Raw genomic sequence first — 72,089 nt, forward strand, 5'->3', positions numbered from 1 at the left:
TTCAGTAAATTAAAGACAATTAGCCGAGTATCATAATTTAATGTATTTACTTTATGCTTAAATACCCACCACTTTCCAGGGGTTTAGTACCAAAAGGTGGGTCCACGTAAGGGGTAGTAAGAGTTGGAGGTGTTGTCACCTGTGTCGTGATAGTCCTTGGTCCCATTGTAGTTGTTGAAGCTGATGGGGTAAATATTGACATGAAGCTGTGTCTCTCATTAGCCTGAAATCCAAACCTGTTTTAGGCTAAACATTCCACTCCCTGTACTCCCCGTGTCTTATGCAAAACATTACATTATAAGGAGTTGAATGATAGCCCAAACAGACTAGTACCCATTCTAGTATATCTACTTTATGATCACAACAAGCAATACAAAAATACATAATAACGTTGTTTTCACAGTAGTCATCACACTTCTCTACTTCCTATTATATTCTAAATATCAGCAAACATTTGATCCACATTCAATCATCTGATTTGTTCAATTGTATTATTCTATTCTTTTCCACACATCATTTTTGTTGTTGTTGACTTACTCATGCTCACTACTAATGACTGGAAGACACGTCTTCACTGATATCTGGGTTTGGTCATGCTTCAACAGTCACTGTTTTCTGGACTAAACCTCTGACATTTTCTTTTCAAATCATGAACATTAAAAACATGTTAAATTGATAACTTACCAGAGGATTGCCCTGCAGACAAAGCAACACATCCAACACAAAATAATAGGAAAAGCATGATGTTGTTTCAGAAGACAGAGCACCGACTGAGCTGTGATGTGGGAAGATTCTGTTCAGCGAGTCCGTCTGACAATCTTTGTTCAGCATGAGGAAGTTGTCTCCTCTATTCATTGTGGGAGGGATTTGCCTTTTAAATAATGCCCAGGTTTTCAAAAATTCATTTGAGACACAAGTGATGTCAGAAAAAGGTCTGACCGCCTCCTCTTGAACTATTTTAATAGCTATGAGGAAGTTGTTCCATATATCTGTCTCACAAGATTATATGTCAAAACCGTTTTTTTTATCTCAATATCACATCATTTCTGGGTAACAATTAAGCACCTTACTGGGATTGTTTTCAATTAAAATTTCAAAAAGAAACAAAAATTGCTTCTTACAAAGAGCAATTTCTCAAGCAAGAATTTTGCCAAAACACCATCCCACCAAAACAGTCTGAAACTTCAGGTGGTCTTTTCAAACAGCTCTTACTCTAAAAGGGCATTATCATAATTTTTACAGTATTATTCCAACCTCATATTGTGGAAATATATATAAAACACAGAAAAAACACGTTTTTTGACTACATTGGGCATTTAAACAAAACAAATGTATTATCAACTAATTGATCATTCTGACAAGCAACCATCTATTTTATTGGGATATATCCAGAAACACATTGCCAGGAGTAAAACTTAATTTAGAAAAAGTACATACTTTTTATGCACATTTACAATACAATTCTATAAACGTTAGCTGACAAATGGAGAATATGTGCCTTTCAAAAAAAAGGTAAATCATATATTATTTAAGTGTATTTCTCATATCACTGCCAAAAAAACGAAAAAAACATGCAAATCAATCAACTCACCAAACGGTTGTTCAGTACACATTGAACAGTGACACACATTCTCTTTCCTAATGGCACTACAGTCATATTAGCCTTCTGGTGCTGTAAGTGAGGCTGTCCTATTGTAGGGTTTCTCTATGGGCTCTGGCGCTTGCTGCCGCTGCTGCTGGTGGAGCTGGGTGGATGGGAGTCCCGTGGAGAGGTGAGAGGAGGGGACGTAACAGACAACCCCAAGCCCAGCTCCAGAGTCTTAACAGGGGGAGACTGCACTGACGACGCCCTTGGGCTGCTGCTTGCTGAAGACCCAGCTGACCTGCAGTGGAAAAATACATTTAAGAAGCTATATTTTACAAGAACATATTGACACACAATGAGTGTACAAAACATGCTCTTTCCATGACAGACTGACCAGGTGAATCCAGATGAAAGCTATGATCCCTTATTGATGTCACCTGTTAAATCAACTTCAATCAGTAGAAGACAGGTTAAGGAAGGATTTCTGAGCCTTAAGACAATTGAGATATGGATTGTGTACAGTGCATTCGGAAAGTATTCAGACCCCTTGACTTTTTCCACATTTTGTTACATTATAGCTTTATTCTAAAATGGATTAAATCGTTTTTCCCCCTCATCAATCTACACACAATAACCCATAACGACAAAGCCAAAAATATATATTTTTTAAAGTTTGCAAATAAATAATTAAAATAAACGGAGTGTCGCTGCACAGCTATTTTCAGGTCTCTCCAGAGATGTTTGATCGGGTTCAAGTCCAGGCTCTGGCTGGGCCACTCAAGGACATTCAGAGACTTGTCCCGAAGCTACTCTTGCATTGTCTTGGCTGTCTGCTTAGGGTCGTTGTCCTGCTGGAAGGTGAACCTTTGCCCCAGTCTGAAGTCCTGAGCACCCTGGAGCAGGTTTTCATCAAGGATCTCTCTGTACTTTGCTCCATTCATCTTTCTCCCAGTCCCAGCCTCTGAAAACATCCCCACAGCATGGTGCTGCCACCACCAAGCTTCACCGTAGGGATGGTGCCAGGTATTCGTCCAGACGTGATGCTTGGAATTCAGGCCAAAGAGTTCAATCTTGGTTTCATCAGACCAGAGAATCTTGTTTCTCATGGTCTGAGAGTCCTTTAGGTGCATTTTGGCTAACTCCAAGCGGGCTGTTATGTGCCTTTTACTGAGGAGTGGCTTCCGTTTGGCCACTCTATCATAAAGGCCTGATTGGTGGAGTGCTGCAGAGATGGGAGAACATTCCAGAGCAACAACCATCTCCAGAGGAACTCTGGAGCTCTGTCAGAGTGACCATCGGGGGTGACCATGGTCACCTCCCTGACCAGGGGTGTGTTCGAAAATTCATTCTGGCCATTTACTCTGATTTCAGAGCACTATTGTCTGAGTGTGCCAGAGCGCAGTATAACTGATGAATTTACGAACGTTCAACACCAGCAGAATATGGCCAGTGTCGGTAAACATCGGCAAAAAAGCGTAATTCAATTGTTTCCAGCAGCACAGTTAGTCACCAATGCTCTGGATAACTCTGCAAGGGCGAGTAAAATGGTTAGAGTGAGGTGTTCTCTCATTTGTGTCTGGAAGTAGCTAGCAAGCTAGCCAACTTTAGCAGTGTGCATTCTGAACGCTCCGAGAGCGAAACACTCCGAATTTACGAACAGACAATTTTACAACGCTCTGAATTTACGAACGCCCCGAGCGCACTCTGAGCCCACTCTGGCACTCCAGATTGAATTTATGAACACACCTCAAGGCCCTTCTCCCCCGATTGCTCAGTTTGGCCAGGCAGCCAGCTCTAGGAAGAGTCTTGGTGGTTCCAAACGTCTTCCATTTAAAAATGATGGAGGCCACTGTGTTCTTGGGGACCTTCAACGCTACAGAAATGTTTTTGTACCCTTCCCTAGATCTGTGCCTCAACACAATCCTGTCTCTGAGCTCTATGGACAATTCCTTCAACCTCATGGCTTGGTTTTTGCTCTGGCATGCACTGTCAACTGTGGGACCTTATATAGACAGGTGTGTGCCTTTTCAAATCATGTTCAATAAATTGAATTTACCACAGATGGACTCCAATCAAGTTGTAGAAACATCTCAAGGATGATCAATGGAAACAGGAAGCACCTGAGCTCAATTTTGAGTCTCATAGCGAAGGATCTGAATAGTTCTGCAAATAAGGCATCTGTTTTTTTATTTTTTAATAATTTTGCAAACATTTCTAAAAACCTGACTTTCACTTTGTCATTATGGGGTATTGTGTGTAGATTGATGATGAAAGAAATTAATTTAATCCATTTTATAATAAGACTGTAACACAATGTGGAAAAAGGGAAGGGGTCTGAATACTTTCCGAATGCACTGTATGTGTGCCATTGAAAGGGTGAATGACCAAGACAAAAGATTAAGTGCGTTTGAACGGTGTATGGTATTAGGTGCCAGGCGCACCGGTTTGTGTCAAGAACTGCAACGCTGCTGGGTTTTTCACACTCTACAGTTTCCCATGTATATCAAGAATGGTCCACCACCCAAAGGAAATCCAGCCAACTTCACACAACTGTGGGAAACATTGGAGTCAACATGGGCCAGCATCCCTGTGGAACGCTTTGGACACCTTGTAGAGTCCATGCTCTGATTAATTGAGGCTGTTCTGAGGGCAAAAGGGGGGTTCAACTCAATATTAGGAAGGTGTTCCTAATGTTTTGTACACTCTGTGTAAATTATCAGTAGATATTATTGGAAACTTTGAGACAGTCTAAAAACAAGACATTCAAAAAACAGCTAAACAGGAAAAACCTTTGGGGTTTTAAAATGTGTCAGGAAGAAAAGGAATGTAGCTTTCAGATATGCTCCTAACTGTGAGTCTCTTTCATTTTTTTTTACCCGTCGGCCCCCCAAAATTGTCTCTAGAGGGTATTTGGCTACGGAATGTATATTGTAGACCCCTGAGCTAGATTGACTGTGTAAAATAGTTGTGACGTACCTGAGAGAGACGGAGCTGCGAGCAGAGTTAGTCTTTGAGCTTTGTCGGCTGGCAGGGGTGGAGGCAGGAGACGGCAGGGGCAAGTTGGCCTGAGACACATACAGTACACACAAATTAAATTAGACCTTTTTAGTCCTGAGTAAAAGGCCATCCAAAATGAGACTTAATGGGATGGGTCAACTTCTTGTTTGCTTTTAGAGTAAGTTGCCAGAAATTGATTAGTTTTGTTTTATTAGATTTGTTTGAAACTTAGCTGTCCCTAAAACCTAACATTTTGCATTTCCTTGAATCAACTAACATCAGTGCAATTTGCTGTCAGAATTTCAGAATGGAGTCATTGCCTTGCCAAACTCTACAAGGTTAAAAAGGTATCATTTGCACACCTACACTTTTAGAAGAAAAAAAATCTTTGTTTCTCCCCATAGGAGAACCCTTTGGTTGTGAAAAATGTTCTACTTAGAATATTTTAGTGGTAAAAGGTTTCACGTAGAACCTCGTATTAGTGAAAGGATTCTACTTGAAACCAAAAATAGTTATTTTCAGAGGGTTCTTCTATGGGGACAATTGAAGAACCCTTCTTGGTTCTAGGCGGCATCTTTTTTCGAAGAGTGTATAGTATTATCAGCTGCATGGAGAAAAACGTCATACTTTTTATAGTAAAAAGAAAAGAAGGCTACCTGGACAAAGTACATGTGTAGAGCTGATCGGAGGTCAGGCTGTTCCTCCATGGCAACCAGCAGCATCTTGTTGATATTCTTATTGAAGTCCTTCAGCTCCCTCAGCTCAATGTCCCTCTCCTCAAACGTCTCCTCCTTGGCCTTCTTGCCCGACCGGATCTCTTTGGTCAGTTTGGAGCACTGTCATGGAGAATAGCAAGGGATGAACACAGAGCAGTGATAAGTAGGGCCAGGATTTTTTCCTGACCTTATGACCAATTCATGTTCATGACTGCCTATGACAGACGTTATATGTATTGTGTAGCTGTTATAAAGGCTTTATGAATGCATACATAAGGGGGGCTACAGTAAAGTACATTTCGTATTTCATGTTTTTCTTTCGTCATTGAAGAATGGTGTGAACACACTTGTTGCGATGGTGTGAATTGTTGGGTGGTGGTATCAAACCTGCTTAGTGACCCTGTGTAGTTTCTCCTGCTGGGAAACCAGTTCTCTGTTCAGAGACATGATACGTGACTGGGTCTCTTCAGTCCTCACATTCTGAACGGCCTCCTCTTGAAGCAGGTTGTCGAGTGTATTGTTCATGCCCTACCGATTTAATCACACACACACACACACACACACACCACAGTTATGATTGCACTGTATGATAGTTAAGAGTGAGTTGTCAGACAAGTCTATATTGGACCTGTTGTTCTTGGACACGAGCAGCCAATGTAAGGCGTATGATGAAGACAAAAGAGATCATGATAGGGCTTAGGACAGATCTAACACACTGCACATGGGAAAGGCAGAGAGAGACAGAGGTAAAGTAACAGCATGGAAATGAAGTACACAAAAGATGATGTGAGAAGATGATGGCCTGGTGGAAAACCCACGCTCACGTCAAGGCTAGGACCAGGAGTTTTCCTGATCAGGTTAAGTAGTCCAGTAAAACTCCTGGCCCCAGTCATGGTTGGTTTGGTGGAGAAGTACCTGAATGTCCTCCTGCAGTTCTCGGATCTGCCTCCTCTTGTACTTGTACTTCTCCTCAACGGCTCTCTTCTGCTCATCCAGCTTCAGTTTCTCCTGATACTCCTCACCTTCAAAACAGAGTTTTGGGTTCATTGTTTACTTCTATAAAAACATTAAAGGGTTGTACCAACACACTTTACAGCATGAAGCAAGAAATAAAAACCAAAATAGCGTATAAAAGGAAGGTTTCCCGAGTGGCACAGCAGTCTAAGGCACTGCAGTGCTTGAGGTATCACTACAGATCCGGGTTCAATCCCGGGCCGTGTCGCAGCCGGCCGCGAATGGGAGACCCATGAAGCGACGCACAATTGGACAACCGTCGTCCGGGAAGCATTTGGCCGGCCAGGATGTCCTTGTCCCATCACGCTATAGCGAATCCTGTGGCGGGCCAGGCACATGCACAATGACACGTCGCCAGTTGTGAAGTGTTTCCTCCGACACATTGGTGCGGCTGGCTTCCGGTTTAAGCGGGCACTTTAAGCGGGTACTTGGCGGGGTCGTGTTTTCGGAGGACGCATGGCTCTCGACCTTCGCCTCGTCCGAGTCCGTATGGGAGTTGCAGCGATGGGACAAGACTGTAGCTACCAATTGGGGAGAAAAAGGAGTAAAAAAGGATCTGAACAGAACAACAGTACAAAATAACCACCACATTAAAGTTATAAAATAGTTTATAAATAGTATATCCTCTCATCTGATTATGTTGGGTATTCCCTTCATAGATATAGAACACTGATAACATTGATGTGTGTGTTACTATGGTGATGGCATAGAGTCAATATTTGTTGCTGGAATATTTGTGTCATCTTTTTTTGGGTGAGGGGGAGGCATAGAGTCCGAGGCTCAATCTCTAGCCACTTCAATAATTGGATGTAATAAATGTATCACTAGTCACTTAAACAATGACACTTTATATAATGTTTACATACCCTACACTACTCATCTCATATGTATATACTGTACTCTATACCATCTACTGCATCTTGCCTATGCCGTTCGACCATCGCTCATCCATATATTTATATGTACACATTCTTAATCATCCCTTTAGACTTGTGTGTGTATAAGGTAGTTGTTGTGAAATTGTTAGATTACTTGTTAGATATTACTGCATGGTCGGAACTAGAAGCACAAGCATTTCGCTACACTCGCATTAACATCTGCTAACCATGTGTATGTGACCAATAAATTATGATTTGATTTGTTGGAATCAGTTTATCTCACAGGGAACCTTTCCTCATACAGTACGCACTGGACTCAGTCACTTTGTTGAAGGATTTGCGATAGGTTGTGTTGCGGCTGTTGACGACGTGGAGAGTGTTCTCCAGCGCTCGGATCTCCTTCTCCATCTTGCGGATCTTGGCGTCCAAATCGTCTCCCTCACGTTGGAGCTCCTCTTTCTCTTGGGCAGCCTTATGAAAAGCACATTACCCACGGTAGAAAGTAAAATGGTACAACGTTTTTCTCAATTGATTTGTAAACAAAGTTCCATGTTCTCAAAACAATTAACAACTGTCAAAACTACAGTTGCAAGAAAAAGTATGTGAACCCTTTGGAATTACCTGGATTTCTGCATAAATTGGTCAAGAAATGTGATCTGATCTTCCTCTAAGTCACAACAATAGACAAACACAGTGTTCTTAAACTAATATCACACAAATTATTGTATTTTTCTTGTCTATATTGAATACATAATTTAAACATTCAGTATAGGTTGGGGAAAGTATGTGAACCCCTAGGCTAATGACTTCTCCAAAAGCTAATTGGAGTCAGGTGTCAGCTAACCTGGAGTCCAATCAATGAGACGAGATTGGAGATTTTGGTTAGAGCTGCCCTGCAATATAAAAAACGCTCACAAAATCTGGTTTTGCTATTCACATGAAGCATTGCCTGATGTGAAACATGCCTCGAACAAAAGAGATCTCAAAAGACCTAAGATTAAGAATTGTTGACTTGCATTAAGCTGGAAAGGGTTACAAAAGTATCTCTAATAGCCTTGATGTTCATCAGTCCACGGTAAGACAAATTGTCTATAAATGGAGAAAGTTCAACACTGTTGCTACTCTCCCTAAGGAGTGGCCGTCCTGCAAAGATGACTGCAAGAGCACAGCGCAGCATGCTCAATGAGGTTAAGAAGAATCCTAGAGTGTCAGCTAAAGACTTACAGAAATCTTTGCCGCCTCAGGGCCTGGACAACTTGCTATCATCGACAGAAAAATGAATTCCCATGTTTATCAAGACATTTTGCAGGAGAATGTAAGGCTATCTGTCCGCCAATTGAAGCTCAACAGAAGTTGTGTGATGCAATAGGACAACGACCCGAAACACAGAAGTAAATCAACAACAGAATGGCTTCAACAGAAGAAAATCCTGACCTCAACCCGATGGAGATGCTATGGCATGACCTCGAGAGCGGTTCACACCAGACATCCCAAGAATATTGCTGAACTAAAACAGTTTTGTAAAGAGGAATGGTCCAAAATTTCTCCTGAACGTTGTGCAGGTCAGATCCACAACTATAGAAAACGTTTGGTTGAGGTTATTGCTGCCAAAGGAGGGTCAACCAGTTATTAAATCCAAGGGTTCACATACCGTACTTTTCCCACCCTCCACTGTGAATGTCCACACGGTGTGTTCAATAAAGACATAAAAACGTATAATTGTTTGTGTGTTATTAGATTAAGCAGACTGTGTTTGTCTATTGTTGTCAAATTATATGACCAATTTATGCAGAAATCCAGGTAATTCCAAAGAGTTCACATACTTTTTCTTGCCACTGTATATATTTTTTTCACAATAAGCCAAATCAATTATTAACTGAAGCAATAGTTGGCTGGTGAAGTTTTTTTGGTGTCTGAAGGAATTCTCACCTTGATCACATAATAAGCCTGTGATTTTTCCTCTTCTCCCTCGGGAGCAGCCATCGAGACAGTCATAATCTCATAGCGCTTCCTCATCTTGTCGACCTTGGACAGTCTCTCATGCACCTCAGCACTGAAATTAACCAATCAGTGTACACATAGAATCAGTTGAGAGTGCTCTTCTCGACCATTGACGGCCTGATAAATCCTACCCCCGTAAACCTATGTGAAATTTCCTCCACATTTAAAATGTGCTGAGCTTGAGGCATATTTCAGAGAAGTTTTTATTGTTATTCTTATGTAGTAAATATTTTAGTTTTCATTTTCATTGTTTTTATTAATTTTTTCCTGTGACGCACATTGCATTGCATGTCTGAAATGTGCTGTATAAATAAAGCTCGATTTGATTAGACATAGAGTATACACAATGGCTCAAAACACCAAGTGTCTGGCTATCCTGTGTTCAATTCATTTGACAGCTTTCTTTTCAAGTGCCACATTACCACTTTATATGAGCCTTGGGCAAAACAAACACAACCCCCCTCGTATGGCACTGGATCATCAAGCCCCGTATTCAGAGAGCATCTCAGAGTAGGAGTGCTGATCTGGAATCAGCCCCCCCTCGTCCATACAATCTTATTCATTATGATCTAAAAGACTCTATCTGAATATGGGCCCAGGTATGTTAGTACTGGGAAGGAGAAAAAGCCTGCACACCCTGTGGATCCCCATGACCAGGTTCAGGGTTTAAAGGCATCAGATAAATAGCCCCCACAGCCAAAATCCCAAAGTATCCCTTTAAGAACACTGAATTCACTATACTGTCTGGGTAATAGGGTATCTTTTGGGAGCCAGTCTTAGACATACCTAAGTCCTTGGCGCTCCTGGTCAGTGATCTTGACCTGCTTGTTGAGCATCTCCCGGTGCGCTTTAATCTCCTCCTCCCGTTCCCTCATGGCCGTCTGCAGCTGCAGCCGCCGCTTCTCCAGCGAGAGCACGCTGTCCGCCTTGTTGTACAGCAGGTCACGCAGACGCTTGATCTCCAGCTTCAGGATGTTGTCCTCCACCATGGTGTCCTGAAGGTCAAAGGTCAGAGGCAACGTGTGGCTGTGTAAGAGTATGAGTTTCACATAATCGTTTTATTTAATCAGATTAATAAAGTCAAGGTTGGCTGAGTAAAACTGCAGTGACAGTGACTGTGTGTGTGTGCGCATGCGCCTGCGTTCTCACCTGCTTCTTGAGCCGGAGCTTCTTCAGTTCCTTGTCGGAGATGTGGTTGAACAGGTGCAGCTCCTCGATCTTGGTGGTTAGGTCTCTCTTCTCAGCTCCTGTCTTCTCCGCCTCTTTCCTCACACAGCGAATATCATCCTGTCAGACGACAGAAACAGTAAAATCACAGAATGTCTATAAAGATTTTTTTATAATGATTAGTTAAAATGTAATTATATGGTAACTGTAAATCGAGACTAATTTGAAAACAGAAAATCTGAGAGAGAAAAACCAACAACAATTTTTGATGATTTCTATGATAAGATAGGGTTGCAAGAAATAGTCTTCCTACTTTTAAGGTGACAAAAACAACAGAAATGCCCAAATCATCAGGAAAAATAGTATCAAGAACATTCTACAGTACGAGAGAGGTCTGTCCACCTGGAGCTTCTTGAGTTGGGTGGTGAGCATGGTGGCCGTCCTCTTCTTCTCCTCCAGCCTGTGGGCCAGCTTTTGGGCCTTCTTCTCCAGGACCTGCTTCTCCTCCGTGTTCACCTCGCCACGCAGACGCAACATCTTCCTCTCCAGCAGCTGGATCTGGAAGTCCTGGAGTAGCAACGTTTGAGGTGGAGAGGGAGTTAGTGATGTACCCACTACACCAAGCATACACCTCAAGACCAGCTGTATAGGTCGTGAAGAGGGCACGACAACACCTTTCCCCCCCTCAGGACACTGAAAAGATTTGATTTGTATACCCCAATGGTAGAAGGAGATGTGATGACATTAGGGCGAACGCTAGCTATAATGGTCATGGTGGTAGAAATAGATAATGATCATATGACAGTGGTCTAAGGGCTATCTGAAAGCGTCTGTTGAATGACCATGCTGTTATTACTATTCAAATCAAATGTTATTTGTCACACGTGCCGAATACAACAGGTGTAGACCTTACAGTGAAATGTTTAATTACAAGCCCTTAACCAACAATGCAGTAAAGAAAAATATGAGTTAAGAAAAAAACATTTACTAAATAAACTAAAGTAAAAAATAAAAGAGCAACAATAAAATAACAATAACGAGGCTATATACAGGGGGTACAGGTTAGTCGAGGTAATTGAGGTAATATGTACACGTAGTGTGGGGGATGAATCAGAATTAGTTGGGTAACATAGATAAATAAGATGTTTTATTTATCTAATATGCTTATGTGAGATACTTGTCATTAGAATGTCTCCCTTTGGACTATACTGTTGGCAGTTGCACTTTTCCCTTCTCAGCTAGGGAAAAGTCACTTGGGGCCTAGAGAGGGGAGAGGTCAGGTTTGTCTTCATATGTGAATGTATCTGTTAAACCATCTGGTGCTATGCAGAATATCAGAAGTGGAGGAGGACAGAATGGAACATTGTCTTCTTATGTGAATGTGTCTTTATCTATTTTTAAACCATGTGAAGGGATGGCGTGATTAATGGGGAACCAGTTAGTTGTCTCCACAATGTCTGTACGCCAGTCACTCCCTCCTTTTCCCATTGGGGGGAGGAGTATGGCAGTGTCTGGAACCATTGTATGTCCCCTCTGATGTTGCACTTATCTTGAGATAGTATATGACCTAGAGGCTCACTCCCCTTAGTGAGCTTGTCCAGGAGTGGAGTGTATTTGAGATGGGAGAATATAGAGTTGAGAATTGAGTTATGCCTTGGATGAGGTAATGTTTTGGTACTATGAAGTACCAGGAACGAGATTAGAACCTCGTCTTAGAGACCAAACTGAACGATAATTTATAGCTAATGCTATCTGGCTATGGGATACTCCTTTCTCAAGTAAAAGGCCCTTTGTGAAGTTTTCCTAAGATCTGTGGTTCGTCATGTAAGTTGAGGGGTGTATCTTGGCTATAAAAGATCTTGGTATTCTTTTGTAGGGACTCTCAGAATTCATTATAGACACTGAATTGATCTGAGAGTCAAAGGGCGATTTTGAAGCTCATATTATTAAAGATGAAATTTAAGTATAACTCTGACTGGTATGTGGTTTATAACTCTCCTCATTCGGTAATACAGGAAATTGCCACGACAGTAGATAGGGGTAAAGTGACTATGCATAGATAATAAACAGGGTGGGTATTGCATATTGTTAGTGATAGGAAAATAACAACTAGAGAAAGACTAGTGTTTCTGCTGTCTAGCCTGGTTGTAGATGATCTCCTGCTGCTTGAGGGAGTTCTGGTCCAGTTTACTGAGGCGGCTGTCCAGGTTGGAGAGGGCCACCCGGCTCCCAGAGAGCACGGCCATGGAGTCCTTCTCCTTCAACCTCAGGGCCTGTACCTCCTGGCTCTCACGGAATAGCACCTCGCGGTGGCGGTGCAGCTGGGCGTCCATGTCCTGCAGCCCACGACAGACGCAGAATGAGACAGTTCACCACAACATGGTCATGAGTACATTAACCAACACAATGTGACACTGAAGTCAACACATGGTTCACCAGCTCCAAAGAAAGACATCCGAGATGTGTCCCCGTTTGGCAAAATTACGAAAGAGAACCACAACACAATGTAACACTACATTCCTCATGGGAATGAATAGAATGACATCAGAGCATCTAAATGGAAATAACTAAATGGGAGAATACAGTCAGTCAGAATGGAATTTAATATATCAGTTTGATTGATACAATGTTCATATACTTCTAAATATCTAGTGATATCGAGTTCATATTGTGACCATGTGAATTGCTAGGTAAAATGCACAAGTTAGCTCAACGCAACTGCAGCCTGCCATCCCAGTACCATGCAGACACTCTTTCCGATAAACATACTGATATTATAACAAAAACATTGTTTTATCATGTGGAGTGCACTCACTTTGATAGTTTGCTCCTCTTCCTTCAGTACTTGCTCCATCTGAGCGGCCCTCTCCTCCACGCTGAGGGTCGTCTCAGTCACTGTCTTCAGCTTCTCCTCCAGGGCTGTGTTATGAAGCTTGGCCCCCTTTATCCTGGACCAGGTTTTTACACACACACACACACACACACACACACACACACACACACACACACACACACACACACACACACACACACACACACACACACACACACACACACACAGATCAGAACTAGTGAGAGGGTGGGTAGTCCACAGAATTACATAAAGAATCCCTGTGAGGGAATTCCCACCAAAACGATGCCTCCAATTATTCCTATTTGACTGGTACTGAGGCCTGCCGATCTCTATGTCTCACTTGTTGTTTTTGTCCTGGATGTCCTTTTTCATGTTGGATAGTTGGGACCTCATGGACTCGACATCAGTAGCTGCTCTGTCCACTGTCCCTTTCAGACTCTCCAACTAGAAAGAGATACGTGATAATAACATATAAGACAAGCCATCATTCCCATAGAAAGAAGTCATACAGAATAAAAATACCTGTCAGCAGAAAGCATTGACTAAATGATTTGGTTACACTTTTTTAATCACTTTCTTGAATAAGACACTATAAATGTAATTACATACGTATAAATGCTGATGAATTGCAATGTTATAATGCCTATAAATATATGCAAATTATGAAATACTAATTTGTTAATGTTTCGTCCTGGGAAGAAAGCTCTGGACAGACAGACACACAGCAGACAGACTCACCTCGTCCTGTAGTCTGGTGCGGTTACTCTCCTGCTCCTGGAACTCCCGTCTCAGCTTGGCCGCCTGCCGGTCGGCCATGGCTATCTTCTTCTCGTACTCCTTGTTGTTCTCCGTCTCACTCTCCAGGAAGGTCTTCTTCTCCTTGATCACTCCATTCTTCTCTCTGATGTCCTGGTTGACTTGGGTGAGGAGCTGGAAATATATAGCAAAATCCATTGCTTACATTGTCAGACCATTATTTTAGAAACTTCACAGTTGTACATCAGTCACTTTCATGTAGCCTTTTTAATGATTTTGATAGATTCATCTTAAGGTGTCGTAATATAAAAAGGGGTGTTGAAACAGTGTTGTTTCAACTATAAAATACCTATAAAATATATCTAATCGTTTCTGGACCAAGTGAGTATGTGAAAAAGTAAACTAGTGAACTCGTGTCTTTACAATAGTTTCTAACTGCTATAATATTCCTAGCCTGGTTGAACTTGACAAAATGATAGTGAAGCAAAGTGAGTGTAGCATTCAATCTGGTTTATCCAGGCTATGATATCCCATGTCAGCTCAAATATTGTATGACTGACTGACTGTAATAACTGCAGGCTGCCATCTAGTGGTTACCATTGAACACTGCTGCATCTCGCTGTCTCTTTTCTTCATCTGCTCGATGGTGTTCTCCCACTGGTGGATCAGCTCCTGTCTCTCTAGGTGAGCCTGGCGGAAGTTTTCTGCTGTCTTATCCAGACCAATCTGTTGGCAGAGCACAACTACAATACATGAGACACACTCTGATGTATATCAACAAGGAAGAATAAATGCTTTCTGTTTGATGTGGGACGTATAAATCTCTAGTGTGTCATCAATGGACACAAAGTAGCTTAAATGTCAACAAAAGAATCTCAGTTGCGGGTGATTGAACATTGACTGATATTCCTGTGTTGTTCTGTACTAGTTAATGTACTGAACTGTAAGATAGCTGGGGTTTTAGACCTGTGCTGATATGGTCTCAGTCAGTTCATTGTCCAGTGCCTTGTGCTTTTGGTTGGCCTCAAGCGTCATCTTCTCTATCAACAAGGTGAGCTCCTGTAAACAAAGAATGCAAACAGTAGTTTAGAAAATAGATTGTACTGTTCATTAAGAATATCCCATTGTCAGTGAACTGTTCATTCTAGAGGGTCCTGAAAGGAATGTAGTTGCTTGCCACTGTAACTGAGATCCAAGACCACGCAGGGTACCCGGGTTTTCGTACCCCCATCAGTCAGTCACTCACAACACCCATGACGTACCCGTATCCTGCTCTCGTCCTGCTGGGCGTACTTGATGATGGCCATGGTGTCCTCGTCCTTGTGTGCCGACTCCTCAAGCCAGGCATCCAGGGTCTGCTGGTCCCAATTCAGCTGGCTTTTCAGCTCTTCCAGCTTCTGGGTGGCTTTGAAGATGTTGTTCTGAGGAAACAGATGGCTTGACATTTATCTAATACAGTGGAACATACACTGAATATGTTGTATGTTCCAGTGAATACTAACAGTTGGAAATAGAACAACAGGCCAGATAATTCTCAGTCACAGAGAGAGAGAGAGAGAGAGAGAGAGAGACCCATGTTGTTTTGAGGAAAGACCTCTGTTTTAGAACAGAAAGACCAGGATGTTGATGGTATGTAGAATAACCTCTTGTGCATTCTTCTTCTCCCTCAGAGCTCCAAGCTCGTTGTCCAGCTGTGTAATCTCCTGATGCAGGCGGCCCACCTCTCTCTCCGCCAGGGCCTTGAAATGCATCTCCGACTCAGTCTCTTTCTCCCTGGCTTTGCACAGAGCCTAACAAAGTACAGATAAAAATAAACCAGTTATAGGATAGCATTTCAGAGTTGTTGCAAAAAAATTACTGTCATACCTGTGTTCACATGGCATTATTCATTCATCCTTGCATAAACAGAATTACTTAGCAATATAACTACTACTCATACAGTAATGTTCTAGATCTATGCATGAGCTAAATTGTTTTGGGTCAGAACCTCAGAAGTCTCTTTTCATGGAATTCCAAAATGGGCAAGTAGCTTTACCTGAGTTTGAGATAACTCCTGCCTAACATTTTTCAGGTGTTCAGCCATGGCTTGTATTCTATCCTTGTATCCACCAAGTTTGTTCTCCAGTTGTAACTTCTGATTTTGTTTCATTTGAAGCTGTGGAGAGGTAGGAAGTGCAAATGACAGTCATATTTCACATTAGACTGATGTTCATCCCAGCTAACGTTAGCTGTTTCGTTTTAGCTAGCTAACGTTCGCTAACTAACGTTAACGTTAACGTTAGATACCTACCTACTGTCCGCTATGTAACTGGGGCATAAATATGTCGATTTATATCAAATACAGATGAAACAAATGAAATGTCAGATATTCTGGTACAAATAAGCTAATAAACTGTTAGCTAACAGACACTTACCTCATCTTCCAAACATTTATTTTCTGCATTGGCAACTGGGATGGCAAAGCCCTCGTCCCAGCCTACCTCGGATAAAAGTATGTTCGACATTTTTTCTGTAAGGCTAAATTCCAAGTTTTAGAACTGAATATCAAGCCAGCCCAATGTGCCAACTAATTATTTACAATAAGTAATAAATTGCTACTTTGTTCTATTTTTGACAACTTGTAAGGGTCATAACATGCTACAAAACCGCTGTGTTGTCAATGCTGGCCCCTAGCAACCGTGTCAGGTGGCTAGTTACCACATCATCCAGTTGTAAAAAAAAAATCGCACGCGTCACAAGAGGGCCACACAACTACTACCACTTGGCAATGCATGCAACCGGAGTCACTATACTCAGTTTATCCACTAAAAACTTTGTGAATCACACCAAAAGGTTATACTATTACTATTTTACAATAAACCATCCTGCCTATTTTCTATCCAAACAACATACTTAACATTGTAGGTCATCATTGTAAATAAGAATTTGTTCTTAACTGACTTGCCTAGATAACTAAAATAAATTAACCACATTAAAGAATAGTTAATTCACTCTCAAGCCAGTAGCGTACAAAGGCCATCACTATTTGAGAAACATCTGTAGTAAAATTAAACAATTGAAAGAATAGTACATCCTTTTAACATAAGAGATACAAGTTCATATGCAGGTTTCGGGTATCAGCTTTGGTAGAGAGAAATATGACAGACAAGAGTGCATCACCATTATCAACACACATCAAAGAAATATAAAATTGAAACATTTATTACCTTATACTTTTGTACTGGAATAGCATTATGCTTAAAACTAACAAAAATTACAATCAAATGTTTTTGTACTGTTCTGTCACACAAGTCTCATAAAACAAAATTCATATTCATAGCAGGAATGCACACAAAGTATTAAAATGTAATTTAATATTTAAAGAATGACATTCCCTCACGGACCCTCGTGTTTAGAATACGATACAATTGTATTTGTCTTTTCGGGGTGTCGGTTTGCTTCACGTGAACCTCGACTGTGTCAACTAAACACTGGGACAGGAACTGTAAGGTCCAGGATGGCGATTCCTCTCCAGTTGGCTAGAGTTGACACGAAAAAAGCCCCATACTAAAGATAAAATCCCAAACCACCACAAGACGACCGACGAGGAGATATGCCTTTTATATTGTCTGTTGTGTAAAACATCTCAGTCCTGAGGGTTGGAAAAGGCAACATAGATCTCAGCTCAGTGCAGTCCCCTGTGCTCCGTTTCTCCGCCTCGGTTGTGTTTTTTGTATAAACAAACGCATGGACGTTCCTCCGAGTTTGGGCGGTCCCTAGACAGCGGTGCTTTTGGTCCCGATGTGCAGTCGTGCAAACTCCACAAAATCGTCAATGAGGACTGGCCATGCTCCTTGGAGGAAGGAGACAAAAATGACAGATGTTTCATGCATAAAATTCAACTTGCTTTATCTAAAAGGAAGCACAACAGATATAGGGTTAAGCAAGAAAAAATTACTTTTCAACTCTGGTGGTTGTTGGGAGAGGCAACAAGTGGGCTGGCTCCATATTATTCCATTCACAACTGTTTCCATTGTCATGCACCTGACCTGAGGCAATGGGTTGCTATAGTTCAGCCATAGTACACAAAAACACAAACCTTCCTCATCGTAATTGGACATGTCATCAGTTATCATTGTACTGAAGTCTAACAAGAGGTTCCAGGTGTCCTTAGGGATTGATCGTTTATGGTGCTCCTGCAGGGAAAGTAGAAGAAAACATAAAAATGTGCATTAAAAGAAACAACTAGCCTTCATTTATCATGTTTATTGAAGCCTTCAATTGAAGCAAACCCATACAATTTCCACTTTGTGTGGATCAATAAAGTATACTCAATTCAATTAAGACAAAATAACTTACCACTAAAAAGTTGTTCCACAGCTCCAGGAATTTGAATCTTCCAGCCAGTACTAAATTCCAATACGCAATTGCCATTTCTAAGTCTAGAAAATGCACAACAATGAGGACATGTCTGAGAGAAATCCAAGTCCAATGAGCAGAGTAGACTATGAAAATAGATCAGGAATGTCAAAATGTATTGCTTACCCAAACCTTTCTGGCCAGGATTCTTTGCAAAGTTAAATGTAAACTGGTAAAAGTCCTTAAATTTCCCATGGTCTTTTAACTCCTGCTCCATTTTTGGTAGTTGGGCTTTTAGTTTCTCTATACTGTCACACCTGAGGAGAACAAAATAAGCTTTAGCACCAAGTACAAGTTTAAGGGTTAGCCTATCTGATGTGGAGAAAGAAGAGCTTAGTCTACATTCTGTTACACAACTCAGTGGCTGATGGATGACAACAAACAATTTCCTCTTTAATTACATGATGAAATGAATGAACACAACACACACTTGTTGTCAATTAAATTGGCCCCAAAAATTAATTCAAAGGCCCTCCTCACCCTTGTTCTGCCATCCCATCCATGAACTCCTGTCTGGAGAACTCGCACTGTGTTGCAGCCCGGAACTTCCAGGCGATGAAGAGCACACTAATACTGGCCGGGTCCAGGCCCAGGTCGTCACAGAACTGCTGGATACCATCTATACCAATCTTGTTGTCATCTTGTGGGTCTGAGTGAAGGATAAGGCAAAAAATATGGTGTTCAATTAATACTTCGCCACTTTTGAGCAACTTGACTGACAAAGGGGTAAATTGACTGACAAAAATATGTCTTTATTTGATGATATCAATTTTATTTGATTTTGGTGGTCAAAGGTGAGTTATGTGTTTCGACATCATGCATGGCCTATGGCAGTTTTTATTTTTACAGTCAGTTATACTGCTATTGTTTTTAATTACAGTACCATAGTACTGTCTTGTGCACTTGACAAGCCCTCTGTAGCTCAGTTGGTAGAGCCTGGTGCTTGCAATGCCAGGATAGTGGGTTCGATGGGACCACCCATACTTAAAAATGTATGCACGCATGACCAAGTCCCGTTGGATAAAAGTGTCTGCTAAATGGCATATATTATTATAGTACATCCAGCATAGACAGAGATGTGAAAAAAAGTTGACACTTACCTCTGTATCTGTTGTAGAGCTGTTCTAACCTTTTCTTGTCCAACACTCCCTTTAGATTTGAATGGTAGAGATCTGGATTTTGGAAAAAGTTGTCTGTGGAGACATCTAGTTTCCAGTCATTCTGTGACAGACAGGTCAATGCCGTCTTCTCATTTGATTGTGTGAAGATCATGAACTGTCGAACTTTATCCTTCTGTGAGGACTTCAGCTTGTTCTGAGGAACAACACAGACGTTTACAGAACAAACACAATGCCAGAAATGTAGCTCTACTCATGCTCAGAATTGTGAGCTTTCAAAACTGTATAGCCTTAGGTAGAAGTCTGCAAACCTGACAATACATGCATTGCACACTTCTTCTGGTGTCATCTTGCCAAGCAATAAGCATAATCTTGGATGCATGTTATAATAGCTGGCTTATAGCCATGGAGGTCGTTTTGGAAAGCTACTTAGCCTAATGACTTTCCTCTAGGTATCAACAGTGCAAAACTGCTTCATCGACTATACATGAATGGTTAGGATGCAGAAACGTATTGGCATGACATACGGGGGCTGAGCACAACAATGAAGTTATTGTGGCATTCACACATTCTTTCCAATATCCACTCTTAACTTAGCCACGGCGTTCATAGGCAAAACAAACAGGCCTAGTCAAAGCTATGATCCGCGACGGCGCATAATGTTCATTTGAACGACCAGCTAGCCGAGATTGGCCGGCTTCTTTAGCAACGTTTTAATCTTTAGATAGCTAAACTTACTGTCTAGTAGCTGTTGTTGACTAGAACTGTCTGACAACCTACCTATGCTGCAGTATTGACAAGCCACCTAGGTTGTTCAATGACAACGAACCGAAATACAGTCGAGTTGCTGAAACGCTAGCTAGCTAACAACTAGCTAACGTTACCTTTGCAATGCTAACAGATAACATTTTAAACAAGTTTGTTTAAATTCAGTGTTTAGGGTGTTCATTTGATCAACGGTGTATTGGATAACAAAAATAAACATAAAAAACGAGATAAATAAACGTATTCTTCACCATGTTTGTAATTGCCCGACTCCCTTTTTCCCATCCAGCTGCCTCGCTCTCTTCCACCTTTTTCCGCTCATGCGCAGTTTGGACACAACAGATGCCTGTCATGTTGGTGTAGCTACATATCACTTTTCCAGGTCGCCATATTTAGTCAGACATGGTCCGTATGTATGTCAACGGACTACGGTTGACAGACTGTAGTATAGTGTATCTTATTACACATAATGGTTGGTTAGTGTATCTTAATCATTGACATAATGGTTGGTTGGTGGTGGACACTATTTGTGAGTGGGGCAGAAATGCTATGCTAGTATACCAGACATAGAATTTACTAGATCAGATGCCACCCAAAAACATTAATCCTGCCTGGATACCAGATTCTTATATTTCAAACTGAACAGATAGACAGACACACAATACCTCTTTACCAGCCCCAACCATAAGAATACAATACAGAATATGTAAATTGCATATATTACAATATCTCTCAAAAGTATTATCAATATAGCTACTATTGTAATTAGTATTCTGTTCCCATGATATTGCAGTGTGCTATCCCCAAAATATATATTGTATAATAATGCTCTATCTATACCACTCATTACACAAACACTGGAATCAATGCCAACCAATTACATATTTTTTGTAATGTACTCCATGTTCTCCATTGAGTCTCATTAAAATATGCAGTAATGATCACAATGAACTGCAAACAGAGAGTTTGCTGAGTTTGCTGTAGGTTTTTTATTCATGCATTTTCTTGCACTGTGATTTTTTTGGCCACCAATGATGTTTAAATAAACATCTTTATTTTGCATTCAAGCCTCAGTTTTGCATGGGGCTAGGGCCGGGACAGCTATAACTAGTTTGATAATAATCCAAAATATTCCAGATGTATGAGTGGTAAAACAGGCAATTTTGACATGAGAAAAATAGGAGTCTGTTTGAGGTTAGAAATTATTTCATAAAGCTGATACAGTATGTTGTCTTGGCAAAGGTACTCCTGCATCCTTGCTATCACAGATCCTTGGGACGTCCCAACCCCATTGAAGTTGACATTTAAAATGGTTAAGGTTAGGGTTAGGTAAGGGTTATGGTAAGGGTTAAGGTTAGGGTAGGAGTTAAGGTTAGGATTAGGGTTAGGATTTAGGGTAGGGACGTCCCCAGGAATCCAGATAACATTGACCATTACATTTTCCATTGCCATAATTTTGACATGATGAGGACGCCGTAGCAACCGAAGCACATGCAATTTGTGCTGTAATATCATTCCGTTATTAAATATAGTCTAAATCTTTAAAAAAACATCTTTATAGAATGAAACTTCACAGTATTAACACATAAAACATAATAATTTGTATATTAAAAAATATTGTGTTGTTGTGTTGAGAAAGTCTTGTCGGATAAATTGAATTTTTACATTTCAGTGAAAATAGTCCGGCTATATAAAAGCGGTTGTCCTCCTCCACGTAGATCTTTCCAGTCGCATGTTGAAGTTGGAGAAGGATCATGGCTAGCGACTCTCTTGAGTACAACAGGTAAAACAAAAAAGGAACTTGTTTCATTTACAATTATTGTCACAAATTAAAATTACATGTATTTATAGATATGCGTTTTCCATGCATCTTGCAGATATTCAGAGGAAATTAGGTGGTTTACGCTGGACCCATTGGCATTCACTTAGTTAACGTTATCTAGCTAATGTTAGCTACTTTAAATATCTGCGAAGATGGCAGTATACATCCGACTCGTGTAGTTGCGTGTAACGTTAGTATGCAAAGAATATGCAGGAAAATATAGTAGTTACCAAGACATCACTTGTACATTTAACTGATGTAATCAGACCTATGACTAAACTTTTGTTATCCTTGGCCTAGTTCCAGCTTGCTCGGCTAAACTAACGTTAACTTGCGACGCACTGAGTTGGCTGGCCGTAGGATTAAAATACACATTTATAAGGAAAGAATATTAGCGAATAATGTGAGTTCATCTTGTCGAAATTCGGGGGCATGTCAGCCTCAACTGAGAATACCGTACGAGACACGTGCGCGCCCAACCAACAAAGTTGGTGAAATTGGACAGCACAGGCCTAGCTCGATAAGCAAGTCATCTATAATTTTTGTACGAAGTTTTAAATACTGGCATGCCATCTTTCGGAACTGAAACTTGTTCCATGAGTACAACTTTTTGTCTTTTTACTGTATCGCACATTTTTTTACTTCCCACGTGGCTAACTTGGGGTTTCCTGTACAGTAATCCCTCGTTTATCGCGGGGGTTACGTTCCGAAAATGACCCGCGATAAGTGAAATCCGCGAAATAGAAAACTTTTTTTTTTTTTTACAATTAGCAACTATTACATGTATACAAATACAGTGACTCACGTGTAGGCCGTTTCACTGCTCTTCAGACTGGGCCGCTGCATCCTGACTGCGCTCTGCAGTGTTCTCTTCTTCTGAAGCCCGCGGTGCAGGTGTGTTTGTTCGGGAGAAGAACATAGTGATAGGCAGCTGTTGTCGCTCTTTTTTCTTCTTTGCAAAAAGATCCTTGTACACCGACATGCCACCATCGATTACGTTGGAGAACTGTAATGAACGGCTCATCAAAGGGTCCCATTCCTCAGCTACTCGCTTAAGTTCAGTGGCCATTATGGGTTTAGGAGATGTTCGAAATTACAAGATAATTTGGCCAACTTAATGTAAATTTGCCAAGCTGTTTTATGTACGTACACATAACTGCACGAGACGACAAAATGATAGCACAATTCGTAGCATGTTTTGATACAAGAAGCGGGAGTGAGTTTTTAGCGAATCAGAATGCAGAGCACAATGCACAAAAAAAAAAAAAAAAATGCATTATGAAAATCCGCGAAATAGCGAATCCGCGATAAGTGAACCGCGAAGTGGCGAGGGATCACTGTAATTGATTCAACCCTCGCCCATTAACTATTTAAGTGAATCAAGTTTTTTGGGTTTCTCAGTTTTTCCATCTCTGACGCTGACCCTTATTTCTCCAATAGTTCCAAGAGATCGTGAACATGATGGGCCTGAGGGGATGGAGGCTGATGCCGTCATAGAGGTATGCTTAGTTAGTTTACAATAGAGATCTGATTGGTTTAGTCAGTCCATGTATGCATTGGTCTAAAAGTTGACCTAATTCTTTTTGAGTACCACTTGTTATAGTGGATTTCAGTTCTGTAGGGAGTGTTGAGTGAAATGATGGCATTTCATCTTTCGGGACAGACCTGATAATGGTGACAACTTAATACTGATCACTCAAACCTCAAGCGTAGGCCTGCAGTTAACTCGATGTCATCGAAACAATGTGTGAACAGAATACTCTTATTGTGCAGTGCATCTAAAATGAGATTAGACAACTTCGAAGACATGGCCCTGAAGGAGACACTCTTAGGGGTATCTGAGTATGGATTTAAGAAGCCATCAGCCATTGAGGGCAATCATTCCTTGTATCAAAGGTATGCAAATCAATGGCTTGTTGATAGCAATAAATATACTGAACAAAAATATAAAATTAACAATTTGAAATATTACTCAGTTACAGTTAATAGAAATCAATTCATTAGGCCCTAATCTATGGATTTCATATGACTGGGCAGGGGCGCAGCCATGGGTGGACTTGGAAGGGCGTAGGCCACTCACTTGGTATCCAGGCCCAGCACACAAGGGCTTTATTAGAAAGAAATACACACCAGTGAAAAAGCTGGATGTGGAGGTCCTGGACTGGTGTGGCTACACGTGGTCTGCAGTTGTGGGTGGTTGGACATGGTGCCACATTTTCTACCATAAGCGTTTTAGAAATTAACATTACACTATCTGGCAAAAGCTCTGGTTGGCATTCTTGCAGTCAGCATGCCAATTGTGCAGTCAACTTGATGTCTGCCATTGTGACAACTGCACTTTTGTGGCCTTTCATTGTCCCTGGCACTAGTCACACCTGTGTAATTATCATGCTGTTTAATTAGCTTCTTGGTATGCTCATTAACAAGGCTGTAAATTAAAAAAATTATGCCCAAATTGAGTAATGCTTTAAAATAGGTAGGCATTTTCTGTCATTTCTTATTTCAGCTCATGAAACATGGGACCAACACTTAACGTGTTTATATTTTGGTTCAGTATAATTGCAAGTTGAAAACTATTGTCTATTGATTGACAAGATGCCATACCATCTTTCGGGACTGACGGCAATGGAGAACTACCCTTTTTAGTATTACTGATCACTCAAGTCAATTGTCACTGGACAACGCGGGATTTAAATTCTGATCAAGAACCCCTTTTCCCTTCGCAGGCTGTGATGTCATCACCCAGGCATGGTCAAGACTGCCACGTTTGCCATCTCTATCCTGCAGCAGCTGGACATAAAGCAGAAAAGGTAGCCCAGCAGGGAGCTAGCTCAGCAGGTATGCTGTGCCTCAGGTCTGGATAAACTTACGTGTTTATCAGACCGAGGCGGCATATTCGGCCAATCTCAAACTAAAAAGGTATATTTTTCGTGCAGAAACAGCTAATTGGGTTAAAGGTGACAGTTCTCTTTTAGGATTGTTGTAGTCCGTCCATGACTGCAATGGTCTGAAAGTTGACATGACTACTTGGCAGGGGATTTCTGTTCTGTAACAAGTGAGTGAAGTGATGGCATTTCATCTTTCGGGACAGACCTGATAATGGTGACAACCTGTTATACTGATCACTCAAACCTGTTTAGTCCTGTATAATGCATTGGTGCCAAGAGCAAATCGCCATGAAGTATTTGTTTTGTCTGTTTTCTTAGATCCAGAAGGGGGTTCTGGCTCTGGGGGACTACATGGGGGCTGCCTGCCATGCCTAAATTGGGGGCACTAATGTCCACAACGACATGCTGGATGTGGGAACTCCAGGCCGGGTGTTTGATATGCTTAACAGGCGGTGCCTGTAGGTACTTATCAGTGTAAGTATCTGCTATCTGATTGGCTCGTGTTCAAATGAAATTGTATTTGTCACATGCACCGAATACTACAGGTATAGATAGACCTTAATGTGAAATGCTTGCTTATAAGCTTTTAGCCAACAATGCTGAGTTAAATTAAGAAATGTATGTGTATATATCTTGTCCATTGGCATGCTTTAGATGTCTTTTCGTTTGGCTTGACCACGGTGCAGATTTTTATGTTTGCCCTCTTAATTACAGTTCTGAAAAGCATCAAGATGTTTGTCCTGGATGAAGCTGATGAGATGCTGAGTCATGGCTTCAAGGCTCAGAAATGAGATCTTCCAGACAGCGCACACGTTCAAGTAGGCCTCATTTGTTGTATATTGCCCATTTTACTTGTAAATGTGTTTTGATTTCCAGGTTCCATTCTAGAGCCTTGCTTCAGAAGTTTAACCTTGTTGCCACAAGGCAATCAACATGGGTTTCTCTCTGCCCCAGTCACCCCACTTCCATATAAAAGAACTGTGCTAAAATTGCAGAATCCAGGTAACACTTGGTTTAGGCAATAATGCTAGCAGAGTATTGTGTGGAAGGAGAGCATTTTGCACTGTGCCGGAAAAGAGTTGTGGTCGAACCTCTTTCTTAATGTTCGTTGACCTCATGTCTCGAGGCCCAGTGCAACAGTTAATCAGACTTAAGATGAGTGCTTTTCTTCCAGTTGTGATTTTACTAATGTTTCTTCTATCGCTGCGCAGGTGGTCCTCCTGTCAGCCACCATGCCTACTGATGTGCTGGAGGTGACCAAGAAGTTCATGCGAGAGCCCATTCGCATTCTGGTGAAGAAACAAGATCTTGCCCTAGAGGGTATTAAGCAGTTCTACATCAATGTAGAGCGAGGTGGGTAGCGTTCAGAAAATACGTGGCTCTCCGTGTTATGACATGTAATGCCATGTAATTTAATTGTGTGTTTGTATTTAACTGCCTTAATGTTGCTGGACCGCAGTAAGACAAACTGCTGCCATTTGTAAATGAGTTTCTGTAGTCAATGTGTATAGCGTTTCCCTTCTTTTTAAAGCACCCTGCTAAAATTGTGAGGGCGACGCCTTTGGGCTTGGCTCTTGCGGTCATGTAAGCATGGGTACACCAAGGAAGGACAGTAAAGCCAGGGTTGAAATGAGGCTTGGGCGGACCTCTTTCTTAATGTCCAGTGCCCTTTGTCTCAAGATTCTGTGCTACAATATTTCTGGAAACTTTCCATTTAGAAGTGGTTTATGTTGTAAGGCTAGTCTGGTCAGTGAAATAAGTTGTTACCCTCACATTCTTCCAGGAGTGGAAGCTGGACATTGTGTGACCTGTACGAGACGCAAACAATCACTCAGGCAGGCATCTTCCTCAACACCAGGAGGAAGGTCGGCTGGCTGACAGATGCACTCAAAGGACTTCACCATCTCTGCTCTGGTAAGACCATCAAACATTGCTCCCTGAATTATAATGCTGCTAAAATTACTGTTGTGTTGGTCATGGGGTTGTTTAAAATGCAGGATGAAATAACATACTTTGTTTTCCAGCATGGTGACATGGACCAGAAGGAGAGGGATGTGATCATGAGGGAGTTCAGGACTGGCTCAAGCAGAGTCCTCATCACTACTGACTTATTGGTGAGGGTAGAATCTCACTCTTATCCAACTGTAATGAGTGACTTGTCATGGTTACATGTAATTGTAATCCCAAATGGTTTTTCTCTGCGAATGCCTTTTCATGGCTTAGCAGTAACACCTTTTGGGAGATGAAATGTCTGTTCTCCACCACGGGCTTCTCTCTCTGTAGGAATCTGTTACTTAAAGTCAGACTACATTTACAGTGAAATGTTTTGTAAATCTGATTGTTTAAACTTAATTCTAACTCGTGTTTGCTTTGATATCAGGCTCGAGGAATTGATGTGCAGCAGGTTTCCCTGGTCATAAACTAAGACCTTTTACAAAGAGGGAGAATTTTATTCACAGGTATGTACAGTCCCTGCATAAATGGAAGACGTGCTCAGACTGTATTGTATTTGGAAAGCAGACCTGGACCTAAAGATTGTTCTTCCTCCCCATTTCTCCAGAATTGGTGGTGGTGGCGGTTTTGGCAGAAAAGGAGTGGCTATAAACTGACCGAGGAGGACAAGCATATTCTTCGGGACATAGACGTTTTACAATACAACAGTGGATGAGATGCCTTTGAATGTGGCTGACCTGATTTGAAACTGGGTGTTGAGGATTTTGACGAATTGCTGGCGGTCTTACACATTGTGTTCATTTGAGAAAAATGTCACTCAATGCTATCCTTGAATCAGACTTCTGATATTTGTAAGATGGTGGTCTCATGGACAGTTGTAGATTTTAACCTTGAGAGTTTGCTGGTTGAAACCACAAGCTATGGAGACTAGAGGTCGACCTCTAGTGGAGACTAAACAATATTGTTCCTAACAGTAATTTATTTAATTGTACAATTAAGGTGTGTAGATTTTCTTCACCATTTAGAGATTTACTTGTGGACTAAAAGGTATAAGTGTGGTATTAAGTCTGCCAATTATTTTATGCTAACTTGTGTGCAATGAGGCTGCTCCAATGTTATTGATTTGGCTCACCTGGATGTTATTTTAGACTTAATTTAAGCGTACCAATCACGCTTTGTCAAATCCTCAGTTTGACTATTTTGTGGAATGTTTTTCCTGTTTGAACTTGTTTTGAGTGTCTAGCCATTTTCCCTAAAACTGAGTCTTAATTAAACAAACTTGCTGTACTAAATGATACCATATTTGGTGAAGAACCTACTATGTGTTACTATGACACAATTGCATGTTGTTAGAGTCTAGACCAGTGGTTCCAACAATTAAGCTTGGGGCCCCCAAACCGGCTAGGGCTGCCTTTGTCTGCATGTGGGTTTGTAGACCTGCTAGCCACTGTTCAGATGTGTTGCCCCCATCAGTTTCCCATCCCTGGTGTATCTGATACTGACCCGTGTCCAATAAATTGTATTTGTTGCATGTGCTGAATACAACCGGAGTAGATCTAACTGGAATGCTTGCAGGCCCTTATTAACAAACAATGCCGTTTAAAGGAAATTATTTACTAAATAGTGTGGCAATTGGTACTTTTTCCCACTACTGCCCCTCATCAATATACATAGCATAATGACAAAGCAAAAAAGGTTGACAATTTATAATAAAAAAACATCACATTTACAAAGGTATTCAGACCCGTTGCGCAGTACTTTGACGCACCTTTGGCAGCGACTACATCATTGAATCTTGGGTATGAGGCTACAGGCTGGGCACCTGTTTTGGGGTGTAGATCTTATTGTGAAATGCTTACATAACAGCCCTTTAACCAACAATGCAATTAAGAAAAATATTTACGAAATAAAAGATCACAAACACGAGGCTATACCGAGGGGTACTGAGTCAATGTGTGGTGGTACACGGCTGATTAAACGAGTTGCTGGCTATTCACTCATTGTGACTTGTGATGGCTTCAGTGGTTTTAGCATGTACGTCTTTGTGGTGCATACTCTTTTAGGTGCCAGCAAAGCCACCAATACATTAATTGCGCTATAACGGTGACAAACGGTGCCCACAAACTGTTAGGGCCTACAACAGCAGAGCTTTCTTTTCACAATGGGATGAAACCTTACGACTGCTACACCTGGCCATCAGCGGAGCCTTGTCTGACACCAAAACAGTTCATTCAGCCTAATATACTACCTTTGATAAAACAAAAATTAAACATGACTGACATGTGTTTTACAACTGACAATTGATGTTCATACTATGGCGTAAGGGGATGAGTGGAAAAGAGACTAATGGTACATTTTGATTAAGAAATGAGCGAGCTAGGCCGGCTGTAGTCAACTATAACTTTGTTCAGCACTTCCAAGTCAGAACCGTAGGCTAAGGGGGGCATATAAGCAGACAATGAAAGCTCATGCAATATTGGTGCACATATAGGCTGTGCACCAAAAGATAACGGCTTACTACACAATGTACACTTTCTTAGCTACAGTATACAGTGCCTTCAGAAAGTTTTCAGACCCGCTGACTTTACCCACATTTTGTTAGATTTATTGTGCTTGTTTTTTCCCCTCAGTGGTGTAAAGTAATTAAGTAAAAATACTTGAAAGTACTACAGTATTTTTTTAGGATATCTGTACTTTTTGTATTTTGCTAACTTTTACTTTCCTACATTCCTAAAGAAAATTAATTTTTTTACTCCATACATTTTCCCTGCCACTCAATTTGTTTAATTTTGAATGCTTAGCAGGCCAGACAAATTGTCTAATTCACACACTTATCAAGAGATCATCCATGGTCATTCCTACTGCCTCTGATCTGGCAGACTCACCAAACCCATGCTTTGTCAATTATGTCAGTTGGAGAATGTGGCTTTCTGCTTGGGTATGACGCTACAGGCTTGGAACCTGTATTTGGGGAGTTTCTGCCATTTTTCAATGCAGATCAAATCAAATTGTATTTGTAACATGCGCTGAATACAACAGGTGTAGACCTTACAGTGAAATGCTCATTTACATTTACAAGCCCTTAACCAATGATGCAATTAAAAAAAAAGTATGAGTAAAGAAAAACAAATAAATAGCAGCAGTAAATAAGAATAGCGGGGCTATATACAGGGGGTACCGGTACAGAGCCCTCTCAAGCTCTGTCAGGTTGGATGGGGAGCGTTGCTGCACAGCTATTTTCAGGTCTCCAGAGATGTTCAAGTCCGGGCTCTGGCTGGGCCACTCAAGGACATTTAGAGACTTGTCCCAAAGCCACTCCTGCTTTGTCTTGGCTGTGTGCTTAGGGTCGTTGTCCTGTTAGAAGGTGAACCTTCGCCCCAGTCTGAGGTCATGAGCACTCTGGAGCAGGTTTTCATCAAGGATCTCTGTACTTTGCTCCGTTCATCTCCCTCGATCCTGACTGGTCTTCCAGTTCCTGCTGCTGAAAAACATCTCCACAGCATGATGCTGCCACCACCATGCTTCACCTTAAGGATGGTGTCTGGCTTCTTCCAGATGTGATGCTTAGCATTCAGGCCAAAGAGTTCAATCCTGGTTTCATCAGACCAGAGTCTTGTTGCTCAAGGTCTGAGAGTCTTTAGGTGCCTTTTGGCAAGCTCCAAGCGGGTTGTCCTGCCTTTTACTGAGGAGTGGCTTCTGTCTGGCCACTCTACCATAAAGGCCTGATTGGTGGAATGCTGCAGAGATGGTTGTCCTTCTGGAAGGTTCTCCCATCTCCACAGAGGAACTCTAGAGCTCTGTCAGAGTGACTATCAGGTTCTTGGTCACCTCCCTGACCAAGGCCCTTCTCCCCCGATTGCTCAGCTTGAGAACAGGAAGGATTGGAGTGATGTTAAAACGTGGGGATTAGACTGGGACAAGGCACTGCCTGTTAGCTGATATGTCACTCAAGACATTGTAGACAGTAGATGGGTAAAATATAAAAAGCAGACATTGAATATCCCTTTGAGCATGGTGAAGTTATTAATTACACTTTGGATGGTATATCAATACACCCAGTCACTACAAAGACACAAGCGTCCTTCCTAACAGTTCCCGGAGAGGAAAGAAACTGCTCAGAGATTTCACCATGAGGCCGACTAAAACAGCTACAGTTTATTGACTGTGACGAGAACTAAGGATGGATCAACAACATTGTAGTTCCTCCATAGCACTGATCTAATTCACAGTGTAATACAAAGTGTTATGTTTGGGGCAAATCCAATATAACACATTACTGAGTACCACACTCCATATTTTCAAGTATAGTGGTGGCTGCATCATGTTATGGATATGCTTGTAATCGTTAAGGACTGGGGAATTTTTCTGGATAAATAAGAAATGGAATTGAGCTAAGCACAGACAAAATCCTAGAGGAAAACCTGGTTCAGTCTGCTTTCCACCAGACACTGGGGGACGAATTCACCTTTCAGCAGGACAATAACAAAACACAAGTCCAAATATACACTGGAGTTGCTTACCAAGAATACAGTGAATGTTCCTGAGTGGCCGAGTTACAGTTTTGACTTAAATCTCCTTGAAAATCTATGGCAAGACTTGAAAATGGTTGTCTAGCAATGATCTACAACCAATTTGACAGCTTGAAGAATTTTGAAAATAATAAATCGGCAAATGTTGCACAATACAAGTGTGGAAAGCTTTTGAAGACTTACCCAGAAAGACTCACAGGTCTAATTGCTGCCAAAGGTGATTCTAACATGTATTAACTCAGGGCGTTGAATACTTATCTAATCAAGATAAATTCATATTTTATTTTTCATTACTTTTTTTTTTTTACAAATGTTAGAATTTTTCTTACACTTTGACATTACAGAGTATTTTGTGTAGATTGTTCACAGACGACAATTCCATTTTAATCCCACTTTATAACACAAAATGTGGAAAAAGTCTATGGGTGTGAAAACTTTTCTGAAAGCACTGTACAGATCACAATAGTACTGTTTCTGTTTGTAGCAATAAAGCAGGCAAGTTTGTATGGCCTTTAGTTTAATCTGTTGAATTTATCTAGGTGGATACGCACTCAGGCATGTTTGTATAAATTCTCCATATCTCTGTGCCTCTGTAAATTGGAGGCAGGCAGGTTAGTTATAATTATAGTCTGCCTCAGGGGCACTGAGCACCTCAGTGAATGTGTAATTGGCTATGATATGGTAAATGCATGTATTTTGAGCACATCAACTTTGTTCTTTGACTCCCACGTTCACAGAAGTCAATGCAATTATGCTGGCAGGACCGCATTGGGAGGGTAGAGAGAAGAAAAAATTAACTAATTGGACATTTGGATAGAGATTGGCTGATTCCACCTGGACCAGTTCTCCTGCATTGTTAAATGTTTTTCGGATTGAGAAGCCGTTCTTCCAAAGGACTGGAGTAAAACTGGTTGACCATTGTAAAGCTCCGATAATATCTTAAAAGTGATGCAAACAAGAAAATTGAATATATTTGGGTAAGTTGAGTCACTCTGAACAGGACCTTTCAATGGCAAAATGAAAGTTACATGTGCACTGCAGTAGTACCTATGAATTGTGAGAGGTAGGTTGTTGGACCGTGTTTTGGGCCCCTCTTAATCATTTGTGTGAATTATTCTCTTTGCGCAGTCGCCTTGGAAACAGGCCAGATGTTTGGAGAACGGCTAATCCCAAAGATATTCCAACGCACCTCTTTCAGAACAAGTCGTGGGCCATTATACAAAGAAAATGCACAAATAGGAAAAAGGCCCACGAGAAAATATGCCCAAAACAGAAAGAAAGGGATTTTTTGGGGTCCGTGATTTTGGGATATCTCTCCCCTATTGAACTTGACATTTTAAAGTAAAGGTTAGGGTTTAGGATAGGGGCGTCCCAAGTATCCTTCATAGCACTGACCAATTTATTTGGTTTTGAACGATTCAACCAATTCTTATCTGACTTATGCAACAGATCAGAAATGCACTTCTTCAAAACTATTTGTGACTGTCATTATGGAGACAGAAAAGTCCCAAGTTTTAAAGCTTTACATCAACAACAATAGAGCTATAGTTTTGAGGCTACTGTCTCTGAGGCATGTATGACGTCATGCTGTAGCAATGGGCTAGATGCCTTTTCAACTCTCCCCCACAAGTCTTTGAGTCAGCCTGATCTGGAAAGACAAAAACATTTGAAGCTGATACACTACATGACCAAAAGTATGTGGACACCTGCTCGTCGAACATCTAATTCCAAAATCATGGGCATTAATATGGAGTTGGTCCCCCCCTTTGCTGCTATAACAGCCTCCACTCTTCTGGGAAGGCTTTCCACTAGATGTTGGAACATTGCTGCAGGGACTTGCTTCAATTCAGCCATAAGAGCATTAGTCAGGTTAGGCACTGATGTGGGCAATTAGGCCTGGCTCGCAGTCGGCATTCCAATTCATCCCAAAGGTGTTCGATGGGGTTGAGGTCAGGGCTCTGTGCAGGTTTTTCCAAACCGATCTCAACAAAACATTTCTGTATGGACTTGCTTTGTGCACTGGGGCATTGTCATGCTAAAACAGGAAAGGGCCTTCCCCAAACTGTTCCCAAAACGTTGGAAGCACAGAATCGTCTAGAACAGTGGTCGCCAGCACGTCGATCACTTCAAGGCATTCCTAGTCGATCACCAAATATTTCTGTAGAAAAACCAACAAACGATAAAGGCTTGCGCTCGTTTTTTAAAATCATATTGAGCGGTTGCCGGTAGGTGTACTAGATTCAAAAGTCCTGCGCACCGGGTAAGCAAAGTGTTCCCATTAGACAAACTCCGCCTACCCGGCGGACCGGCAAATCTGTGACTAAATCGAGTGCACCTACTGTGCTGCCCAATCGGATAGCTCAAATCACCGTGGCTACAGAGCTTCCATGACCCTGGCTACAGTCAAGTTTAATAGGCTACTAGCCTACGTAAGATTTAATATATTTTAAAACCATGACCACAGAGAGACTGTCAACATACAGCAAAGAGCTGCTGTTTTTCTGAGTGAGTTCAAATTCAGGACTGTCACAGTTTTTATTCAACACTATTACAAAACGCGCTTCTCCGTACTTCGCTCGGGCTGCAGCTGCAATGAATGAGTAGCCAGGTATCGATAGCCCTGCGTTTTATTATTATGAGCAGCTAGTCATGGTGATTTTAATATTAAGGAATATTTAACTTTCTCTGGTCATAGGAACAACATGAATTTGTGCATGAGGCAGATACGGTGCGACTCGAATTTCAGCATCAGGTGGAAGACGGTCCCCCCCCCCTCTCTGGTCAGTCTCACCGGAGGAAAGGAAGGAGAGAGCAGGGACCGTGAGAGGCGGTTGGGAAAAATCGTTTTAGGCGGTTGGGAAAAATCGTTTTGAACGGTCATTCCAAGTCGGAAACTCAGGCATCTTTCTAGAGCTCCGACTTTTTGACCTGAAGATCACTGGCGTCGTAATTTGACCTCGTTGAACATCAGATGCAGGTACCATCAGTCCAGTAAAATAAAAAGCAAATTGAATTATTTCAATTCATGCTCCACAGTGCCTCCTCACAAGTGCTAAAACAACTGATCTATTTTGTTATCAAAGCTCAAGTTTTGAAATATAATATGGTCTGATTAACAATATTGGCCATCATATAGCCAATATGCTGTGATAATGTATTAGGCCTACTGCCCAAACCTCATTCCTACAAAACTGTTTGTAGGAATGAGAATCTGAGCAGTAGATCTCAGCTTTCTTTTTGACTGCGAAAGTGATCTTGACTCAGAAAAGGTTGGTGACCACTGATCTAGAATGTCATTGTATGCTGTAGCTTTAAGATTCCCCTTCACTGGAACTAAGGGGCCTAGCCCAAACCATGAAAAACAGTCCCAGACCATTATTCATGCTCCACCAAACTTTACAGTTGGCACTATGCATTGGGGCAGGTAGCGTTCTCTGCCCAGAGTCCAATGGCGGTGAGCTTTACACCATTCCAGCCGATGCTTGGCATTGTTCATGGTGATCTTAGGCTTGTGTGCTGCTCAGCCAAGGAAACCCATTTCATGAAGCTCTGTTCTTGTGTTCATGTTGCTTCTAGAGGTAATTTAGAACTCGGTAGTGAGTGTTGCAACCGAAGACAGATGATTTTTACGCGTTTCAGCACTCTGCGGTCCCGTTCTGTGAGCTTGTATGGCTTACCATTTTGCGGCTGAGCCGCTTTTGCTTCAAGACATTCCCACTTCACAATAACAGCACATACAGTTGAACGCTCTAGAAGGGCAGAAATTTGATGAACTGACTTGTTGGAAAGGTGGCATCCTATGACGGTGCCACATTGAAAGTCACTGAGCTCTCAGTAAGGCCAATCTACTGCCAATGTTTGTCTATGGAGATTGCATGGCGGTGTGCTCGATTTTATACACCTGTCAGCAACGGGTGTGGCGGAAATAGTCGAATCCACTGATTTGAAGGGGTGTCCACATACTTTTGTATATATAGTGTATATAGGCACTGGCAATGAGGCATTTGTTTGCTTAATATTCTCATCTTGCCCTCAATAGTTCACAGCTATAATGATTACAATTATTTAATTTACAGGCTTATGTTTCATTATATTAAATATTTCTACAGACGTACATCCTGGAAAAACCTCCACCGGCTTGTAAATCAAGAGTGAACTCATGTCAACAGCCAATCATGCAGAATATCCACAGGAACACAACCCAGAGCTTTGTGGTGAGGCTTGTGTGTCACTCATCTAACCCACTCCCCCACGCGTTGCTCAACATACAGTTGCTATTGTGAAGAGAGAGAACCCATGAAACGGGTTGGATATGTTCTGTGGTTCAACAACCTTTCTCTGAGATGAATTTGTTTCACAGTTAGTCTATATCACCTCATTGTTTGTTTCTTATTTGCTTTGCGACAGCTTGAAAAGGCTTCCTATATGCTTTGGTTAGGGTTTCCAAATGTAATACAAAGAAATTGCTTGAAACAAGCTGTATATTTCCCACCTGCATCCCTCTTTATTTTACAGAACAATTCATTAATGTTCATTTAAATGTTCATTAATGATAAGAGATGAGCTGATATGCATAATACTTTGAATCTCTGTGGAATTTTCCACCTCGTAACAGACACTTTTGGCACTCACACATGATAACCCATCCCTGTCATGTAGTCTGGGTATGCCAACCACGGGTACAGTATGTCACTAGTCACCACTAATAACTCCAACATAGGCTACACATTAATGTACTGCACATTAATGTACTGCTTCACCTGAGACAGTTGCCACCTTATGGCAGCAATACCCATTTGAAATGCTTGCTGTCAGTTTCAAATGCATCTTTGACATTAGGTACGTTTGAAAGTAAAAAAAAAAAAAAAATGGTATCTTCCTTTTAACTTTAGCAAACCTTACTGTGAAACGACAGACAATGAGCCAATTGTGTCCATCCACAGTTAGTTTTAAACCACAGCAGCATAACCAACAGAATAACATAATTTTAGGCCAGAGAATCATTCTCTCAATTAGTTTAATTGAAGGAGATGAGGTAGTGGAAGCGGAAATTCACTTAGAATCCTATTTGTCATCCTTATCTCTGGATAGCATCTCCTTATTCATCACATTCAGTCTCTGCTCTTCAATACATCGTAAAGATATCAAGAACTGGACCACTGCTGGCCATATAGATAGACGGTCACTATAAAGCCATATAGATAGACGGCCACTGTAAAACCCAAATTTACAGCAATAGATATGACTCATGCGTATCTTCCTCCATCAACACAAAACACAGGCCTTCCCTCCTTCAGCCTTTTCAAATGATGGCAGACCGATGAAAGAAAAATTTGGTACAAAATGATCCCTCGCTCTATTTTGGACCAATCACAGTACATAGGTTTACTGTACTACAACAAGGCTGCCTTGCAGGGGTAGCTGTTAAAGAAATAAAGAAGAAGGGTGAGGGGTACAAAGAAGGGTGAGTTTCACAGCTGTGCAATACAACCTCCCAAAGAGTCCTGACGTGACCCGTTTGACCTCTGGATTCGTGGCGGCTTTCCAGAGTTCGTATATGTCGGCCACGTGGCCGTGCGACGTCATCATCTTGTCGTAGATGCAAAGGTGGTAGGGTGCCTTGCCCTCACCTGAGAAGTACACATGCTCCTGCGGCAACACGCCCATGGCGTTGGCGCAGATGCCCATGAAGACATCGTCGATGTACAGCGAGGCGTTGAGGGTCAACGAAGCCTGGTAGATTTTGTTCGCCACGTCTCTCGAGACAACGTAACCCGCCCCTGCCGTGTAGTCTGGGTATGCCAACCACGGGTACATCTCGTATGAGACATAGTACTTGCTTTCCTTCCGGCGGATGGGTGGCGCGCCTCTGTGCACGCGACCGATCCAGAAGTCTGTAACGCCCTTCCTGTCTATGTCCTGAAGGTAGCGCACCAGGTTGGGCATGTGCACGAAAATGTCATCGTCAGACGTCATGAGGAAGTGGGCGTGCGGGCAGTAGGCGTGCGCCCACCGGAACTGTAGCAGAAGCTTGAGGGTTAGGTTGTGGAACGAGTCCACAAAGTCCTGTTGGATCAAGTCGCCATTCAAGCGGTCTTCACGGACAAGGTTGTCCTGGGTGCCCCCTCGGCTCCTCCGAGTATGGGCAGCTTCGTGCTGCTTGGGGAGGCCCAGCACAAAAACCACCTTCACAGTCACCCCCAGGGTCTGGCGGATGTAGGTCTCGTTGCCCCACGTCGACCGTATGGCTCGCCGTCTCTCGATGTTCTCTGGGGAGGACTTGACTAGCAGCAGCAGTAAAACGTTCTTCTCTCCTGAGCACTTATACGGGTGGTTGAGCAGGTAGCGGTGGTTGCTGAACATGTGGGCCTCCTGCCGCGGGATGGTGAAGCTCTTGTTGATGAAGGTGTAGCGGTTGACCAGGTAGTGGTAGGAGTAGGACTTGACGTGGCTCACCACGCTGCCATCCCAGCACACCATCACCACCGACAGCACCAGGCACGTGGTCATTAGCTGCAAGCACTGGCACTTGCGGATCCGCCGAAAATTCACAAACATACCGGAAAATTGGTTCAGTAAAATTCTGGGGTTCTTCCTCTGTCAGGTCTGAGTGGTGGTGGTGGTGGCGGTGGTGTGTGTCAGAGTGTGTGAAAGAGCGGCTGCAGACGCAGTTGTCCCAGTGACTGTGCATAGCAGTGTGTGTGTTCCATCCTAGGGTTCCCACATGGAGCAGGAGGCATGGGTGTGTCAGGGAGAATCACATGAGGAGCCTCCCGGAAACAATCGCCTCCGTCCGGCAAGTCACTCACACTCCTGTTGTTACTGACTCGCACACAGCCGTCCTCATAGTTGCTCAGACTCATCCAGCATCCCCAGGGTGCCGAGCATTGCTCTGAAATGGAAGAGAGAGTACACGTTTTACTCTAATGGCCCAATGTGGTGAGAGTTAAGTGTAATAAAATCCTCCTTAGAGAAAAGCAGACAAACAGATCAATCAACTAGTCTGAAACTGAATTTTACAATTTTGCCTTTTGGGTGTGTTAGAGTTCTTAAACATTTGGTAACTGTTTACGTTAGGCTGCTCTTCTACCTGTGTAGTTACTCTGTAATTACTCTAACTAGAATGTATTAAGTTCTTAATAGAATGTTGTTGTTTAAAGATGCAATATGCAGAAATCGCTCCGCCATTTCCCTGGTTGATAAAATTCTAATAGTTTGCCTAATTTCAGTTGATGTGACAAAACAAGCAGTCATTGTGAAGAGAATCATTGTACCATCTAAACTACTGTGAAATATATTTTCCATAACCAAAAATATTGTTTTTTCAGCTGTTTGAAGCTGGTGTACAAAACCCAAAGTAAAAGATGCAAAAACTAAATTAAAGGACAGGATGCATAGAAATAGCGAATGATGAGATTGAAAGCTCTATAACTCATATTTCTATGTGCATTTGTTCGGTCTCCCTAAAAAAGTTACATATTGCAGCTTTAATACAACATCATTACTAGAGCAATTACAACACAGGTACAAAAGCAACTTAATGTAAAGACTTACCAATTATTATTTTTTTATGTAAAGTTGTAGTATTTACTCTTATTTAGCATAGCTTTTGCTTCTAGAATCTCCATGCTTTTTTTAAGCTAGTCAGGCTAATTAAGTGTCTTAATGATGAATTGTGGGGCCATTTAGTCATGCAGGCACACAGATACATGTTTCATTGTCCAAGCCACTGTATGTATGTTAAGGTAATATATATTGAGCTGTGTCTATTCTGACTGTGTCTAATAGTGTAATGGTCATAAATAGATTGCCTGCCAGGGCTTTCAAGGATGATTCATTACTGGGGAGGTTAACATGCAGTAGTGATGTCATTAACAAAACCAATAATGAAATAGTACCTCAACAAAATAGTATGATGAAATATATATACTGTGGGAAGAAAAAGTATGTGAACCCTTTAAAATGAATTGTTCCTTTGGTCCAATTGCCCTGTCTTTGTGAGAAGCAGAGTAGGTGAACGGATGATCTCTGCATGTGTGGTTCCCACCGTGAAGCATGGAGGAGGTGGTGTGATGGTGTGGGGTGCTTTGCTGGTGACACTGTCTGTGATTTTAACCAGCATGGCTAACACAGCATTCTGCAGCGATATGCCATCCCATCTGGTTTGTGCTTAGTGGGATTATCATTTGTTTTTCAACAGGACAATGACCCAACACACCTCCAGGTTGTGTAAGGGCTATTTGACCAAGAAGGAGAGTGATGAGTGCCTCATCAGATGACCTGGCTTCCACAATCACCCACCTCAAGCCAATTGAGATGGTTTGGGGTGAGTAGGACCGCAGAGTGAAGGAAAAGCAGCCAATAAGTGCTCAGCATATGTGGGAACTCTTTCAAGACTGTTGGAAAAGCGTTCCAGGTGAAGCTGGTTGAGAGAATGCCAATTAGTTGATTTCCAGTTAAGTATCCTTTTTTTCAAGATGATTGATGAGAAAAGTATCGTCCAACCCATCAGGTATCTCATGGCACACTCATATGCCATGTCTTGAAATATGCAAACAGACGGATTAAAAGTAGATTTACATTGTAATTTTTCTGACAGCCAACTTTCTAACTGCACATAACTTTTGGACTTTATAGCATTCCCAGAAGGCGTGGATTATTGAGTTATTGTTAGTTTTACACTTAAGACGTGACTGCTGTGAATTTTGTCTCTTTTGTAATAAATTCTATACATTAGTTTATACTGGATTAAGTGTAAATATTCATTAACTGTAATTTTGTTCCAACATTCCCTCCATCTTGTGGCAATATCAGTTGTTTCTAAGTCTTGGTTCCAATAGTTTATATATTTTATTTCTTAGAGATTGTCAGTTGGATATGCTCTGTCTGTAAGTTTGTGTGTTTTTCTTTTGTTTTCCTCTTAGTGGGCAAATTTAGTGGGTGCTCACGGTGGGTGTCTTTTAGGTCCCAGTTGTTCTTGCTATGCAATTTTCAATGAACACCCCTATGAGAGTCTTTTATAACCCCTCCTAAAACCCCACCTGTTTCGTTTTGGTTGTTGTCAGTGACTCTTTGTTAGTTCCCTTTTCTGTTTGAGTGACATTTTTGGTTTTCTTGCTGGGGGAACGTAACACCATCCTCAGACTTAAGGTGTAGAACTTTCCTTTTTATTGTATTTTTATTTGCCTATATGAAGTTTTATGACCAAGTATACTTTTATTTTTAAAGAATGTCTTCGGTGTGGTAACCGAGAAATAAATATACAACTTTGAGAGCCATGCCAGAGGAATTCTACTTGTAAGATTTATGGGAAGATTATTCCATTTAATTAGACCTGCTTTCATATTGTTGAGTAATTAGACACATTTCTTTATGTATTTGTTTGTCACTTATTTAGCATACTAAGTATTTAATATTTTTTTGTGGTCCACTAAAGGATTGCTGTAGATCATGAATTGTTGTTTTTCCTATTGCCATTATTTTAGGGTTTTCCAAGTTAATTTTATATCCTGAGATTTTTGAGTATTCTGAAACTATATTTAGCAATAATGGCATTGAGTTTTCGGTATTGGTCAGGTATATCAGGAGTTCGCCTGCAATCAAGTTTAGAGAGTCACAGTATGAATACATAGTTATTGTATACATTACATATATAGAGCATGTGGGCTGAGCAAACATTTAACAGAACACACAACAAAAAATCTAGCAATTATTTGTACTTTGAGGCACTTTTAAACTCCAACTCCTCTCCTAATGTACCGAAAATCTGTGGATTATGTCGTTGTACATACATTGGAGGAAGACTGTCAGTTAAGGGTGCGTTCGTAAATTCACTCTGGCTATCTACTCTGATTTCAGAGCACTCTCGTCTGACTGTGCCAGAGCGCAGAATAACTGATGAATTTACGAATGCTCAACACCCGTTGAATATGGCCGGTGCCGGTAAACATCGGCAAAACAAAGTGCACTTAAATTGTTGCCAGCAGCACAGTTAGTCACCAATTCTCTGGATAACATGAAAGCACCCTAACCAGTTCTGATAGGGTGAGTAAAATGGTCAGAGTGAGGTTCTCTCATTCGTGTCTGGAAGTGGCTAGCCAACGTTAGCCAGTTAGCTTGGGTGCTTGACTGCTGTTGTGAGGTCAACGCTCGGATCAGCCCTACTCCTCGGCCAGCGCGTCTAGTGTGCTTTCTGAACGCTCCAAGAGCGAAACTGACAATGCTCGGGAATTTATGAACGCCCAGAGCGCACTCTGGCACTCCAGATTGAATTTACGGACACACCCTGAGTATTGTGGTCAAGTAGCCTAGCGGTTGAGAGTGTTGGAGCAGAAACTTAAAGGTTGCTGGTTCAAATCCCTGACATAACTAGGTGAAGAATCTGTCAATGTGCCCTTGAGCAAGACACTTTACCCTAATTGCTCCTGTAAGTCGCTCTGGATAAGAGCGTCAGCTAAATTACTAAAATGTAAATTAAAATATAGTGGCTGGTGGGGTTCTACTTGGGGAGAGTGGGTCCACCGAGAGACTGAATTGATGAGTCGAGGCCCCACACACACCTCCGAGAAGCTGCCCTGCCAGTCACCCAATCCCTCTATACCTATTTTAAATCTATAGGCTTATCATTTAAACTAAATCAGTTTCATATCATAAAAACAAGTACTTCTGTTGTGTGCTTCTCCTCTGATTTCCTAGTGTGGCTTTGTGTGACATTAGCTGAGAAGTCCAAAATGTGGCCGGTGAATGGTAAAAGCCAGCGCAGCAAATGTGGTGCTGGGGGTTCTCCCATAATAGAGGGGTTTATGGCGACGATCCATCGAAACTCCTGAGAGCTGCGGAAAGCGTTCCGCACACAATGGAGGGCATCAGGATAGCTCTGGGAGCACAATGACAGTGAGAGCAGGGATGTGAATAGGCTGCTTCCGCCCGTTTGGCCTGGGTAAAAACCAAGGGGGATCATGGATAGGCCTGGGACTCCCAGCACATCACCACGCTGCTGCCCCCCCGAGAGCTTTTATCATTAGCTACCCACTGCCTAATAGGGTCACTCGCTCAGAATCTCGTATCTTTCTCTGTCTCCTCTCACCCCTCTCCATCTCTCCCTCTCTCTATCCTTATCTCTTCCTGTGACTCCCTCTTTGCCTGAGTAAGATGAGGTATTGCTGTCTTGTCTAACCTCAGCTTCCCTATTTCAACCCGAAAAAGCTTTCAGAAGCCCCTCGCCACTCCCCCTCGTGTGTTAATGAGAATGTTGACTGTCTGTGTGTTACAGTAAAGTCCACGCCTGCATGAATCTGTGTTTACTAATTAAGTGTCATTATCTCATAAAGGACAATGGTTCAAGAAACAATCGTCTGCAAATTGTATGATTCAAGTAAATGTGTAGTTACCTGGAAAGGGACGTTCAGTTACACCGCTCCACTCACCACTGCTTACCGTACATGACACTGGGGTCATTTTGCTCCACTCACCACCGCTTACCGTACATGACACTGGGGTCATTTTGCTCCACTCACTACCGCTTACCGTACATGACACTAGGGTCATTTTGCTCCACTCACCACCGCTTACCGTACATGACACTGGGGTCATTTTGCTCCACTCACCACCGCTTACCGTACATGACACTGGGGTCATTTTGCTCCACTCACCACCGCTTACCGTACATGACACTGGGGTCATTTTGCTCCACTCACCACCGCTTACCGTACATGACACTGGGGTCATTTTGCTCCACTCACCACCGCTTACCGTACATGACACTGGGGTCATTTTGCTCCACTCACCACCGCTTACCGTACATGACACTGGGGTCATTTTGCATTGGTAAATGAAAGAACATTGAGATAGAAGTAGAGACATGCTAAAATAAATGGCTCTGGATATCAGTATTGTCTTACTATGGTGTATTCATTTGTGCTTCATGTACTTGTGTGTACCGGTGTCTGACATAAGACACTGATTATAAACTGGGTGGTTCGAGCCCTGAATGCTGATTGGCTGACAGCCGTGGTATATCAGACCGTATACCATGGGTATGACAAAACATTTATTTTTACTGCTCTAATTACGTTGGTAACCAGTTCAGAATAGCAATAAGGCAACTCTGGGTTTATAGTATATGGCCAATATACCACGGCTAATGGCTGTTCTTAGGCACGACGCAACAGCCGTGGTATGTTGGCCATATACCACACCCCCTCGAGCGTTATTGCTTAAGTATACTTCCCAGGCACTTAGGTACTCCATTGTAAATACAAGTCTTTATTGGCTTTCCTGCCGACGGTGTCATGGCCACGATACCATGTCCATCTAACAAAGACAAAGGTGTGTCTTGCCTCTCAAGTCTCATCATTGACATCTGCCAGTAAAACTGCCTATTTGTTCTGCAAGTTTTCTTGTTGACTGTTGAAAGTCAAATATGCTTTACCTCACAGGTGTGTTTGGTTTGTAATATGTGTTGTGACTTATACCTTTACTTAGGCTACTTTCTACTAATGTTTAACCTTTCAAGTAGTTATTTGTATAATTTTTAAAAACATTTTAGTCATTTAGTCTTACAGTTAGTGCATTCATCTTAAGGTACGGTAACTTGGTAGGAAAACCACATATCACAGTCATAGTGTCACGACTTCCGCCGAAGTCGGGTCCTCTCCTTGTTTGGTCGGCGTCGCCGGTCTTCTAGCCATCATCGATCCACTTTACATTTTCTATGTGTTTTGTCTTGTTTTTCCTCACACCTGGTTTCAATTCCCTCAATCATTTGTTGTGTATTTAACCCTCTGTTTCCCCCATGTCTTTGTGTGGGATTGTTTATTTGTAAGTGCTTGTGCACGTGTTGTTTGGTGCGCGTCGGGTTTTTCTACCCAATTATTCTTGTTATTTTTATGCCGTGGGTTTTGCTATTAAACTGTTCCGGCTATTACCAAGTTCTGTTCTCCTGCGTCTGACTTCCCTGCCACCGATTACACACCCCTTACACATAGTAAGTCCATTTTACTCAAAGTAGCTATCAACAAGGTCAGAGCTAGTAAGGGGAGAAAACAGTTGGGCAGATGGATCCTTTTCTTTTTAGACTTCAGTGCAGCTTTTGACATTATCGATCATAGTCTTCTGCTGGAAAACTGATGTGTTATGGCTTTACACCCCCTGCTATAATGTGGATAAAGAGTTACTTGTCTTACAAAACACAGAGGGTGTTCTATAATGGAAGCCTCTCAAACATAATCCAGGTAGAAGCAGGAATTCCCCAGGTTAGCTGTTAAGGCCCCTTGCTTTTTTCAATCTTTACTAACGACATGCCACTGGCTTTGAGTAAGGCCAGTGTGTCTATGTATGTAGGGAATTTTTGATAGGATTAAATGTCAGGAATTGTGAAAAACTGAGTTTAAATGTATTTGGCTAAAGTGTATGTAAACTTCCAACTTCAACTGTAGTTTGTTTGGCATCTTTTCAAGGGTGTCACCATCCTCAGCATACACTCTGAAACCGTTGATACAGGTTTGTCCAAATTTTGAGAATATTAGCATACCTTTAACACACGGGAAACCCTCTTTTCACGACACTACGGTAATTACTTTTTCGTAGAAGGTGAGGAATACTTATGCAGCAGGTTAGGAGACTGAGGTTAAGGTTAGCAAAGGGGATAGGGTTAGCGGGAAATGCTCTCCTAACCTGCTACATAAATCACTTTGTATCGAAATGCCGTGAAAAGTGTCTGTCGCTTCAACACATACAGTCGTGGCCAAAAGTTTTGAGAATGACACCAATATTAATTTTCACAAAGTCTACTGCCTCAGTTTGTATGATGGCAATTCGCATGTACTCCAGAATGTTATGAAGAGTGATCAGATGAATTGCAAAGTCCCTCTTTGCCATGCAAATGAACTGAATCCCCCCAAAAAACATTTCCACTGCATTTCAGCCCCACCACAAAAGGACCAGCTGACATGTCAATGATTCTCTCGTTAACATAGGTGTGAGTGTTGACGAGGACAAGGCTGGAGATCACTCTGTCATGCTGATTGAGTTCGAATAACAGACTGGAAGCTTCAAAAGGAGGGTGGTGCTTGGAATCATTGTTCTTCCTCTGTCAATCATGGTTAGGTAACACGTGCCGGAAACACGTGCCGTCATCATTGCTTTGCACAAAAAGGGCTTCACAGGCAAGGATATTGCTGCCAGTAAGATTGCACCTAAATCAACCATTTATTGGATCAACAAGAACTTCAAGGAGAGCGGTTCAATTGTTGTGAAGAAGGCTTCAGGGCGCCCAAGAAAGTCCAGCAAGCGCAAAAGGTACAGGGATTGGACTGCTGAGGACTGGGGTAAAGTCATTTTCTCTGATGAATACCCTTTCCGATTGTTTGGGGCATCCGGAAAAAAGCTAATTAAGTTAATTGACAGCATGCCAGGGCAGATTGCAGAGTTCTTGAAAAAGAAGGGTCAACACTGCAAATATTGACTCTTTGCATCAACTTCATGTAATTGTCAATAAAAGCCTTTGACATTTATGAAATGCTTGTAATTATACTTCAGTATTCCATAGTAACATCTGACAAAAATATTTAAAGACACTGAAGCAGCAAACTTTTGTAAATTAATGTGTCATTCTCAACTTTTGGCCACGATGTACACTCACACACAGTCACAAACCTGTACTTGAAACTCTAACCGGGAGTGCAAATTGAAAAATCCTCCTCATGGGTTCCCAACTCTGTCTAAATACAGTTTGTGTGAAAGTGAGCCTTCTATGTCTGCATAGTTTCAAAGTACAAGCACAAATTAAAGCAGGAAGCACCAGTGACTAGATCAATAAAAAAGCGGGCAGAAGGAGCAGATGCTAAGCTTCAGGACTGCTTTGCTAGCACAGACTGGAATATGTTCCGGGATTCCTCCGATGGCATTGAGGAGTACACCACATCAGTCATTGGCTTCATCAATAAGTGCATTGATGACGTCGTCCCCATGTCACGATCGTCATAATAAGCGGACCAAGGCGCAGCGTGAGAGACATACATCTTCCTTTTATTAGACGAAGACGTAACACGAAACACTCTTACAAAACTAACAAAACAATAAACGACCGTGAAGCTATAAACGAAAGTGCACACACAAGCTACTAACGTTCAACATAGACAATTACCCACAATCACCTAAAGCCTATGGCTGCCTTAAATATGGCTCCCAATCAGAGACAACAATAAACAGCTGTCTCTGATTGAGAACCAAACCAGGCAACCATAGACTTTCCTAAACCTCTCTACTTAACCCAACCCCATACACTATACAAAACCCCCTAAACAATACACACACCCTAAACTAGACAAAACACACAAACATCCCATGTCACACCCTGACCTAACTAAACTAATAAAGAAAATCAATATAACAAAGGCCAGAGTGTGACACCCCACAGTGACCGTATGTACATACCCCAAACAGAAGCCATGGATTACAGGCAACATCCGCACTGAGCTAAAGGCTAGAGCTGCCGCGTTCAAGGACTCTAACCCGGAAACTTATAAGAAATCCTGCTATGCCCTCTGACGAACCATCAAACAGGCAAAGCATCAATACAGGACGAAGATCGAAACGTACTATACCAGCTCTGATGCTCGTCGGATGTGGCAGGGCTTGCAAACCATTACAGACTACAAAGGGAAGCACAGCCAAGAGCTGCCCAGTGACACGAGCCTACCAGAGGAGCTAAACTACTTATATGCTCACTTCGAGGCAAGTAACACTGAAACATGCATGAGAGCATCAGCTGTTCCGGAAGACTGTGATCACGCTCTCCGCAGCCGATGTAAGACCTTTAAACAGGTCAACATTCACAAGGACGCAGGACCAGGCGGATTACCAGGACGTGTACTGCAAGCATGCGCTGACCAACTGGCAAGTGTCTTCACTGACATTTTCAATCTCTCCCTGTCCGAGTCTGTAATACCAACATGTTATAAGCAGACCACCATAGTGCCTGTGCTTTAGGTAACCTGCCTAAATGACAAACGACCCGTAGCACTCACGTCTGTAGCCATGAAGTGCTTTGAAAGGCTGGTCATGGCTCACATCAACACCATTATCCCAGAAACCCTAGACCCACTCTAATTTGCATACCGCCCCAACAGATCCACAGATGATGCCATCTCTATTGCACTCCACACTGCCCTTTCCCACTTGGACAAAAGGAACACCTATGTGAGAATGCTATTCATTGACTACAGCTCAGCGGTAAACACCATAGTGCCCTCAAAGCTCATCAATAAGCTAAGAACCCTAGGACTAAACACCTCCATCTGCAACTGGATCCTGGACTTCCTAACGGACCGCCCCCAGGTGGTAAGGGTAGGTAACAACACATCTGCCATGCTGATCCTCAACACAGGGGCCCCTCAGGGGTGCGTGCTCAGTCCCCTCCTGTACTCCCTGTTCGCTCATGACTGCACGGCCAGGCACGACTCCAACACCATCATTAAGTTTGCCGATGACACAACAGTGGTAGGCTTGATCACCGACAACGACGAGACAGCCTATAGGGAGGAGGTCAGAGACCTGGCCGTGTGGTGCAAGGACAACAACCTCTCCCTCAACGTGATCAAGACAAAGGAGATGATTGTGGACTACAGGAAAAAGACGACCGAGCACGCCCCCATTCTCATCAACGGGGCTGCAGGTTGAGAGCTTCAAGTTCCTTGGTGTCCACATCACCAACAAACTAACATGGTCAAAGCACACCAAGACAGTCGTGAAGAGTGCACAACAAAACCTATTCCCCCTCAGGAGACTGAAAAGATTTGGCATGGGTCCTCAGATCCTCAAAAGGATCAGCTGCACCATCGAGAGCATCCTGACTGGTTGCATCACTGCCTGGTATGGCAACTGCCCGGCCTCCGACCGCAAGTCACTACAGAGGGTAATGCGAACGGCCCAGTACATCACTGGGACCAAGGTTCCTGCCATCCAGGACCTCTATACCAGGCGGTGTCAGAGGAAGCCCCTAAAAATTGTCAAAGACTCCAGCCACCCTAGACATAGACTGTTCTCTCTGCTAACTCATGGCAAGCGGTACCGGAGCGCCAAGTCTAGATCCAAGAGGCTACTAAACAGCTTCTGCCATAAGACGCCTGAACATCTAAACAAATGGCTACCCAAACGTTTTGCATTACCCCCCCCCCCCCTTTACACTGCTGCTACTCTCTGTTGTTATCATCTATGCATAGTCACTACCTACATGTACATATTACCTCAACTAACAGGTGCCCCCACACATTGACTCTGTACAGGTAGCCCCTGTATATAGTCTCACTATTGTTATTTTACTGCTGCTCTTTAATTACTTGTTACTTTTATTTCTTATTATTATCTGTATTTTTTTTAACTGCATTGTTGTTTAGGGGCTCATAAGTAAGCATTTCACCGTAAGGTGAATATTCGGAGCATGCGTCTAAAATTTGATTTGATGGTCAGATTTGCCAAATGGAGGGAGAGGTTTGTACGCGTCTCTGTGTGTGGAGTAAAGGTGGTCTAGAGTTTTTTTTTTTTTTTTTTTTTTATATAGTTGCACATTTAACACGCTGGTAGAAATTAGGTAAAACGGATTTTAGTTCCCCTGCATTAATGGCCCCGGCCACTAAAAGCGCTGCCTCTGGATGAGTGTTTTCCTGTTTGCTTATGGACGTATACAGCTCATTGAGGTGCATTTTTTTCTTTCATCATCTTTGAAATGCAAGAGAAAGGCCATACTTTCAGATAGGAGTCTAGGTGTAATTTATATTTTGGCCACCAGACGGCAGCAGTGTGTGCAAAGTTTCCAACTGATCCAGTGAAGAATTACATTACTGTACAATATTTTGTATCAAGTCTGCCAGGACTTTGCCCAAATGTGCCGAATTAGTCAATTGATACATTTTCAAGTACATAACTATAGAGAACATACAAAAATGCTATGGTAATAAAAAAAATACATTTACACACTCCCAGGAATGTCATACATGATGGATCATTAGTTTATACACTAACTTTCACACATCTAGATGGCCGGGCGTGGTGGGTGTGGAGCCAGAGACAGCAGTGGGGTCAAACTGTAGAACTCAGTTCCTACATTTGGACATAAAAATTGATTTATCAAACAAAACTATGCTACATTTTATCTCTGAGACCTTCAGGATGACAAATCAGAGCAAGATTAATGAATGTAAGTACATTATTTACCTTCAAGGGTGAATGTATCAAACCAGTTGCCGTGATAAAAGAGATTAAACAAATCAAAATATAGTTTTGATTTTAGATTCTTCATAGTAGCCACCCTTTGCCTTGAAGACAGCTTTGCACACTTGGCATTCTCTCAACCAGCTTCACCTGGAATGCTAAGCACATGTTGGCTGCTTTTCCTTCACTCTGTGGTCCAACTCATCCCAAACCATCTCAATTGGGTTGAGGTCGGGTGATTGTAGAAGCCAGGTCATGTGATGCAGCACTCCATCACTCTCCTTGTTGGTCAAATAGCCCGTATACAGCCTGGAGTTGTGATGGGTCATTGTCCTGTTGAAAAACAAACGATAGTCCCACTAAGTGCAAACCAGATGCGATGGCGTATAGCTGCAGAATTCTGTGTTAGCCATGCTGGTTAAGTGTGCCTTGAATTCTAAATAAATCACTGACAGTGTCACCAGCAAAACACCGTCACACCTCCTCCATTCTTCACGGTGAGAACCACACATGCGGAGATCATATGTTCACCTACTCTGCGTCTCACAAAGACACAGCGGTTGGAACCAAAAATCTCAAATTTGGACTCATCAGACCAAAGGACAGATTTCCACTGGTCTAATGTCTATTGCTCGTGTTTCTTGGCCCAGGCAAGTCTCTTCTTCTTATTGGTGTCCTTTAGTAGTGGCGGCTTTGCAGCAATTCGACCACGAAGGCTTGATTCACGCAGTCTTCTCTGAACAGTTGATGTTGAGATGTCTCTGTTACTTGAACTCTGTGAAACATTTATTTGGGCTACAATTCCTGAGGCTGGTAACCTGAGGCTGGTAACTCAAACTCTGGGTCTTCATGTTCTGTGGTTGTCCTCCATAAGAGCCAGTTTCATCATAGCACTTGATGGTTTTTGCGACTGCACTTGAAGAAACTTTCTAAGGTCTTGAAATTTTCCGGATTGACTGACCTTCATGTCTTAAAGTAATGATGGACTGTCGTTTTTCTTTGCTTATTTGAGCTGTTCATGCCATAATATGGATTTGGTCTTTTACCATATAGGGCTATCTTCTGTATACCACCCCTACCTTGTCACAACACAACTGATTGGCTCAAACGCATTAAGAAGGAAAGAAATTCCACAAATGAACTTTGAACAAGGCACACCTGTTAATTGAAATGCATTCTAGGTGACTACCTCACAAAGCTGGTTGAGAGAATGCCAAGAGCCTGTCATCAAGGCAAAGGGTGGCTACTTTGGAGAATCTCAAATATATTTTGATATGTTTCTCACTTTCTTTAGTTACTACAGGATTCCATATGTTATTTCATGGTTTATGTCTTCACTATTCATCAATGTAGAAAATAGTACAAATAAAGAAAAAACCTGGAATGAGTAGGTGTGTCCAAACTTTTGACTGGTACTGTATATATTTTTTTACATGTATTCACAAATGTAGTGCACTGGGCCTTTACTAGTCCCGTATTAGCAGACCGATATAGCCCTCGTTAGGGCGGAGAGACGTGTATCTTGTCAGTATATCCATAATATTTGCTCCAGCTAAACTTAGAGGACAGTAGGCCTAACTACTTTCAAAAAGCATGTTTAAAAATATATATTTTATTGTCACCAGATCGGTGCAGTGTAATGTGTTGTTCTGATGAAAAGTACGCAAATGGCGTTATTAGACTGAAAGATATAAGGTAATTTGGTCAAATTTGTGAGCCTCTCCATGCTCATTAGTTGCTCATTCAAAATATTTTCTGCTACTTCACTCAATCCCGTTTTAACCGTTTCCCTTCCTAACTGTTTTAGATCAACCAAAAATGTTTCCTTGGCCAAATATTCTAAGATTTTCATAAAAATGCCACATATGTGGAGGCAAAAAGAGTTGGGTAGGTGCAGCGGTCCGGAGCGCATGGAGTTTCGCTCTGCCACTTCTCGCAATGGTGCTCCTTTAGTAGTTAGATCAAAGCTGAATCAATGTCTTGGAAGATCACATAATAAATCATTAGTATTCTACATAAAATAACAAAACATTTTCCCACCGCTATGGTCACAGGTCGTATAAATAGATCTCAAACTGGAAAGAATCACTGCCGAGCACGCGCGACAACACGGCACTTACCGCTGTTATGTATAATATCCAAATGATATTAGTCCCAATGTCAACCGACTCCTGTTGAGGTCTCCCCTCCTGTACAGATTCTCTCCTTGTATAGCTCTGGAAGTTTTTCTGTCTACCTCTCCCTGGAGTGATTGGAGTGGAGTCACACTCCAACTCCTCTCTCTAGAAGCAGCGGCAGCAGCTGCCAGTTAAACGGAGTGTGTCAGCATCACTCTGTTCAGAGCGTGGGAATACCGTTCTTGTGGGTGTTGCCACTACCTCTCTGCTCACTCCCCGCCCTCACACACTGTGGGGGTGTGTAGACAGGGAGGTAGGAAGCCATATGAGGGAGTGAAAGACTCTTGAAGTGCTTGATTACACCTCAACATTTTCAACCGGAGGTTTTCCCCTGACGATATCAAATTCATAAACATGTCCCTAGATCATCTATAGTACTTATATATTTTTATTAACTAGGCATGTCAGTTAACAACACATTCTTATTTACAATGGTGGCCTACCGGGGAACAGTGGGTTAACTGCCTTGTTCAGGGGCAGAACAACATTTTTTTTTACCTTGCCAGGTCCGGGATTTGATCCAGCAATCTTCCGGTTACTGGCCCAACGCTCTAACCACCGCCCCAATCATATAGAGAACGTATCATTTATCATATAGTAAAAGTAAAGACAAAGGAAATAATCTGAGTTTCCCAACAAATAATACTGATCTAATATTCATTTTTTTAAGATGAAGGAAATGATCTGTCATGCATCTAGTATTATATAAGGGTGGGTCCTGTCTTTCAATCTGAAACCATTATACTCATCTAGTACAAAGAGAGTAGAGACAAAGGAAATGATCTGTCATGCATCTAGTATTATATAAGGGTGGGTCCTGTCTTTCAATCTGAAACCATTATACTCATCTAGTACAAAGAGAGTAGAGACAAAGGAAATGATCTGTCATGCATCTAGTATTAGCTAGCTATTAACAGAGGGAGGAGACACTGTCAAGGCCTCTTCCTGTTCTCTCTCTCACCACAATTAACTGTTTTTCTTGATGTACTCCTCTAGTGCTGTTCTGGGCGAGTCATGTTCTGGGCTGCTGGGTCTTTTGTTAACCAGCTAAATGGACCTACATGTAATCTACGTAATCCCCAAAAGTAATTATTTATCAGGGGAGGGCCATAAACAATAACTAGTAATGATGCATACTCAAAGGTTCAAATCTCAGCTTTCTGGTAAACATAGTTATAAATTGCTGAGGTGTAGTCACTTTTGATGACACATGCTCAAGTATCTATCTGTCATGCATCTATTATTCTTCCTGTTCTCTCTCTCACCACAACGAATGTTCAGTGTTCTACTAGTCTAGTCTTGTCCTGGGCGAGTGTCATGTTCTGGGCGGCTGGGTCTTTTGTTAACCAGTTAAATGTAACTAAATGTAATCTTCATTTATCATGAGAGGGCCATAAACAGTAACTAGTAATGCTGCATAGGCCTACTCAAAGAAAGGTTCAAATCTCACCTTTCTCTTAAACATAGTTTATACATTGTTGAGGTATAGTCACTTTTGAGCACACAAGCTCAAGTACAAATAGGATACAAATATGAAAATAGAAAATATTTTATACGATGTATTTCCTATTCAACAAAACTGTATGAATAAGGGCTTGAAATTAGGTTATATGCTTTCTAAATATAGCATGATCAAATGATAAACGACTAGTATAAGATTTCAACTTCCTTAGAACTGTAAAATACATATTTGTATGCTTAGTGGTAGAGAAAATGTACATATTTTCTAAAGTTCTCTCTTGATCAAAACGTCTGCCCCCACCGCTGTGAATGTTTCACAGAGCTTTAGCTTAGCTTCCTGAACTCATTAAGAACCCGCCTTTCATCTAATATTAATATTGTCCCTCTATGACAAACTGTTTTTGATTAAAATCTATTAATTATTTGAGATGAATGGCTATAAATCGATCTCTGAATGTGATACCCGTGATGAAAACACACTCTCCTGCTGCGCTACGATGTAACGATTGCAAGCATGTGCTTTGTCAGTGGCTGTGATGTTTAGGTTTCAGCCAGTAGTTGATGGACAGTCAGAACAAAAAATGAAATTGTAGGAGGGACATCCTAGCTTTAAGTGCTTTCAGATTTCACATCCTAAGTCACACAGGCTCAGGAAAAATACTATTGTGTCCGTGGGAACCCGGGACTCAACGCAAGTCATTTCGATCTACGGAATCCACAGATCGATTTATAAGTGACAAAACGGAACCGGTACCAGAACCACCTAAAAAGGGGACCTTACACCTAAGAGGTTTTAACTAAAGGGCTACTAGACAATAGCAGACAAGACAACAACAAAACGATTCATCCTCAATTCAACTCACAGAGGATTTTTAAACCTGTTCAAAAACATAATTAGCCCTGATTTAATAAAAAAATATATATATATAACCAGTGTGTGATTCTATTTGGAGACAGCGGAATAATTAGTCCGGATCATGACTCAGTGACATCAGTTATGATTATGAAGATCTGTAAATACTAAAACTCATTACCACATGGAATCTGTTGTTAGACTGTGTGTGCAAGGGTTCACATGCTATGATCTGGTTGAGCACAGTTTAACTATGGTGTTTTATTAGGAAAATATGACACGTGTATCTGACCAATCACAGGCTTCTGTCTATAACAAAGCATTTTTAAATCCAATGTTTGTCACAATGGCTGTGGACCAAACACACATACCATACAGGGCATTCGAAAAGGATTCAGACCCCTTGACTTTTTCCACATTTTGTTATGTTACAGCTTTATTGTTTTTTTTTTATCCCCTAAATCTACACACAATACCCCTTAATGATAAAGCAAAAACAGGTTTTTAGAATTTTTAGCAAATTTATAACAAATACAAATCTGAAATATCACATTTACATAAGTATTCAGACCCTTTACTCAGTACTTTGTTGAAGCACCTTTGGCAGCGATTACAGCCTCGAGTCTTCTTGGGTATGACGTTACAAGCTTGGCACACATGTATTTGGGGAGTTCCTCCCATTCTTCTCTGCAGATCTTCTCAAGCTCTGCCAGGTTGGACGGGGAGCGTCGCTGCACAGCTATTGTCAGGTCTCTCCAGAGATGTTCGATCAGGTTCAAGTCCGGGCTCTTGCTGGGCCACTCAAGGGCATTCAGAGACTTGTCCCGAAGTCACTCCTACATTGTCTTGGCTGTGTGCTTAGGGTCATTGTTCTGTTGGAAGGTGAACTGTCACCCCCAGCCTGAGGTCCTGAGAGCTCTGGAGAAGGTTTTCATCAAGAATATCTCTGTACTTTGCTCAGTTCATCTTTCCCTCGATCCTGACTAGTCTCCCAGTCCCTGCCGCTGAAAAACATCCCCAAAGCATGATGCTACCACCACCAAGCTTTACTGTAGGGATGGTGCCAGGTATCCTCCAGACATGACGCTTGGCATTCAGGCCAGAGAGTTCAATCTTGGTTTCATCAGACCAGAGAATCTTGTTTCTCATAGTCAGAGTTCTTTAGGTGCCTTTTGGCTCCAAGCGAGCTGTCATGTGCCTTTTACTGAGGAGTGGCTTCCGTCTGGAATATTAGATTGGGTTTCCGTTACATAGAGGAGAAAGTCATCTGCATACAGAGATCTTATTTAGAGTATCTTTAGTATTATAGCCGTGTATTGTTGTGTGAGATCTGATCACTTGAGTGAGAGGTTCAACAGCTAGAGCAAAAAGCAGAGGCGACAGCACACAACCCTGCCTTGTCCCTCTATGATGGTTAAATCGGTGCGACAATGATTGGTTATTGAGTATTCCCGCGCAGGGGTTCCTATATAGAAGCTGAATCTATTTTATGAACCCGATAGGCCCACTCAACTTGGTCAAAGGCCTTTTCAATGTCAATAGATATAACGGCAAGGTCCACGTTAGGTAACCTCTGAGAATACATAATGTTGAAGAGATGCCTGAGATTGAAGAATGAGTTTCTGTTGGGGATAAAGCCGGTCTAGTCTGAATGGACCCATTTGCCCATTAAAGTGCTAGGCCTGTTAGCCAGAGTTTTTGCTAAGATCTTCTGGTCTGTATTGAGGAGAGATATTGGTCTGTATGACCCTACTTCTTCCGTATCTTTACCTTTTTTATGTATAACTCGAATAACCAACTCATACAAGGTAGGTTGGAGAGCTCCATCCTCATTGGCCTGAACAAACAGTTTGTACAGGTAGGGAGAATATGCCCAGAACTCACTTTCTCTCCTCCACCGGGCTGACTCCCTTCCAATGTGTCCTGGGATATCAGCCGGCCCTGGCTCCATGGACTCCGAGCCAGACCGAGGCCCCTGCAGTAGACGAGTGGTTCCGGCACGCAGAGGTGTGGATCAGAGCCCCCGGTTTGTGGGGCCCTTCAATGTCCTCCGGAGGGTCAAAAGGGTAACCTATCGTCTAAAACTCCCCACCAACTACCGGATCTCACCCTCCTTTCATGTTTCCTTCCTCAGGCTGGTGGTTCCTGGTCCCCTGGCTTAAGCCGTCCCCTACGACACCCCTCCGCCTCCCCTGGACATCGGGGGAACCCCACCTATGCTGTTAGGGCCCTCCTGGACTCCCGATGTCATGGGGGTCGACAACAGTACCTGGTGGACTGGGAGGGTACGGTCCCGAGAAGCACTCTTGGGTCCCGGTGGCGGACATCTTGGACCCCAACATCATCCGGGATTTCCATCTTTATTTAGCCCTGAGTTGACATCAGTCATTAGGTAATATTGTTTTCTCTCACGTTCTGTATCATTGCTTTATTAAACTCACCTGCTTCCTGACTCCTGGCATATTATGATACACTGGAGTAAAAGTGCCGCCTGGAGTTAAGTGAATGTTGGTTTTATCTTTAAAGTTCAGTTTTTCAACAGAGGTCTTCCCTACTGTCCACACTCAGTGCCGGTAAATGTAAAATATTATATGCTGTCTAGGAGTGACTTTATGGTAGAATCTTCTCATTTAACTGTACTGTAGATCTGACCAAATCAGTTCGGCACCTGCATGTGCGCATATGACTGTGTGCTACAGGATTCCGTACATTGTGTGCCTTGCATTCACTTCCTCCTGGAGTGTCAGTAAGAAGTGTTGTACAGAATCACCCTTACAGTAACTTCAGAAAGAATTCACACCCCTTGACTTTTTCCAATTTTTGTTGCGTTACAGCCTGAATTTGGATTGAATTGAGATTCTGTGTCACTGGCCTACACATACATTTTTACAAATGTATAAAAAAAACATGTCTCAAGTCAATAAATATTCAACCCCTTTGTTATGGCAAGACTAAAAGTTCAGGAGTAAAAATGTGCTTAACAAGTCACATAATAAGCTGCATTGACTCACTCTGTGTGCAATAACAGTGTTTTAACCAGATTTTTGAATGACTACCTCATCTCTGTACCCTACACATACAATCATCTGCAAGGTCCTTCAATCGAGCAGTGAATTGCAAACACAGATTAAACCACAAAAATAAAAATGTTAACAAGCAAACATTGAATATACCTTCGACCGTGGCGAAGTTATTAACCGCGCCCAAGGGCGCAGTGGTCTAAGGCACTGCATCTCAGTGCAAGAGGTGTCACTACAGTTCCTGGTTTGAATCCAGGCTGAATCATATCTGGCCGTGATTGGGAGTCCTATAGGAGCTCACCATTGGCCCAGTGTCGGCTGGGGTAAGAATTTGTTCTTAACTGACTTGCCAAGTGAAATAAAGATTGGGAAGGACTAGGAAGTTTTTGGGGGGGATAAAAAGCCAAGCACAGAAAAAACTGGTTCAGTCTGCTGTCCAACAGACACTGGGAGACAAATTCACCTTTCCACAGGACAATAACCTAAAACACAAGGCCACATCTACACTAAAGTTGCTTACCAAGACAACATTGAATGCTCCTGAGTGGCATAATTACAGTTTTGACTTAAATCTGCTAGAAAATCTATGGCAAGATTTGAAAATGGCTGTCTAGCAATGATCAACAACTATTTTGATAGAGCTTGGAAGAATTTAAAAAATAATAATCCCGGTGTGCAAATCTCTTAGAGATTTACCTAGAAAGACTCGCAGCTGTATTCGCTGTCAAAGATTATTCTAACATGTATTGACTCAGGGGTGTGAATACCTATGTAAATGAGATTTCTGTATTTCATTTTCAATAAATGCGTAAACATTTCTATAAACATGTTTTCACTTTGTCATCATGGGGTATTGTGCGTAGATGGGTGAGAAAAAATAAATGTAATCCATTTTGAATTCAAGTTGTAGCCTAACACATCAAAATGTGGAATAAGACAACGGGTATGAATACGTTCTGAAGGCACTGTAATCACTATTGCTAAGGTATTGATAATAGAATTCATAATATAATTGATATACATATTTTAATTAAAATGTGATTTTTATTAATTTATTCATACTATTCATCCTTCCACAAGATATAGTCCCGACACAATTCTAGGGTTGCTACCCAAGCCAGCTGGTCATTCGTTCTATTGGTTTGGTTGCCAGAGACGCGACCCAGTCTTTTTGTTCTGTATCTATGGACGCGACCCAGTCGTTTATTCTAAATGTTCCATTGCCATACTGGCTGACAACGTTCTTATCCCTTGCTTGCTAGCTAGCCAACTACGGCTAACTTACAGTCACGTCAAACATTGAAGCCAAAATAACAAAGTAAAGTAGCTGCATTTGCGTTTAAGCTGTTTCTTAGTGGCATTTATTTGGATATATCCATAACAATGAGCTAATGATGAGCGATTTCGCCTGGTGTAGAAAATGAGCTCTCTCGTCAGGACACTTGTTCAGAGGAGCCAACAACACAGCTAACACAATCACTTCAGTCTGAAGCTGGATAGAGAGTAAACCATCTACACTTTCATTTCATTTACCTGTTTTCTGGTGATAGTTCTTTGTATATATCCTTAAAAATGATGCTGATTCATGATTTTGACTGGATGAGAAAAGCTGCCTGCCCGTCTGTCTCATCCCGACTCCCGACATGTTCATTACTATGGGACAGCTGGAGATCGAATTTGTATATTGAAACAATGTTGCAAATGTTGGAGAAACAGACATCAAGGTTAATACAAATCTCTGCTGATGAAAACTAAATGTTAGTCTTAAAGAAATGTGATTTAATGTCTAGATGCTTTTTATAGTGGAGATCAAGTTCATAACTTGCCTGGCTGGGCTGATGAGACAGTGGATTGCGCAGTCAGATGGAACAGAGTAAATAGGCATTTTAATGTCATAGATTTAGCCGGTGGTAATTTGTGGAATAGACACCGGCTGGAATGCGGTTTTAACCAATCAGAATTCAGGATTAGACACACCCGTTGTATAATTATAAAACACCCATCTTATCTATGATGGTCTTTGTTATTTTAAAACGTTGGATCTAATCTTTAACCGAGGTTATGAGACATAAATCATTGATGGTGGGTTCATTGGGTTGTCATACAAGCTATTAACAAAGGTGTGGGCATGGAAACACACACACACACACACACACACACACACACACACACACACACACACACACACACACAGGCACACCTTTCGCTATTATCACTCTCACCTTAAGCTTTCTCCAGTATGCTGTGTATTGTGTGTTCAGCTGCACGTCACACAGACTTTTACCTACTGTTTACTTAAGTGATAATGCCAGAGAAGCCTGTGTTTGGAAGATATATTGGCACAGGTGTTTCGTCTTGGGCTGACAAACTGTGCCGATATATCCTCCAAACACTGGCTTCGAGGGCATTATCACTTTTATATTACGGGTTACTAACTTATTAAAATAATAATTTATATATTTTAATTAAAAATGTTATTTTGATTAATTTATTCATACTATTTCATCCTTCCACAAGATATAGTCCCGACCCAAATCTAGGGTTGTTACTGAAGCCGGCTGGTCATTCGTTCTATCGGTTCAGTTGCCAGAGACGCGACCCAGTCATTCAGTCTTTTTGTTCTGTATCTATGGACGCGACCCAGTCGTTTATTCTAAATGTTCCATTGCCATACTGGCTGACAACGTTCTTATCCCTTGCTTGCTAGCTAGCCAACTACGGCTAACTTACAGTCACGTCAAACAGTGAAGCCAAAATAACAAAGTAAATTAGCTGCATTTGCGTTTAAGCTGTTTCATAGTGACATTTATTTGGATATATCATTAACAATGAGCTAATGATGAGCGATTTCGCCTGGTGTAGAAAATGAGCTCTCTCGTCAGGACACTTGTTGGCTCCTCTGAACAACACAGCTAACACAATCACTTCAGTCTGAAGCTGGATAGAGAGTAAACCATCTACACTTTCATTTCATTTACCTGTTTTCTGGTGATAGTTCTTTGTATATATCCTTAAAAATGATGCTGATTCATGATTTTGACTGGATGAGAAAAGCTGCCTGCCCGTCTGTCTCATCCCGACTCCCGACATGTTCATTACTATGGGACAGCTGGAGATCGAATTTGTATATTGAAACAATGTTGCAAATGTCGGAGAAACAGACATCAAGGTTAATACAAATCTCTGCTGATGAAAACTAAATGTTAGTCTAAAAGAAATGTGAGATAATGTCTAGATGCTTTTTATAGTGGAGATCAAGTTTATAACTTGCCTGGTTGGGCTGATGAGACAGTGGATTGCGCAGTCAGATGGAACAAAGTAAATAGGCATTTTAAAGTCATAGATTTAGCCAGTGGTAATTTGTGGAATAGACACCTGGCTGGAATGCGGTTTTAAACAATCAGCCTTCAGGATTAGACACATCTTTTGTATAAATGTACAATATCCTGTAGATCAAGCATTGGCATCACCCCTACATCTCTGTGGCTGGTGTGTGTGTGTCTATCACCACTAATGTGAACAATCAGAATACAGGCATGTATTGTACCTGTTCTCTCCCCCCAGAGCCAGGCACTAGCATCACCCCTACAGCTCTGTGTTAGCGTGTGTGTGCGTGCGTGTGTACATTGCCACTTACGTAAACAATCACTTTAAAATATAAAGGAAATGTTCTACATATAAATAAAACAAATGGTTTAGGCCCACACATTGGGGAGGGGAGTTAAAGTACAAATAAAATACAAAAACAAACAATCAGAATGTAAAAAAATCACATGAATTGAGGGTAGCAACAACTCATTAAGGATAATGAAACTATAGTATGTACCAACAGTGCATTCGGAAAGTATTCAGACCCCTTGACTTTTTCTACATTTTATTACATTACAGCCTTATTCTAAAATTGATTAAATAAATAAAAACTCTGCAATTTACACACAATACCCCATAATGACAAAGCAAAAGCAGATTTTTAGAAATTTTTGCAAATGTATAAAAAAAGTCATTCATATTTACATAAGTATTCAGACCCTTTGCTAAGAGACTCGATATTGAGCTCATGTGCATCCTATTTCCATTGATTATCCTTGAGTTGTTTCTACAACTTGATTGGAGTGCACCTGTAGTAAATTCAATTGATTGGACATGATTTGGAAAGGCACACACCTGTCCAAATATTATCCCACAGTTGACAGTGCATGTCAGAGCAAAAACCAAGCCATTTTTATTTCACCTTTATTTAACCAGGTAGGCCAGTTGAGAACAAGTTCTCATTTACAACTGCGACCTGGCCAAGATAAAGCAAAGCAGTGCAACAAAAAACAACAACACAGAGTTACACATGGAATAAACAAACGTACAGTCAATAACACTATAGAACAAATTTATATACAGTGTATGCAAATGGAGTAAGGAGGTAAGCCAATAAATAGGCCATAATAGCGAAGTAATTACAATTTAGCAAATTAACACTGGAGTGATAGATGTGCAGATGATGATGTGCAAGTAGAAATACTGGTGTGCAAAAGAGCAAAAAAGTAAATAAAAACAATATGGGGATGAGGTAGGTAGTTGGATGGGCTATCTACAGATGGGCTATGGACAGCTGCTGCGATCGGTAAACTGCTCAGATAGCTGATGCTTAATGTAAGTGAGGGAGATATAAGTCTCCAACTTCAGCGATTTTTGCAGTTCGTTCCAGTCATTGGCAGCAGAGAACTGGAAGGAAAGGCGGCCAAAGTAGGTGTTGGCTTTGGGGATGACCAGTGAGATATACCTGATGGAGCACGTGCTACGGGTGGGTGTTGTTATGGTGACCAGTGAGCTGAGATAAGGCGGAGCTTTACCGAGCAAAGACTTATAGATGACCTGGAGCCAGTGGGTCTGGCAACGAATATGTAGCGAGGGCATACAGGTTGCAGTGGTGGGTAGTATATGGGGCTTTGGTGACAAAACGGATGGCGCTGTGATAGACTGCATCCAGTTTGCTGAGTAGAGTGTTGGAGGCTATTTTGCAAATGACATCTCCGAAGTCGAGGATCGGTAGGATAGTCATTTTTACGAGGGTATGTTTGGCAGCGTGAGTGAAGGAGGCTTTGTTGCAAAATAGGAAGCCGATTCTAGATTTAATTTTGGATTGGAGATGCTTAATATGAGTCCGGATGGAGAGTTTACAGTCTAACCAGACACCTAGGTATTTGTAGTTGTCCACATGTTCTAAGTCAGAACCGTCCAGAGTAGTGATGCTAGTCGGGCGGGCGTGTGCGGGCAGCGATCGGTTGAAGAGCATGCATTTAGTTTTACTAGCGTTTAAGAGCAGTTGGAGGCCACGGAAGGAGTGTTGTATGGCATTGAAGCTCGTTTGGAGGTTTGTTAACAGTGTCCAAAGAAGAGCCAGATGTATACAGAATGGTGTTGTCTACGTAGAGGGGGATCAAGGAATCACCAGCAGCAAGAGCGACATCATTGATATATACAGAGAAAAGAGTCAGCCCGAGAATTGAACCCTGTGGTACCCCCATAGAGACTGCCAGAGGTCTGGACACCAGGCCCTCCGATTTGACACAATGAACTCTGAGAAGTAGTTGGTGAACCAGGCAGTCATGAGGTCAAAGCAATTATCCGTAGAGCTCCGAGATGGGATTGTGTCGAGGCACAGATTTTTTTACATTTATTTTTATTTCACCTTTATTTAACCAGGTAAGCCAGTTGAGAAATGTTCTCATTTACAACTGTGACCTGGCCAAGATAAAGCAAAGCAGTGCAACAAAAACAACAATACAGAGTTACACATGGGATAAACAAACGTACAGTCAATAACACAAGATCTGGGGAAGGGTACCAAAACATTTCTGCAGGATTGAAGGTCCCAAAGAACACAGTGGCCTTCATCATTCTTAAAAGGAAGATGTTTGGAACCACCAAGATTCTTCCTAGAGCTGGTCACCCGGCCAAACTGAGCAATAGGGGGAGAAAGGCCTTGGTCAGGGAGGTGACCAAGAACCCGATGGTCACTCTGACCAGAGGAACTCTAGAGTTCCTCTGTGGAGATGGGAGAACCTTCCAGATCTCTGCAGCACTCCACCAATCAGACCTTTATGTTAGAGTGGCCAGACGAAAACCACTCCTCAGTAGAAGGCACATGACAGCCCACTTTGAGTTTGCCAAAGGACACCTAAAGAACGCTCAGACCATGAGAACCATCCCTACGGTGAAGTATGGTGGTGATAGTATCATGCTGTGGGGATGTTTTTCAGCAACAGGGACTGGGAGACTAGTCAGGATTGAGGAAAAGATGAATGGAGCAAAGTACAGAGAGATCCTTGATGAAAACCTGCTCCAGAGTGCTCAGGACCTCAGACTGGGGCGACGGTTCACCTTCCAACAGGACAACGACCCTAAGCACACAGCCAAGACAACGCAGGAGTGCCTTCGGGACAAGTCTCTGAATGTCCTTGAGTGGTCCAGCCAGAGCTTGGACTTGAACCCGATTGAACATCTCTGGGGAGACCTGAAAATAGCTGTGCAGCAACGCTCCCCGTCCAACCTGACAGAGCTTGAGAGGATCTGCAGAGTAGAATGGGAGGAACTCCCCAAATACAGGTGTGGCAAGCTTGTAGCGTCATACCCAAGAAGACTCGAGGCTGTAATCGCTGCCTTCAGTGCTTCAACAAAGTACTGAGTAAAGGGTCTGAATAAATGTGATATTTCAGTCTTGTATTTTTAATACATTTACAAAACAAAAATACAAGCCTGTTTTTGTTTAGTCATTATGGGCTATTGTGTGTAGATTGATGAGGGGGGGGAACAATTTAATCAATTTTAGAATAAGGGTCTGAATACTTTCCGAATGCACTGTAGGTCACCATGCATGCTGCCACAATTTAAATTAGCCTTGATATGATAAGTCATTCTGCCGATATAGTTAGATGGAGTTAGAGAGAGGAACAGACAGATTGCTTTCCCACGGGTGCTGCTAAGAATCCATTCAATCTGGTCTGAGATCAGAGACTGTGTCAGCATCCCAAATGGCACTCTATTCCTTATGTAGTGCACCTCTTTTTGACCAGGGCCCATATAGGGTTCCATTTGGGACTAGTGCCTAGTGATGCAGTAGATATGACATCATGGTAGTGACCACGCAGCAATGGATTTCTCTCAGGGATTGTCTGCTTCACACCCAACTTGAGATACCGTCCACATTGACATCATCATGGTGTCTAAACCTTCCATTGATTCAATGCCGTTGCACCCATCAACTGGTGTCATTGGACGGACAGTTTGGAAAACGGGTGTGTTTATCATAATTAAGTTTGAGCTATTGTCAACATTGACATTACAATGTTCTGCTCATTGATACACTAGGCTACTGCATTACTCCTCAACTAGTTTTATTGTGCTGTATAGGCAATTGGGCATTGAGAATGTGCATGTGCCTCCTTAGCCAGCTTGAGGTATTTACTTTACAATGAATGTGTTGAATTGACGCCCTACTGCCAACCACCTTACCAGGTTTCACTGTATCGACATTGAGAATGGGTATGTAATTAGCACGTTAAATGTTTTTGAGTACTCAATGTCTGGTTGTCATGTACTATGAATCTTTAAAACATTGGTCATGGTGGGTACTAAGACTGAAAGCCAAGAAATACACACACACTCTCTCACACACAACAAAACAGTTTAATATTTCCATTTTAATCTGCACTTTCCTGTCATTTATTTCAAGTAAGAAATTGTGAATAAAAATATATTTCCTAAAAATCTGGGTTTTCCAACAGTTACTGGGTGCTTTACTGCAGAGCTGTATTTACACAGGCTTCAGTGGTTCACTAGGTGACAAAAAAGCTATTGTAAATATTTTACATTTACTGTTGATTTAGTCATTCAACACATTCAGTCAAAGAATTTAACAGACATAAATTCAATTAACTTTTGCTACAATGGTACTAGATATACCATATGACTTCAATTCAATGACGAATCATGGTCTATAGTCAGGGATTAATACAGCAACAACAAAAAATCCTGTGATGGAAACTTAAGATGGTCTCACAAGCCACAGAGATGAAGGGGTGCTGCTAGTGCCTGGTTCTAGGGGATATAGTACATGGAAGTCTGCGTGACGTAAATTCATAATGCCCTCAAAGCCGGTGTTTGGAGGATATATTGACACAGTTTGTCAGCCCAAGACGAAACAACACCCGTGTCAATATATCCTCCAAACACCGGCTTCAAGGGCATTATCACTTAAGTAAACAGTAGATGGAAGTTTATGTGACGTGCTGCTGAACACACAACACACAGCATACTGGATAAAGCTTAAGGTGAGAGTGATAACAGCGAAAGGTTTGCCTGTGCCTGTGCGTGTGCGTGTGCGTGTGTGTTTCCATGCCCACACCTTTGTTAATAGCTTGTATGACAACCCAGGTGGAAAAAGTACCCAATTGTCATACTTGAGTAAAAGTAAAAATACCTTAATAGAAAATGACTCAAGTAAAAGTAAAAGTCACGCAGTAAAATTCTACTTGAGTAAAAGTATTTGGTTTAAAATATACTTAAGTATCAAAAGTAAAAGTATAAATCATTTCAAATTCCTTCTATTAACCTCTACTTCCACACAATCCCGGATCCGGGAGCACCCCCATCAGTAAAAAAGCTGACTAGCATAGCCTAGCATAGCGTCACAAGTAAATACTAGCATCTAAATATCATTAAATCACAAGTCCAAGACACCAGATGAAAGATACACATCTTGTGAATCCAGCCATCATTTCTGATTTTTAAAATGTTTTACAGGGAAGACACAATATGTAAATCTATTAGCTAACCACGATAGCAAAAGACACAACTTTTTTTGTCCACCATTTTTTTCCTGCATAGGTAGCTATCACAATTTCGACCAAATAAAGATATAAATAGCCACTAACCAAGAAACAACTTCATCAGATGACAGTCTGATAACATATTTATTGTATAGCATATGTTTTGTTAGAAAAATGTGCATATTTCAGGTATAAATCATAGTTTACCATTGCAGCCACCATCACAACTCTCACCAAAGCAACTAGAATAACTACAGAGACCATTGTGTATTACCTAAATACTCATCATAAAACATTTCTGAAAAATACACAGCGTACAGCAAATGAAAGACAAAGATCTTGTGAATCCAGCCAATATTTCAGATTTTTTAAGTGTTTTACAGCGAAAACACAATATAGCATTATATTAGCTTACTACAATAGCCAACCACACAGCAGCATTGATTCATGCACGTTAGCGATAGCGAATAAACCAGCAAAAGATATTACATTTTTGACTAACCTTCTCAAAACTTCATCAGATGACAGTCCTATAACATCATATTACACAATACATATAGAGTTTGTTCGAAAATGTGCATATTTAGCTGCACAAATCGTGGTTATACAATGAGAAAAGTAGCCAGGCTGCCAACAATATGTCGGGAGAAATCTTGGGAGAGGCACCTAATCTAATCGATAACTAATCATAAACTTGACTAAAAAATACAGGTTGGACAGCAAATGAAAGATACATTAGTTCTTAATGCAATCGCTGTGTTAGATTTTTAAAATTAACGTTACTACAACATACAGCGTGCGTTAAAGCGAGACCGCACCTAGATTATTGGCAGAATATCTGTTCTACATTTTTCAACAGAACAACGAATTAACATCATAAATACTTCTTACTTTTTGATGAACTCCCATCAGAATCTTGGGCAAGGTGTCCTTTGTCCAAAAGAATCGTTGCTTGGTTGTAGATTGTCCTCTTCAACGTTCGAATTAGCAGTAAACATTAGCCATGTGGCAAAGACGTGTCCGACTCACTAAAACGCAGGACAAATAAATATCCAAAAATCGCAATATACCGATATAAACTGATATAACTCGGTTTAATATAACAACATTATGATGTCTTTAACACCTATAACGAATAAAAACAGAGCCGGATATATCTAAGGCCTATAACCGGAGCGTTCTAGAGCCACAGCCAGAGGTCCTTCCTGCGTCAGAGCGAAGTGAACAAAGGCCGGACCCTACGTTCCCAGGCCATTTATAACCTCTCAGTTCTGCCTAGCAACTCCATTTCAATTCTCACTATTCGCTGACACCCAGGGGAAGACGTATGCAGTGCATCTCAACCAATAGAAGACAGGCAGATTTATAAACAGATCTCAGAACAGCAAGCAGATTTCAGCATTCTCACATCCTCATAGGAAAATTGCTCTAAGTCCAGTTCTGTTTTACTCACAGATATAATTCAAACGGTTTTAGAAACTAGAGAGTGTTTTCTATCCAATAGTAATAATAATATGCATATTGTACGAGCAAGAATTGAGTACGAGGCAGTTTAATTTGGGAACGAAATTATTACAAAGTGCAAACAGCACCCCCTATTGAGAAGAAGTTCTACGTACGGGATGGGTGTCCCTAAACCGGGATGGTTGTTGCTAACGTGCGCTAATGTGACTAGAATGACGTTGTATACAACAGCCAACTTTCCGGGACATAGACATGTCTTATATGGGCAGAAAGCTTAAATTCTTGTTAATCTAACTACAGTGTCCAATTAACAATAGCTATTACAGTGAAAAAATATCTTGGTATTGTTTGAGGAGAGTGCACAACAACAAAAAACTTTTATCACGGCAACTGGTTTGATACATTCACCGCTGAGGGATTTTCGTTCCATAACCTCGGTTAAAGATTAGATCCAATGTTTTAAAAGAACAAAGTTCCAACAACCATCATAGATAAAAGGGGTGTTTTAGAAATATGAGCTGGATTTACAACTGTGTAGGCTAGATTAACGAACACTCAATGAAGGAACAGTCAACTGATTATGATTGAGTTATTCTAATGTTTATATTATCAATACCTTACCAATAGTGATTACAGTGCCTTCAGGACTTGGTCTTTTACCAAATAGGGCTATCTTCTGTATACCACCCCTACCTTGTCACAACACAACTGATTGGCTCAAACGCATTAAGAAGGAAAGAAATTCCACAAATTAACTATTAACAAGGCACACCTTTTAATTGAAATGCATTCCAGGTGACGACCTCATGAAGCTGGATGAGAGAATGCCAAGAGTGTGCAAAGCTGTCATCAAGGCAAAGGGTGGCTACTTTGAAGAATCTCGAATATAAAATATATTTTGAATTGTTTAACACTTTTTTGGTTACTACATGATTCCATATGTGTTATTTCATAGTTTTGATGTCCTCTACAATGTAGAAAATAGTAAAAATCAAGAAAAACCCTTGAATGAGTAGGTGTGTCCAAACTTTTGACTGGTACTGTAAGAAAGTCATGACCATTATGCTTTTAGGGAAAGAGGATCATTTTGTACATGTTTTAAACGGCGAGTGTGACTGATTCCAGTCCCCTTGATTAAGGGGTCCAGGGTCCTCCCCCGGGAGAATGTTTAAGTAGAAGGACTGAGAAGCTCAGTTCTGGTGACTTGTTAAAAGGACATTCTACTCCAAAATTAATTTAAATAAGTTCATGCTGACACCATCTAAGATATAATTACCACCTCCAAAAATGGGCCTAATAACATACTGATAAAAATGATGCTAAAATGATTTGAACATATTGGATATAGCCTATGCATGGTCTATATTATCAGATGTGCTATTAGCAATAAGCATTATCACCTGTAGCCCAACTGATGAAGAATAGTGGCTATAAAATCTGCATTCACCCCATCCTGATTGTTATTATTATCATATTATTATTATTAATATTATACACATTTTGCCATGGGACGGTGAGAAGATTTTGCAGTTTTACAGCTAATTTCCCTCAAATCTACACATTTTGACATACAGTGGGGCAAAAAAGTATTTAGTCAGCCACCAATTGTGCAAGTTCTCCCACTTAAAAAGATGAGAGAGGCCTGTAATTTTCATCATTGGTACACTTCAACTATGACAGACAAAATGAGAAAAAAAATCCAGAAAATCACATTGTAGGATTTTTAATGAATTTATTTGCAAATTATGGTGGAAAATAAGTATTTGGTCACCTACAAACAAGCAAGATTTCTGGCTCTCACAGACCTGTAACTTATTCTTTAAGAGGCTCCTCTGTCCTACACTCGTTACCTGTATTAATGGCACCTGTTTGAACTTGTTATCAGTATAAAAGACACCTGTCCACAACCTCAAACAGTCACACTCCAAACTCCACTATGGCCAAGACCAAAGAGCTGTCAAAGGACACCAGAAACAAAATTGTAGACCTGCACCAGGCTGGGAAGACTGAATCTGCAATAGGTAAGCAGCTTGGTTTGAAGAAATCAACTGTGGGAGCAATTATTAGGAAATGGAAGACATACAAGACCACTGATAATCTCCCTCGATCTGGGGCTCCACGCAAGATCTCACCCCGTGGGGTCAAAATTATCACAAGAATGGTGAGCAAAAATCCCAGAACCACACGGGGGGGCCTAGTGAATGACCTGCAGAGAGCTGGGACCAAAGTAACAAAGCCTACCATCAGTAACACACTACGCCGCCAGGGACTCAAATCCTGCAGTGCCAGACGTGTCCCCCTGCTTAAGCCAGTACATGTCCAGGCCCGTCTGAAGTTTGCTAGAGAGCATTTGGATGATCCAGAAGAAGATTGGGAGAATGTCATATGGTCAGATGAAACCAAAATAGAACTTTTTGGTAAAAACTCAACTCGTCGTGTTTGGAGGACAAAGAATGCTGAGTTGCATCCAAAGAACACCATACCTACTGTGAAGCATGGGGGTGGAAACATCATGCTTTGGGGCTGTTTTTCTGCAAAGGGACCAGGACGACTGATCCGTGTAAAGGACAGAATGAATGGGGCCATGTATCGTGAGATTTTGAGTGAAAACCTCCTTCTATCAGCAAGGGCATTGAAGATGAAACGTGGCTGGGTCTTTCAGCATGACAATGATCCCAAACACACCGCCCGGGCAACGAAGGAGTGGCTTCGTAAGAAGCATTTCAAGGTCCTGGAGTGGCCTAGCCAGTCTCCAGATCTCAACCCCATAGAAAATCTTTGGAGGGAGGTGAAAGTCCGTGTTGCCCAGCAACAGCCCCAAAACATCACTGCTCTAGAGGAGATCTGCATGGAGGAATGGGCCAAAATACCAGCAACAGTGTGTGAAAACCTTGTGAAGACTTACAGAAAACGTTTGACCTCTGTCATTGCCAACAAAGGGTATATAACAAAGTATTGAGATAAACTTTTGTTATTGACCAAATACTTATTTTCCACCATAATTTGCAAATAAATTCATTAAAAATCCTACAATGTAATTTTCTGGATTTTTTTCCCTCATTTTGTCTGTCATAGTTGAAGTGTACCTATGATGAAAATTACAGGCCTCTCTCATCTTTTTAAGTGGGAGAACTTGCACAATTGGTGGCTGACTAAATACTTTTTTGCCCCACTGTATGTTGGAGAGAAATATTTGCAGTCTGTAATATGATATCTGAGTGACACTGACAAAAAAATGAATGGGGCCTCCCTGGCCGGTAATTCGACCATGATAACAAGTTTAGATAGCTGGCCGCTAAACTAATTTAGCAATCTAAAAAATGTAAGCTAACATGGGCTAACTGACTATCAGTGACTGACATAACAAGAGAAAAACAGCTGGCCGCCAGTTGCCCATCACTGGTCTCAGACAAAGATCTAGTATTAGTGTTACTATCCTTTACCCAGTATTGGAAGGGAACAACAATCTAGGACCAGTGTAACTATCCTGGACCCAGTAGGGAACAACCATCTAGGACCAGTGTAACTATCCTGGACCCAGTAGGGAACAACCATCTAGGACCAGTGTAACTATCCTGGACCCAGTAGGGAACAACCATCTAGGACCAGTGTAACTATCCTGGACCCAGGACTTTTTGGGTGCAAGAAAATCATAACATTTAACAGTAGAAAAAAGTAGATCATGTAAATTGAAATAATTTTGAGTGTTGAATGTTATCATGATCAATTAGATATTGGAAATGAAATTAAAATGTTTCTGTTGCTACTTGTCAGATTTTTTTGGTTTCTATTACCAGGTATGTAATTACCTCTTTAAGGGCTCTGTTGCGCAGCTGTGCCTAAACCATGCTTGAAACTGGATGTAAAAACTGCATTTGTAAAATGATGCCACGCGCAATTGAATTTTTAAAGAAATAAACGTGGTAGCAATGTAAAACTGGGCTCCCCCTTTTTTTAAACAAAGGCCAAAACTGCTTTCAAACGTGTTTACCAGCTATCGCATTAAAAATGGTTGTGCATCGACTACTTGTCTGAATAAGTTTCCCTCCTATGGCTCTCGAACACGCCTCGAGAGGAATATTTATCTCGCATAGAACACACAACAAGCCGACTAGGTAAATAGGTCAGCTGTGTTACTGTGGGGTTGTCTGATGTTGTTATAATAACATTACATGTCAAAAATAGTACCTCTGGAAAGTTACAGAGTTAAAAGTATAGGCTCTGAATGACTTTGCCAGCAGTTACAGTAGGCTACACAGCGCTGTCGGAATTGGGCGCTGCTGTGGTGCGCGTTATAGACTTATTAATTCCCTTCATCTGAACATCGGAGGTCTCGTCAACAATCATGCATGTCAGTTCAGTACACACAGTTTAAAAAACAAAATAAAACATTTAAGAATACATGTATTTGGGAATATATTGAGTATAACATACATGCTTATGTCTGTATCAGGCTGTGTAATTTAGTGACTTCCTGTGATAATGGCAAGGAAGGCCAATGCAGGGAGGGAATGGAGAATGGACCTCCCCTGTAAATTTGAAACAAGACCATTAAAAAAATATATATATATTTTAAAAATCATCATTGTAAATAAAACTTCATATAAAACATATCTGCATAAAACACAGTTTTGCAATGAA

General features: G+C 41.6%; 2 protein-coding genes, 5 non-coding genes and 2 pseudogenes across 7 annotated transcripts; 6 read left to right on the top strand and 3 right to left on the bottom strand.

The window, feature by feature from the left end:
* Nucleotides 1–1,263: 1,263 nt before the first annotated feature.
* ccdc39 (coiled-coil domain containing 39) lies at nucleotides 1,264–16,472 on the bottom strand. The gene is made up of 20 exons (XM_038964286.1): nucleotides 16,383–16,472; nucleotides 16,004–16,123; nucleotides 15,612–15,758; nucleotides 15,231–15,389; nucleotides 14,935–15,027; nucleotides 14,566–14,694; nucleotides 13,951–14,142; nucleotides 13,553–13,656; nucleotides 13,174–13,306; nucleotides 12,500–12,694; nucleotides 10,761–10,925; nucleotides 10,341–10,478; nucleotides 9,978–10,186; nucleotides 9,120–9,243; nucleotides 7,502–7,661; nucleotides 6,214–6,320; nucleotides 5,686–5,826; nucleotides 5,239–5,418; nucleotides 4,562–4,650; nucleotides 1,264–1,883 (listed from the first exon to the last, which is right to left on the bottom strand). The coding sequence occupies exons 1-20, from the start codon at nucleotides 16,470–16,472 to the stop codon at nucleotides 1,706–1,708; spliced, it is 2,853 nt and encodes a 950-aa protein (XP_038820214.1). The 3' UTR covers nucleotides 1,264–1,705.
* A 681-nt stretch (nucleotides 16,473–17,153) lies between these two features.
* Nucleotides 17,154–20,576, bottom strand: LOC120020583 (DCN1-like protein 1). Its single transcript, XM_038964287.1, has 7 exons — nucleotides 20,501–20,576; nucleotides 19,467–19,680; nucleotides 18,847–19,015; nucleotides 18,493–18,623; nucleotides 18,307–18,389; nucleotides 18,047–18,143; nucleotides 17,154–17,800 (listed from the first exon to the last, which is right to left on the bottom strand). Exons 1-7 carry the CDS (start codon nucleotides 20,501–20,503, stop codon nucleotides 17,724–17,726), a joined length of 774 nt encoding a protein of 257 aa, XP_038820215.1. The 5' UTR covers nucleotides 20,504–20,576; the 3' UTR covers nucleotides 17,154–17,723.
* Nucleotides 20,577–23,700: 3,124 nt separating this feature from the next.
* LOC120020779 lies at nucleotides 23,701–23,769 on the top strand. Its single transcript, XR_005472467.1, has one exon. It is a non-coding gene; the product is annotated as a small nucleolar RNA SNORD2 (small nucleolar RNA).
* Nucleotides 23,770–24,656: 887 nt separating this feature from the next.
* LOC120020781 lies at nucleotides 24,657–24,732 on the top strand. Its single transcript, XR_005472469.1, has one exon. It is a non-coding gene; the product is annotated as a small nucleolar RNA SNORD2 (small nucleolar RNA).
* An 87-nt stretch (nucleotides 24,733–24,819) lies between these two features.
* LOC120019904 lies at nucleotides 24,820–28,454 on the top strand (annotated as a pseudogene).
* On the top strand, nucleotides 25,129–25,199 carry LOC120020780. The gene has a single exon (XR_005472468.1). It is a non-coding gene; the product is annotated as a small nucleolar RNA SNORD2 (small nucleolar RNA).
* Nucleotides 25,921–26,101, top strand: LOC120020776. The gene has a single exon (XR_005472464.1). It is a non-coding gene; the product is annotated as a small nucleolar RNA SNORA81 (small nucleolar RNA).
* LOC120020777 lies at nucleotides 26,476–26,655 on the top strand. The gene has a single exon (XR_005472465.1). It is a non-coding gene; the product is annotated as a small nucleolar RNA SNORA81 (small nucleolar RNA).
* Nucleotides 28,455–36,834: 8,380 nt separating the features above from the next.
* On the bottom strand, nucleotides 36,835–38,121 carry LOC120020750 (annotated as a pseudogene).
* Nucleotides 38,122–72,089: the final 33,968 nt, after the last annotated feature.

This window comes from Salvelinus namaycush, chromosome 25 (genome assembly GCF_016432855.1).
Source record: "Salvelinus namaycush isolate Seneca chromosome 25, SaNama_1.0, whole genome shotgun sequence".
NCBI classification, from domain to species: Eukaryota; Metazoa; Chordata; class Actinopteri; order Salmoniformes; family Salmonidae; genus Salvelinus; species Salvelinus namaycush.

What these genes read in the sequence shown, in the direction of transcription:
- ccdc39 (XM_038964286.1), bottom strand. Translation starts at nt 16,472, where the DNA reads ATGTCGAACATACTTTTATCCGAGGTAGGCTGGGACGAGGGCTTTGCC. An exon ending in AGGACGAGAGCAGGATACGG is followed by an intron (nt 15,028 to 15,230) that starts GTACGTCATGGG and finishes CTTTGTTTACAG; the next exon opens with GAGCTCACCTTGTTGATAGA. An exon ending in AGATGCAGCAGTGTTCAATG is followed by an intron (nt 14,143 to 14,565) that starts GTAACCACTAGA and finishes ATATATTTCCAG; the next exon opens with CTCCTCACCCAAGTCAACCA.
- LOC120020583 (XM_038964287.1), bottom strand. An exon ending in GCTCTACAACAGATACAGAG is followed by an intron (nt 19,016 to 19,466) that starts GTAAGTGTCAAC and finishes TCCTTCACTCAG; the next exon opens with ACCCACAAGATGACAACAAG. An exon ending in TCCTGGCCAGAAAGGTTTGG is followed by an intron (nt 18,390 to 18,492) that starts GTAAGCAATACA and finishes TGCATTTTCTAG; the next exon opens with ACTTAGAAATGGCAATTGCG.